General features: G+C 35.5%; 2 protein-coding genes and 2 pseudogenes across 3 annotated transcripts in view; 1 reads left to right on the top strand and 3 right to left on the bottom strand.

Moving 5' to 3' along the window:
- The window catches only part of LOC143572296 (TMV resistance protein N-like), a 4,460-nt pseudogene extending 1,386 nt beyond the window's left edge, over window positions 1-3,074 (bottom strand). Inside the window, exons 1-5 of the transcript XR_013142239.1 lie at window positions 2,438-3,074; window positions 1,219-2,320; window positions 789-1,136; window positions 504-639; window positions 1-263 (exon numbers count right to left, since the gene is read on the bottom strand). The exon at window positions 1-263 is cut by the window's left edge and continues 1,386 nt beyond it. The product of XR_013142239.1 is annotated as a TMV resistance protein N-like (transcript). The remainder of the gene's footprint in view (window positions 264-503; window positions 640-788; window positions 1,137-1,218; window positions 2,321-2,437) is intronic.
- A 28,705-nt stretch (window positions 3,075-31,779) lies between these two features.
- On the top strand, window positions 31,780-45,822 carry LOC143572290 (TMV resistance protein N-like; annotated as a pseudogene).
- A 3,391-nt stretch (window positions 45,823-49,213) lies between these two features.
- Window positions 49,214-49,826, bottom strand: LOC143572289 (uncharacterized). The gene is made up of 2 exons (XM_077057485.1): window positions 49,340-49,826; window positions 49,214-49,248 (listed from the first exon to the last, which is right to left on the bottom strand). The coding sequence occupies exons 1-2, from the start codon at window positions 49,824-49,826 to the stop codon at window positions 49,214-49,216; spliced, it is 522 nt and encodes a 173-aa protein (XP_076913600.1).
- A 1,903-nt stretch (window positions 49,827-51,729) lies between these two features.
- LOC143572288 (rac-like GTP-binding protein ARAC7) lies at window positions 51,730-55,336 on the bottom strand. The gene is made up of 8 exons (XM_077057484.1): window positions 55,153-55,336; window positions 54,168-54,255; window positions 53,229-53,338; window positions 52,527-52,590; window positions 52,324-52,388; window positions 52,174-52,239; window positions 51,969-52,075; window positions 51,730-51,865 (listed from the first exon to the last, which is right to left on the bottom strand). Exons 1-8 carry the CDS (start codon window positions 55,249-55,251, stop codon window positions 51,835-51,837), a joined length of 630 nt encoding a protein of 209 aa, XP_076913599.1. The 5' UTR covers window positions 55,252-55,336; the 3' UTR covers window positions 51,730-51,834.
- Between the last annotated feature and the right edge of the window lie 16,753 nt (window positions 55,337-72,089).

The following is a 72,089-nucleotide window of genomic DNA, read 5'->3' as shown; positions in this document are numbered from 1 at the left end:
TAATTCCTCACAAAAACCTACATTTAACTTCTCAAGACATGGGGCCGACCCAATGTTAAGGCATTCCACCTTAGAATTACTAAGTTGGAGGACTTTGAGCATTGGACATTCAACCGGCATGTTCAGTTCTACTAATTCCTTACAATAATCTAGATTTAACTCCTCTAAGCATGGGGCCGACCCAATGTTAAGGCTACTCACCATAGAACCATTTAGGTGGAGGAATTTGAGCTTTGGACATTCAGCCGGCATGTGCAGTCATACTAGGCTAAAACAACTGATTAGATGTAATGCCTCTAAACATGGGGCCGACCCAATGTTAAGGCTACTCACATTAGAAAAAGAAAGTTTGAGGAGTTTGAGCATTGGATATTCAACCGCCATGTTCAGTTCTACTAAGTTTATGCAAAAATGCAGATTTAACGTCTCTAAACATGGGGCCGACCCAATGTTAAGGCTACTCACACTAAAATAACTAAGTTTGAGGATTTGGAGCCTTGGACATTCAGCAGGCATAATGAGTTCTACAAAGTGGATACATCTTTTAATGCTGAATATTTGGAGATTTGGAGTCATCTCCATGTCAAAGCTTCTGAAATATGAATTATCGATGTCAAGGAATTTGAGGTTATGAAGAATCTGTATTAAGATAAAAAAAAAAAACAATTTGAGGTTATGAAGAATCTGTATTAAGATAAAAAAAAAAACAAAAGGATGAATATAAGATTCATGACAAAAGATATCATAATATTGAAAAATGCAAAACGATCAACAGGCCATTATTCTACCTTTTTTACTCCCTCTTCCCACAATTGATCGATACTGCTATAAGAAATTTGAAGGTGAACGAGCTTTTTTGCTTGAAATGTTTTTGGTAAACATGTAAAAGGGTAGCCCCTCCAATATAGAGATTGTAGAGTATTTGGTAAATATTGTGGAACTTTGCTATTGGTGGGATATACTGAGTACGATGATGATGATGATGATGATGATTGTGGAACTTGATCAGGCACACCTACTAAGTTATCATTCACAAAAAGAACTCTAAGTTCCTTTAATTTTCTCAGACCTTTCATAATTACATTTGAAGGTAATTCTGAATACTCAAGTTTTATACTTCTTGTTGCATTAGTACCCTGTAAATAAAAACCTGACATGAAATTTTTGTCACAAAAATAAAATTGTTCTAGTTTTTAAGAAAATAAAATTGAACCTTACCAAGTCATTAACCAATATATCACCAATTTCTTCTCTAATCCATAATCTGTTATATTTGTGAGGCTCTCCAGGGTGCAAACGACGAACAATATTCTTGCCCATTTCTTCTAGATGGTCATGCATTTCTAAACTGTAAGCATAATTGATTTTTAGTAAAGATTTCTGTTCAAGAACCCTTAGACCATGTTCGGCGTGAAGTCCGCAGCTTTCAAGTATTCTTATTGCCATCTTCTTTTTCATACCCTTCAGTATGCATGCAACATCTAAAAATATTTCTTTGTAATCATTTTCTAAACCATCATAGCTTAGTTCCAATATCTCCAAAGTTTCCTTCAACGGAATTGTTTTCAACCTTTCTAAGGCATTTTCCCATTCACGCTCAGTTTTACCACATAGATGTGAACCCAAAACTTTAATTGTTAAGGGAAGACCGTCAGCATAATGTATAACTTTTCTTGATAGCTCTTCATACCCTTGATTTGGACTCTCTCTATCAAAAGCATACCTACTGAAGAGGCAAATTGCTTCATCTTGTGATAAGAGACTGACGTCACGAATAAAGTTCACTCTGTGTGCCTTCAACACTTGCTCATCTCTCGTTGTAATAATGATTATACTTCCTGGGCCAAACCAGCTAGGCTTACCTACTAATGCCTCAATTTGGTCAGCATCATCCACATCATCTAGAACAACAAGAACCTTTCTACCCGGCATCATCTTTTTCATCATGTCTTTCCCATCATATACACTTTTTACATCAATATTTTTATCATTTAACAAATCTCGAAGGACCTGCTGTTGTAATTCCTTCAAACCAGAGCCTTTTGAACCTTCTCTGACATTCTCAACAAAGCTTTTGTCTTCAAACTGAAAGGATATATGACTAAACACAACTCTTGCTAAGGTTGTCTTCCCACCACCTCCTATCCCCTTAATCCCAATCATGCAAACACCCATGGAACCAGTTTCTAAAGATGAAATTATCTTCTTTGCCCGGATCTCCATGCCTACTAAGTTCTCATCAATGCTGAAATTGAAATTGATGAAATGTAGTTTTGGTGAAATATCTTCAATAATTTCTTCAATAAACTTAGCTTCATGCCTATTTTTAAAGAAAATTCAATTAGATTACTCGAAATCCCACATGAGCATTTAATTTTAAATCTAACATTCAACCATGTACTAAGTAATAGCATGGATTATAATCACAAGGAATTACCCATCAACAGTGTTCTTCAACTCCCACCCAGCCAGATCAGCTGCTTTTCTCAAAGCATCTATCCATCTCCCAACAGCTTCTTTCTCCAAATTTTTAACAGCTTCTTTCTTCAAAAGTTTTTCAAAGGCTGTTCCAACTTCCTTAGTTTGGTTGCGCACTTCGGTGGGCTCCACGTCGTAGAAAACGGGGTAGGCAGTCTGCTCGGTCGTGTTTTGGCACTCCATGATCTTTACGAGCTCGTCTAAGCACCACGATGAGGATGCATAGTTCTTGGAGAAAACAATAATGTGAAATCTGGATTCTTCAATGGATTTGATGAGTTGATCACTGATCCTTTCTCCTTTCTTGATGCTTTCATCATCTTTGTAAGTTTTAATGCCTTTACGTTGAAGGGCATGATAGAGATGATCAACAAAGGTCTTGCGGACATCTTCTCCCCGGAAGCTCAAAAAGACATCATACTTGAAAAATTTTTGAACTGATGAAGATGAAGTAGATGCCATTTCAAGGATCGAAGAAAATTAAAATTTTATCTAGGGAAATTTTTATGAACTGATTAAAAACAAGTTTGGAAGAGATGACCAAATAAGCTTACAAGAGTTGATATTTTGATTGTAAAAAGTGTGAAGTTACGTGGAAAAAGTAAAGCCTCTTATTTGATAAGACTTCTCATCTGAATTTTCAACGGAGAGAATAAATATTTTTTTATAACAAAATATAAATAAATTATTAGATTTCATTTCAAAGTTAAGTAGTGTGAATTTACGTGGAAAAGCTGAAGTGGATGACACTTTTGTCTTCGTCGGGTCACATTGACCGTTAAAGTTAAAGGTGAAACAATTCTATCCGTTGATTTTGCATGTTTTTTCTCTAACTAGTTTAATGTATTAAATTGTGTACAGCTGGTATTGATAGCGATCGAATAATTCCAATAATTCAATTTGTGTGACTTTGAATCACTCGACTCGTTTGGCCATTTTATATTTTTGGTCATTTTTTTAATAACCCCAATTTACATGTTATAACATAAATAGGATGGAGTTGTATTATCTATTTTAATAGAATCATTTCTTAAAAAGTGTATTTAAGTAAAGTAGCATGTGTTCTTGTAGGTTCGTGTTTTCGTTCGATAATGGAGTGTGCTTTGGTCGTCTCGTCTCTGAAATTACTAGAACTTGAATATGAGCAAAAGCAACGACATTTCAAATGTACATGGGTAATGCACGCTACACACCTAAGTTGATTTTATTTTAGTTAACAAATAAACATACAAAGTAAGATCGCATCTGTATTGTAAGATAGGGACCGGCAAGGATGAAACGAGGGCAAATTTTATCTTCATCCAGATTGTTAGTCCCATTTTGTTTTAGTCTTTTGTATTGTAATTATATGTTTTAGGCTTTAGTTGTTGATATTCAATGTAATAGGCCCAAGAGAAATAATATTGTAAAGCCTATTGGACATTTGATGTGAACTTACTTCTTATGCATGCTTCCCTATAAATAGGAAGCATGCCATGAGAAGTAGAGTGGTTAGAGGAAATAGTTGATCAATACAAAACCTTTCGCAAACTCTCTATCTTTTCTCTCTCTCTCTTTCTCTCAAACCACCCGAAAATAACATCTCAAGATCCGAGACCGCTTAGGTGGCTTAGTGTGATTTCCGCTAGCACTAAGCTCGGTTGATCCAAGACTATTGTTAGATCCACCCACGTTGGGAACTACAATTGGTATCAGAGCTTCGGCTCACTAGTTGAGAGTTTTGGATCACAACCTTGGGTTTTGATCTTGAGAAGAAGAAAACAAGTGTTCTTGATAAGAAAGTTCACGAAAACCACAAAACAAGAAAAATACAAAAAGAATTGGGCAAAATCTTCATAAAAGTCTTAGAAAGTGTTCTTGGTAAAAGTTTCAAGTGTACAAGTTCTAGATCTGAAAAGTTTTAGGCTTAAAAGTGATAAGTTTTGGTGTTACAGGTTGTTGAAAAGTGTTAAAATTAACAAGTTAAGAATTTCGCTTCTCTTGGCATCAAAATCAGTGTACCAACCTTTGACCTTGTACTGACAAGTTAGGTTGAACAGATCCTGAGAAAGATCGCTTCTGGAGGCTTAAGTTTTTTTTCGCTTCGCTTGGAACTTTTTCGATTCGCATAGAATCCTTTTTTGCATCGCATTACTGTTCATTTTTTTTGCTTCGCTTGAACTTTTTCTCTTCGCTTTACTGTTCATTTTTTCGCTTCGCTTCACTGTTCACAACTTTTTCGCTTCGCTTGCTTAACTTTTTCGCTTTGCTTATAACAACTTTTTCGCTTCGCTTGAAAAGGTGTTTCGCGCGAAAAAGTTAACTGTCTAAAAATTTGAAGCTGTTAAAAGTTTGTTAAGTGTTTGAGACTACTGAGATCATGACAAGCATGGATTCTGAGCTGTTGAAGGGGTATTTGTTGTTAGAAAACCAAGTGGGAACACCTACAAATCCACAAAAGTATATGACCTTGGATGATAACTTTGCAGACTTCAAATGGAGATTCATGAACTATATCTCATTGACTGATACTGATTTAATGAGATGTTTTGAACAAGGTCCTCATGTTCAGTGACTCGCACTGATGCTGGGGAACAACTTAAGACTCCTGAAAACTATGATCAAGCAGACAGGGACCTGTTAGCATAAGACAAGAAAGCCTATCTCGTTTTAACTGTTTGTCTTTCAAATGAGATCACTGAAACTCTTCGTGAACACACAAGTGCCAAGGGTCTGTGGGAAGCACTTGTTGAGAAAGTTGAGGGCAATGCTGAAATTAGGGAAAACAAGAAGGCCTTATTAAAGGAAGAGTTCAACATGTTTAATCATCGTCAAGGTGAAGCTGTTCTGGATTTGGTAAAGAGATTTGAGAAGTTGATGGTGAGAATTAGGGCTGAAAGTGTCAACATTGCAAATGCTGAGGTCAATCACAAGTTGATAAATTCATTGCCATACAGCTGGAGTACCAATACAGTCACAATCAAGAGAACTACTAATCTAAATATGATGTCAAACACTGACTTGATATCCACCATCAAGTCATTTGAAATGGATGAGCAGATGAGAATGAACAATCATCTAAGTTCTCTGAATCAAGCTGGAGTGTGTACTGCTTCCTCAATGCAAACTGCTTTCATAAGCAAGACTCAACAAAATGTGTATCCCGTGACCACTCCTAAGTACTCCCCGAGTGTGCCTTCACAACCAACTGCTTTCATCTCAACCAGCAATCCATCAGACACTTCAAGTACAAGTTCATTTCAAAAGGCAGTCGACAGTGCGGTTGCCCAAGCATTAAAAGCTCAAGGGATTTCCTCATCTTCAAAACCTCAACCAAGCAAACCTTCAAGTTACTGTGAAGCTCTTCCCTTGCTGAATGACTCAAACATCGCAATAGTTCATGCTTTTCTGTCAAGTCACGAAGAATTGATGCAAGGAAATTTATTGCCACCACAGTTTGAGGCTGGAGATTTAAGAGATATCAATCAAAAGGATCTTGAGAAAATGGATATCAAATATCAAATGGCAATGGCTGTGCAAAGAGCCACAAATTTCATGAAGACATATGGGAAGGATAGCTTCAATGATTCTGACAGAAAAAGGATCGGGTTCGATAAGTCAAAGCTACGATGCTACAACTGTGGTGAGATGGGTCATTTTTCTCGAGAATGCACGAATCCGTCAAAACCTGCCAATGATATTCGTGTAACTGAGGTGACAGAGGAAAAGAATAGCAAGGCTGCAGGAAAAAGGCATGAGGTGCAGAAGCCAAGCAGCTCATCTCAAAGAATTGGAGGTCATCCACACAAGGGCAACTGAAGCTCAAACTCAAAGGCCCTTGTCTCCCAATCGGAGGTCCAAGTTGGTGTGGATTGGGATGATCAATTCCAAGAGCTGCAAAACCCTCTCAACATGGCGAGTATGGCTTTCACAACAAACGAAGGAGCATCCTCGTCTACTGCTGCAAGTTCTGACGAATCACCCTCTGATGAGGTAAATAAAAATATTTGCTCTCAAGCTTGCCTGAATAAAGTTACATATTATAGATATCTTCAGGATGAAGTTTTGAAAGAAAATGCAAAACTTCGTCAACTAAATGCTGAATATGTAAAGGCTGACAAGATATATGTTGAAAAGATTAAAACTTATCACGATGATGTTGCAAATCTTAAACTTAAAATCTTTCAAGGAGAGAACAATGTCATCTATTACAAGGATATAATAAATAAATTAAAAGATGAAATTGAAAAGTTAAAACTTGAAGTTTCTGACAAAAAGGAAAAAGAAAAGCAAGTTGAAAGATTTGAAGCATCATCTGAGAAATTAGATGATCTTATTGGAGCTCAGAGAAGTACTAAAGTTAAATCTGGGCTAGGTTATGATTATTCAGCGGTGCCTCCACCAATGAATGATAATTTCACTTGCCTACCCCATTTTAACTATAATACTTCTCCTGATGAAGAGATGGCCTATGGTATTGGTAAACTACCAAATCCAGTGAAATTTGTTTCTGCTACCTCTCCATCAAAAGCTCAAATTCCATCATCTGATAAGTCTAACATCAACGTGTCTTGTGTAGCAGGTGATGTAAGTGGTGATTGTGGGAAGGTTAACCAGGGTTGTAAACCAAAAGGAGAGTTAGAACTCTGTTTTGTATCTTGTGTGGGTCTAACAAAAACGATTAACAATCTTGTATGTAATAAAGTGTGTGAATCAATGTTAGGAAGCTTGATGTCAGGATCAAATGCTGTGTTTTGTGAAACATCCAGTGATGACTGTTGTACAAATATTTGTAATGAAACTGAAAGTTCTTCTTTCGATTCAGAATGTGAAACTGTTTTTGATGAAACCATTGAAGTCAGGGTTAATGAACAGACTAGTCAGAGTTGCTCGTCAACTGATCACAATGTTGAGAACTTATCAAAAGAGAAATTAAAATTTGAAAATGAAAAACCAAGCACCTCCTGTAAATATATACCACCTAAGAAAACTTCATTTTCTCAAAAAACAAATTATAACAATAGTTCTCAATATTATGTTCAATTTGATAGTACTTATTACTACTCTCGACAGAAACCTGGGCAATCAAATTATTTTGCAACACATCATTCAAATACTTACAATTATCAGTCAGACAGAGGTCACCAACATGTTAACCCAACTACATCACCTTAGGAAGCCGGAGGAGATGAAGGTGGAGACGATGATGAGGATGATGAAGGTGGAGACGGAGGAGAAGGAGGGGCCGGGGCAGCAGGAGGTGGAGGTGGAGATAACACTCAATCACCTCCACCTGCTCAACATGACGTTCAAGACCCTGCTGCTCATGACTCGGCCGGAAAAGTCAAGGAGCATGATTCTCAAATAAATGACATGCATAAAGATTTGTTTCCCGATGACTTTGTAGGTGCTATGGATGACTTTATTGAAGTGGAAAGAACTTGGAGCAACTTATTGAACAGAATGCAGAGGAGAGGGTTGAAGATGACTACATCAATTACTCACCTAATCCAGACACTCCTCCTGCTCAAGTTCAGACCTCAGTGACTCCTGCTGCTGATTCCATCTCCAATCAAATTGCCGACTTGACACAAGAACCACAAAATAAGAAGAGAAAGACGCACATTGTGTCAAGTCGTGCGTGTGCCCACTTGCTCAATTACCCTTATCATGACGATTCGCTGATCATTTATGCGAAGTATGATAAGAGGAACTGTGTTTGGGCAATCAGACGATATAGCGAAGACCTTATTTATCTCAACCACCACGAGTTGAAGTCGCTACCAGAGCTTGACATCAATTATCTCCGACAAGCTCTAGGCCATGGTGCAGTTGGGAGTACGTTAGAAACCTGGGTCCCAGACTATCTCCATCATCAATCAAGGGTCGACTACAAAGATTTCGAGTCGAATAAGGGTCGCAAGTACAAGAACCCAAAGGAGATAGATCTAGCTACCGGAGAGCCTCGCACTATGTGGAGATACAGGGCACTGAAAGACTATCACGAGATTTATCACGGCGAGCCTTATCTTCCTAACACTCTTTGAGATTTCATTGACTGGGAGTTTGATAATAAAACCGGTGAGGCCGTCATCCACTGCCGTGATATGCACGAGATTCGAGTGTTTAACGAGCATGAGCTTATGGGTCTACACATTGAGGATGTGAAGAAGCTCTACAACAAGTCAAGGACTTGGGGCGTCAGAATACAGACCGGATAGTTGAAGCCTTCAAAAAGTTTGAGCGTAGGCTTGTAGAACTTCCACTAACCGATAACGAATGTTTGGTCTACGACACCGACGGGTTCCAATACTAAAGACTAGAGGGAGATTGTTAGTCCCATTTTGTTTTAGTCTTTTGTATTGTAATTATATGTTTTAGGCTTTAGTTGTTGGTATTGAATGTAATAGGCCCAAGAGAAATAATGTTGTAAAGCCTATTGGGCATTTGATGTGAACTTACTTCTTATGCATGCTTCCCTATAAATAGAAAGCATGCCATGAGAAGTAGAGTGGTTAGAGGAAATAGTTGATCAATACAAAACCTTTCGCAAACTCTCTATCTTTTCTCTCTCTCTCTTTCTCTCAAACCACCCGAAAATAACATCTCAAGATCCGAGACCGCTTAGGTGGCTTAGTGTGATTTTTGCTCTAGCACTAAGCTCGGTTGATCCAAGACTATTGTTAGATCCACCCATGTTGGGACCTACACAGATAAAAAGGTTACGGGTGTGGCCTAGGTTTTGTTTTGTCTCCCATTACTTTCTCCATCTAGGTCCCTGCTAGTGTTTCGTTTGTTTTATATTACCTATTTTTTCCAAAATTCACATGTAATATATACAAACAAAAATTAAATCAAAAAATCAGAAAAATTATACGCATTTAAAAAGAATACACGAAATCTCTACGCGCCATCCAAAATTTGTGAACTTTATCTAAACAAAGATAGAGTTGTAGTGCCGTTCATCTGGTCGGGTTTTTGGGTATTTAAACTTGAAAATTTTGAACTAAATTTGAATTTGAATTGAATTCAAATTAGAATTCAGAAAACCAATTCGAACTATTTACAAAGATCTAACATTTCATTTCAGTTGCAAAAACAACAAAACTAGCAGCAGTCTGCAAAAGAAATTTAACCAGTAATAGTTAACAAGTAAGATGGGACTATGAATCCAGCTCGAATGACTGAGGCGTTACATGTCTAAAACAATATTTGCATTTTCTAGATAATATAGGGGACTAAGAATTCAGACTTGGTCCAAAAATGATTAAAAAAATGTAAAATATTTACTAATCGAATTGGTTCGGTTCAGGACCAGATTTGAATACTCAAACCCAAATTCGAATTTGTTATTCAAAATCTTTTTGTATCTGGTTCGTATCTGTGAATGTTGAGATTTCTGTCAACGAAGTAAAACCATACGATTGAAGTCACCACACAGACCCAATAATACGCACATCTTTCAGCTGTAAAATACTCTGCGGAAGATGACTTATGCCTGCACCTTCTATGTTCCTCTGGCAGTTTCTCAACTAGAATACAATAGGAGAGAGACAAATATTTTAAACACTTCATGTTACTGATGCTGTTTGGAATATCTTGTATTGATGTACAATTAGTTATAACTTCATAATAAAGATTTCTTGAACGCTACAGAGCTAAACCAGTGATACGGACACATGGTTTTCATCAGCTGATTTCTTTCACTACTGCACTGAGCATTGAGTGTGTGATTTTCAATCATAATAGAACAGATTCCACAAATGGATTAAACTCTACATCAATGAGTACATATCATGAGGCACAGCTAGATGGATAATCAATTATAACATCAATTATAAGGCATGCCTCAAACGGACTAAGATCCCCTGTTCCAACTGCACAGCTTCATCAAGAACACACATAAATGTGAACCCACATAGCATTTTATCAAGTTATATACTAAGTCATGTTTGTGTTGCATTTTATCAAAAAGCAGGAAAAAGAAGTGAATAAAATTTTATAACGATTCGTGAAATTAAAGAAGACTCATAATTTCTGCAACCACAAATGTATTGAAAAAAAAAAGAATCTTGTTTGCGTGTAAAATAGTGTTGGAAAATCTCACAGGTAATTCCCATTGTAAACGTCTAAAATTATATGAAACCTAAAGAATACACATTTAATACAGTGCATTCTAAGATGACTCGAGAGATGAAGGAGCTTAAAGAAAAGGTTGATAAGTGTGAGTTGTGCAGGGGTGGTCATGGTACTTTGGATTATGCGTTGATGAGTAGGGAGCAGGTAGAGTTCATAGGAGGGCAGAATAGGGTTCCTAATACGTTTAATGGAAACAATAATTCAAACTGGAACAACAATAAAAATAACAATTATAACTCTAATTGGCGTTCCTTCCGTGCACCCCTGGTTTCCAGTCAAATCTACATCCTAACCGAGAGCAGGATCAGTCATTTAGTGGCGATCAGAATAGTCAAGGTGCGAGTTATAGGCAGGATTTGAGTAGTGGGATGGGGAGACTAGAATAGATGATGAAACAGATACTTGTTAGAGATCAAGACAATCAGAAAAAATTCGCCGCTCATGATTTGCTTTTACGGAATCACCCGTCCGCACTCTCAGATCTTCAGTGATCTATATGTGACATAGCCCGACTTTTAGATGAGAGACTCCTCGGTCAGTTTTCAGGAAATGCCCAACCTAATCCGGCAGCTCAGTTAAAAGCCATCTCTACTCGTAGTGGTAGGGTTTTAGGTCCGCAGAGAGAAGTTGGGGTAGACGAGAAGGATGAGTTAGTAGATGAGGAGATAGTGATGAAGAATCTTAGGAGGGCGCAACCTAGGCTAGGCCCAAAAAGTACCGCACCAACCAAATGAGCCCATAGTAGAAGGAAGTGTAGAGAAGAAACCGAGAGAGGTTAGGCCGTCACGGATTATAGATCATGCTCGTGTCCCCCCGTCTTAAGAATGAGAAATTCACTAGAGAGTACAGGCACTTCTTAGACATATTCACACAATTTAATATTAATCTTCCTTTTATCAAGGCTCTCCAGCATATGCCGAAATATGCCAGTTTTTGAAGGATCTTCTTAAACGAAAGGGAAGTTTGGAGGAGCTTTCGATCGTTCCATTGAACGGAGAGTGTTCTGCAGTAGTTCTCAATAAGCTACCGTAAAAATTTCCTGCACTCGGATTTGAACTCGGGAACAATGCTTAAGAAATTGACCGCCTAACTACCCCATCAACTAGTTTTTAAAGTGTTCAACAAAACAGGTTGTGTTTTGTTTGGATTTACCATCCCAAATGCCGCGACATGAATTGCCCACCCTGTTTTTACGCACCAAATTAAAATACAGTTCTTCTTTAATTGCCTTATTTGCATATATGTCATAAGTGTTTAGTTTCACGATGGGATTATTATTGCTATATATGTATACCCACTTGTAGAAAAAATGTCTTTAATGAGAAGCGCACTATGACACATTTATTTATGACATGCAAATGTGTGTGCCATTGAAAATATGTCATATTTTTAAACTTTAAAAGATTTATGACCCTTATTTTTTATGTCATTGATTCAATGTCATGATTAAAAAAAAAGGAAAATGTGTGTCCTCTTGCATTCCAAATGAAAAATTAAACACCCGTCCAAAATACTTCTCAAAATCACTCCCAAGTTATATCCAGTATAAAAACACGATGCTTAGGGTTTCATAATTGCCTTATTTGCATATAAATCGTAAGTGTTCGTTTCACGGTGGGCTTACTATTGCTATATATGTCTACTGGAGCTAATGCGCTAACTACAGCTCTTGCATATATATGGACCATCACAAATTCAATGCATTCTTCCAAAAGGTTAAGGTTACTTAACTTAATACTGCTGAAAATGACGAATTTAAGCTTTAAAGATGTAGGGCCAATATTCTATATTTTTATTAGGATTGTGTATGTCGTTATAGTTTGCTTTTAGTCGGTGTATTACGTACTCGGTACATTTATTTTGTACGTTCATTATGTAAAATTTGGAGAAATGGGGACCCTATATAAAGGCCATTTAACTCATTTCTCCACCACAACTCTAAACAACCCATTTTCACAACTTTCTATAAATAAAGTTTCTTCTCTCCATCTTCATCTTCTTCTTCCTTTCTAAAAAATAAACCAAACAAACTAAGATCCGAGATCCAAGTGTTATTGGTGATTTCCGCTAACCAACAACACGGATTGATCTGAGCAAAGTTGTTAGATCCATTCTAGAGGACCTACAATTGGTATCAGAGCTTTCGGCTCTACTAGTTGTAGTTCTTGGGTCACAACCTTGAGTCTTGATCTTGTTTTGAGTGTTTGAGACTTCGGGTTGTGTAAAAAAGTGGGTTACGGCTCACCAGTGAAACTCACCGTTTAAAAAAAAATTGGTTACGGCTCGGTTTTTCTTGGTTGTGAAAAGATGGTGAAAAGTATGTGTTTTGGTGTGGTGTTTGGTATTTGAGTGTTTGGGTGTACTATTGTTGTTGGTGAAAAGTGAAGTTGAAAAGGGATATCATGTGGTTTGTTGGTTGAATGTTTGAGGTTGTTCCATTCGAACCCAGTTCTCACTTCAACAGTATCGTGGGTTTATTTTGGATCTAATCAAGTAGAGCCGAATTCCACTCTGGTCCACTAGAGTCAAATTCCACTCTAGTCAAGTAGAGCTGAATTCCACTCTAGTCCACTAGAGTCAAATTCCACTCTAGTCAAGTAGAGCCGAATTTTCACTCTAGTCAACTAGAGTCAAATTCCACTCTAGTCAAGTAGAGCCGAATTCCACTGTAATCTAAAACTTAACTTTTGCTCACTATAAATCATGGCTAGTAGTGATTCTGAATTGTTGAAGGGGTACTTGTTGTTAGAGAATCAAGTGGGAACCAACACAAAACCTCCAAAATTCATGTCCTTAGATGACAACTTTGCTGACTTTAAGTGGAGGTTTATGAACTTTATTTTGTTGACTGACTTAGACTTGATGGGATGCTTTGAAATAGGTCCTCATGTTCCCATGACTGTCACTCAAAATGGGGAACAACCAAAAACAACTGAAAATTATGATCAAAATGATTGGACATTGATTAAGCAAGACAAGAAGGCATATCTCACTCTAACTGTTTGTCTTTCAAATGAAATCACTGAGACTCTACGTGAACACACAATTGCCAAAGGACTGTGGGATGCACTAGTTGAAAAGGTAGAAGGAAATGTTGAGATTAGGGAAAGCAAGAAGGCCCTGTTAAAAGAAGAGTTCAACATGTTTAACCATCATCAAGGTGAAAGTGTGGGGGATTTGATAAAAAGATTTGAAAAGTTGATGGTATGAATCAGAGCTGCAAGTGTCAACATCATGAACTCTAAAGTCAACCACAAATTGATGAATTCATTGCCATACAGTTGGAGTACAAACACAGTAACCATCAAGAGAACTACAAACTTAAATGCCATGTCAAATACTGATTTGATATCCACTATCAAATCAATTGAAATGGATTAGCATATGAGAATGAACAATCATTTGAGTTATCTGAATCAAGCTGGGATAGCCACCGCATCATCAATGCCTACTGCTTTCATGAGCAGGACCAGCAAAACATGTACCCAGTGAATACTCCAAAGTACTCTCTAGATGTAACTCCACAAAAGACAGCCTTCATTTCAACTGGAAATCAGCCTGTGTCATCCAGTTCAAGTTCATTTCAGAAAGCAGTTGATAGTGCAGTTGAGCAAGCACTAAAAGCCCATGGGATTTCCTCTTCTTCAAAGACTCAGCAAAGTCAAAGCTCCAGCTACTGCGAAGCACTTCCCATGTTGAATGATTCAAATGTTGCTCTTGTTTATGCTTTTCTTTCCAGTCATGAAGAATTATTGCAAGAAAATTTATTGCCACCAAAATTTGAGACAGGAGATCTAAAAGACATCAACAACAAATATCTTGAGAAGATGGATATCAAGTATCAAACGGCCATAGCAGTACACAGAGCTACAAACTTCATGAAAATGTATGAGAAAGACAGTTTCAAGGATTCTGACAAGAAGAGAATTGGTTTTGACAGAGAGAAGCTTCGGTGTTACAACTGCGATGAGAAGGGTCATTTCTCAAGAGAATGCACAAATCCTTCCAAACCTGCAAACGACATTCTTGTGACAAAAGTGACTGACAAAGATAACAGCAAGTCAGGTGGGAAGAAGCACGTGGTGGAAAAGCCTAGCTCTTCGATTCCAAAGATTGAAAATCATCCACACAAGGGCAATCAAAGTTCATGCTCAACAGCCCTTGTCTCTCAAACAGAGGTTCATACCGGTATGGATTGGGATGGTCAATTTCAAGAGCTGCAGAACCACCTCAACATGGCAGGAATGGCTTTTACCGCAAACAACGTGTAACATTCGTTACTTTTCAAACCCGAAAACCTAACCCATTTCAAATTTTCGGTTTATGTTTATAAATATATATAAATATATATATTATTAATAGTACTTCATGTGACATTCGTCATTTTTGAGTTTGTATTGTATTCGTTAAATCGACCCGGTTTGTCATTTTAATATACTCTTGTTTGTCGTTTATCATACCTTCATTTTCTATTCGTATTGAATTCCGAAGATTTACGGTTATCATTTGTCACTATTAATTCATTTTACGCAATTAACAAAAGTTAACGTTTTAAAGATAAAACAATTTGCAAACTGTGCGGGTAAAATATAAAAATATCCAAGTTATATAAATTCTATTTCATATAGATTTCACCTCAAAGTTCAAGAACTAAAGAGTAAATATATTCTGAAAACTAATTGGTCTTCTTAGTCGAGGTGATCCATTTAGTTATAAATACGATCATATGTTACATATTTCGTATGTAATAGCTTTTCCAAAAGTTATTTAAATATATTAACTATTACTAATATATATATATATATATATATATATATATATATATATATATACTTTATTCAAATGTCGCATAGATAACATTACTGATGCATAACCAAAGTATATTTTTTTTATTATTTAATTATGTCACATTTTTTTTACTTAGTTTTAAAAGATGAAGAAAAATACATTCCTACTACATTTAAATCTTGGTCAAAATTCTGTATGATGATAATAAATGTGTTTGAAATTAAATTGTAGGTTACAATTTAATTTTTATAATCAATTACAAGCTTTAAATGACATTAATGACCCATTAAGTATTTTGACCAATTTAATACAATTGAAACAACTCTAACTCACTTCACTTATAAATAGAGCTTCATTCCTTCCCATTTCCTCACAACTCAATTTACAAAAGATTGTTGTTATTCTCTCATTTTGGTGATTTTCACCTACTTTAATTTATGAAGTCAAACCGTAAAGTTCAAATTTTCTTCTTTTATTATCTAAGTTCTTGTTCCGGGTATGTTTTTTTAGTTTCTGTTTGTTCGGGTCGTTTAGAACTTAATGCTATATTATTTATTTAACATTAGTGTTAGTTCATAAAAAACGAGCTTGGCTCGTTTATGTATTTATTCGGTTCGGTTTACTTATTTTATTTATCCAACATCTAATACTAATTCTTTTCATCTCACTCTCTAAAATATAATACTTTTACCATATCGGAAAAGAACCCAACCTAAAGTTGAGTCCGGGTCCGACCGAAAACGAACCGAATTCTTTTAAGTCGTCTTTATTATTAAATAAACCAAATAAATTATTAAAAATTATTTTAAATCAAATAAAATCATTTTAACATAAATAAATTATTTATAAATTTAAGTTTAACATTTTTCACCTAAAAACTAACGTTCACCTTCATTAAACCCGATAAAATTATTTTATTTTTCCGTTTCGTTAACTATAGCTCGTTACTTTTTTATAAATTGTAAACATAATCATTTTTTCGAGACAAAACTATCGTTAAAATCCGTGATTCGCAAATATCATAATTCTCGTATTAGCGTTAAGTTATTAATAAAATATTAATTTAAATTGTTAGAACCGGTTAAAGCTTAAAAAATATTATTATCATATAAAATGTCATAAAATAATAAAAGCTACATTAAATAATGCTTAACTCTATTAACAAAATAATTTTAACCTTTTCAATCCTGATAGTTAGACTTTGCTTTTTGGTTTAATCATAGTTCGAGAAGTTCAATCGTTTCGGATTTCTTTAACGCATGTTCGACCGCTTCGGTTTCGTTATCATGCTTTCGATTTTCATTGCAACGTTTATCTTCAATTTCAATGTGAGTTTCTCACCACCCCATTTTAAACATTTTAATATTTTGGGGTAGCATATGTATCCTACAAAACTTCAAGTATTTATTATTTCGATTACAAACTACAATTCACTATATGGACTTGTGTGTTACGTGATTATTTGCTCGAATTTACTTGCACGTGGTAGCCTCAATAAGTATGATCATACGCCCCCTTTTGCACTCAGGTCCATTTGTATCGAGTGGAAAAGGGCCTCATTATCCGAGTACATTGGTTGTTACCAACTGGAAAGGGCCTTACTTGCGCGATTACCCGAGTACGTTGGTTGATACCAACTGGAAAGGACTTTACTTGCTCGTTTATCACTTGTCCATGAATTATATGATTTTTACGTATTATATCAAACTGTGGGAATCTCACCAGCTATGTTCATAGCTGACTTTATTTTATACATATGTTACATGAGTAAAGATACGAGGATGAAAGTTAGAAGACACATAGCATGCTTATAGGATATTCAAAGAACAACTTATTATTGGTTTATTTATTTTTTACAACTTGTATTATTTGATAAACTTGTGTTACATGAAGATTTAAATGAAATATTGTTATGGTCACCTAATAGTGTCACGTGTGTTTGAGTAATCTGTACGTCACACTCAGGCGTTTCCGCTTTAGCCGGGGTGTTACACAGCGAAGCACCTTCATCTACAGCTGCAAGTTCAAGAACATCACATGATGATGAGGTAAACAGAAATCTTTGTTCTCAAGCATGCATAAATAAGGTTACATATTATAGACACCATCAGAATGAAGTTTTGAAAGAAAATGCAAAACTTCGTAAGTTGAATGCTGAATATGTAAAAGCCGACAAGATTTACGTTGAGAAAATTGAAACTCATCGTGATGATGTGGCAAATTTGAAACTTAAAATTTTTCAAAAAGATCATGAAGTAATTTACTATAAAAACATAGTTTCAAAATTAAAAGATGAAATTGAAAATTTGAAACTTGATGCTTCTGATAAAAGGGAAAAGGAAAAGAAAGTTGAAAGATTTGAAACATCATCCGAGAAATTGGATGATATAATTGGAGCACAGAGAAGTACTAAGCTGAAAGCGGGGTTGGGGTTTGATTATTCAGCGGTACCACCACCTATGAATGATAATTATACAAGCTTTCCCCACTTCAGCTACAATACTTTTCCCGAGGAAGAAATGGCAAACGGGGTTGGTAGAATACCAAAATCTGTGAAATTTGTTCCTGCGGCCTCACAAGCTGTTGCTCCAGTCCTACCATCTGATAAATCTAACATCAATGTGTGTTGTGTAGCAGGTGATGTAAATGGTGGTGAATGTGGGAAGGTTAACTTGGGTTGTAAGCTAAAAGGAGAGTTAGAACCACGTTTTGAATCTTGTGTGGATCTAAGGAAATCAATTAACAATCCAGTTTGTAATAAAGTTTGTGAGTCTATGTTGGAAAGTTTAAAGTCAAGATCAAATTATGTATTTTTGTGAAAGTTCAAGTGATGATAGTTGTAAAAATGATTGCAATGAAAATGAATGTTCTTCTTCTGACTCAGATTGTGAAACTGTTTATGATGAAACAGTCGAAAACCTGGTTGATGAATAGAATAGTCCTAGTTGCTCATCAACTAATCATCATATTGAGAACTTAGAGAAAAGAGAAAACTAGTTTTGAAAGTGTAAAACCAAGCACTTTCTATAAATGTGTGCCACCCAAGAAAGCTTCATTCTCTCAAAATACAAATTTTAACAAAAGTTCACAACATCATGATCAGTTTGATAGTGCCTACTACTGTTCTCGACAAAAACCTAGGCAATCAAATTATTTTGTTGCTCAACATTCATTTGATCATGATTACCAAACAGATAGAGACTATAGACGAGTTAACCCACCCGCATATGCTTACATGTCATATCACACATATTTCAGTGATCAAGATGTCTATAAATGCAACCAACAAAAGTGTTGCTTTGTTTGTGGAAATCCTTCTTATCTAGCAAGCATTGCAAGAACTGGCACAAGCATCAAAGAGATTTACACTGTAATTTTGGTCGGACATTTTCTAAATTTCCTGCTAAAACTAAGGAAATGCCTCACCAAACTCACTCTTCTGCCAGTGAGACGGATTTCAAACCAAAAAGGAATGTGAAACCAAAGAAACCATTTTGGGTAACCCAGAGGGAAAGGAAAAGGTTAGCAAAGGGTTCTGAAGCTGAAAAGTCTAAGAATCCTTCTATTTCAAGGTGAGTTTCTCACCACCCCTTTTTAAACGTTTTTATATTTTGGGGTAGCATATGTATCCTACAAAACTTCATTCACTATATGAACTTGTGTGTTACTTGATTATTTGCTCGAATTTACTTGCACGTGGTAGCCTCAACAAGTATGATCATACGCCCCGCTTTGCACTCAGGTCCATTTGTATCAAGTAAAAAAGGGCCTCATGATCCGAGTACATTGGTTGTTACCAACTGGAAAGGACCTTACTTGCGCGATTACCCGAGTACTTTGGTTGATACCAACTGGAAAGGACTTTACTTGCTCGTTTATCACTTGTCCATGAATTGTATGATTTTTACGTATTATATCAAACTGTGGGAATCTCACCAGCTATGTTCATAGCTGACTTTATTTTATACATATATTACAGGTTTGATACGAGGATGAAAGTTAGAAGACACATAACATGCCTATAGGATATTCAAAGAACAACTTATCATTTGTTTATTTATTTGTTACAACTTGTATTATTTGATAAACTTGTGTTATATGAATATTTAAATGAAATAATATTATGGTCACCTAATAGTGTCGTGTGTGTTTGAGTAATCTGTACGTCACACTCAGGCGTTTCCAATTTAGCCGGGGTGTTACAGATTGGTATCATAGCCGTGGCTATAAGATAGGATATCAGCCGTAGTGTTCTAGGTAGCTATAGCTTATTTGTTAATTGTTTAGGTTGCATGATAAAATTATGTGTGCCTTTACTTGATTGTTTAAATGCACTAACTATTAATGTATTACTATACTGCTGATTTCATTGACGTCTCATGAAACACAAGTACACACACACACAAGTCCAAGGCTTAGGCCTAAAACAAGTTTTCTGAAAAGCAATTTCAAGAAATTTCAAAATTCGGTGTTTCATCTTCTTAGAGACGGTTCTTAGAGACAATTTCATAGTAACTGTAAGGTGGACGTGCTTGTTTCCCAAACTCTTGACACCAAGGTTATTGAAACCTAAGGATAAGCAATGCACATATATCCAATCAGACGCTAGACCTAATTTCTTACCTGGAGAGTTCGGGAAGGGCATGAAACCTATTAAGCCAACTCGTTCCACTCCAACGTCATACGAATCGCAACTCTATGATTTCAAACGTAACCATGTCCCGTTTGTGATAAGGATATGGTTGCGCTCCTAAGGATGTCACACAAGTCATGGTGGTTCATGCGATGTGTGACTCCGACCCTCTATGTTTTAGAATGTGTTTTAGCTAAAAGCCTAACAAGTCGTGGTGATACACGAATAACCAGCTTTTTGTTCGATTTGATTACGCATCTTGATTTATACGTTTTAACTGAAAGTCTGTCAAGTCGTGGTGATACACAAATACACAACTTTCGATTTGATTTGATTTGATTACACATTTTTATTTTTATTGGAGCATACAAATTATGATGATTCATACAACGTGTGATTCCGAATACTCAATCGTTTATATTTTGGTTTTGACAAGTCATTGGGATATGTGAATAGTCGAGTTTAAATTCGCTTTCTTTATTTGTATATATTCATTATTTCTTATACTTTGAATTGTAAATTCGAAAGGTCATGATGATACATGAATAATCGAGTTTCAATTCGTTTTCTTTATTTGGATATATTCATTATTTTTTATACTTTAAATTGAAAATACGAAAGTCATGGTGATACATGAATAGTCGATTTTTCAATACTCATTTTCTCGTGTGTTTTAAATTGAGAATTCGAAAAGCCATGGTGATACATGAATAGTCGATTTCTCAATACTCGTTTTCTCGCGTGTTTTAAATTGAGAATTTGAAAAGTCATGGTGATGCATGAATTGTCGATTTCCAATACGTTTTCTTTATATAATTCCTTTTTATAGTTTTAATTGAAAATTCGAAAAGTTATGGTGGTACATAAACACTCGATTTTCAATTCGATTTCATACTTATATTAAGTTTGTACTAATTCCATGTTTTTATTTCAAAATTTGATATATTTTTTCATATGTTTATTCCAAGATTAATTAGATTATTATTGAAATGCGAAAACTCATAAGCATTTCAATTTTGATTTCAACTTTTTCTTCGTGCGATTTCATCTTTATTATTTATAAAGATTGATTCCGATTTTAGGAATCTTTTATGTAAAGTTTCTTTTGATTTTTTTATACGAATTTCATATTTACGTTCCGTGTCATGCTTCGTAGCATGCCTTCTCGCTTTCCTCGGCATTGCCTCGAAAATCAAACCACAAAACGACAACCCAAATCATCAACAATTTGACCATCGCAATCCCGACCATGACAAACCAAGATTCATTACGAACCACAACAATACATTCAAACCTCAAAGCCATACATGAGTAAATCCAAACCCAACCTGACACTTGGATACTCAAACTGATGTGTGTCTAATAACCCTAAAATAATGACCCTCGCAACTAAGCTTTAATATTAAAACGAAAATCCTAAAACCACACACAACCGGCAAGTGTACCGATCGCAAGTAGTATAGACCTAGGAAGTCCGAGTATCGAACACGTGGACAGGTAAGACGCTAACGATTACTAAACCTAGACAAGACCTACCTTAGAATAATATTTAATTGATTTTTTATTTTCACTTAATTAACTGGACTAACTGGACTAACTAACAAAACTTACCAAAAATAGAAAACTTAACGGGGAACTAACTGTGTTAACTTAGGATGGAGAAAAACGTCTACCTAGGTCTGAATCAAATTGTATGCCTAACAAGTTAATGGATTGAAAGACTTCAAGACACCGGTCCCTAAATATGACAAGACTAAGGATCGCTCGGGCTCACTAGATCACCTCTCGGTCTCACTCAACAAGCCTAAACTACTCAAAATCGCCTAAAACGACCAAACCGGGAAACAATTGCTAACGTGTTCTAATGCTAGATCACCTCTCGGTCTCACCAACACTCGACCCTAATTGCAATGAATACTACACAACCAAGGATAGAGGAACAATTCAACTTAAACTAAAATAGATCAACTAGTCACTCAAAACACCTAAACCTGACAAGAAACGAACTAGCTCTCGCGCAATCCTTATTCTACCATGCAAAGGTAATGAGACGACCCTACTTCTTATCACCTCTCGGTCTCAAAGAAGGTGTCTAACCGCTGCACTTAATCTAACAAATCATACAACAAAACCCTACGGTGGTACCTACCGCAAACAAACCCTAAACACAAAGTCTAGAATCAAACAGTGCACCGATCAATCAATACAAAACTAATCAACCAACACACGGGGTTTATGCAATAAATTGATATAATTTCCAGCCACTAAACACAACCTATTTCATGTCTAAATCAAACTTTACAATAGCAATTAAGGTCTATTAATCAAACAATCCATAAAACCTATCAAACACTAACAATAATCATCATTCCTAGGTAGAACTAACAAGTTTAGCCTCTCATATTATTTGGACAGCCATGAACATTTAATAAACACATCATTAAACTCATACCAATCATCATAATAATCATCCAATGATCAATACTAATCATAAACAATTCAATCTCTCAATCAAGTGCAAAACTAGTTAACAATTAAACAAGAGAATTAAAGTTGTTGAACAATGTTATGAAAGAAAGGATATTGGGTGTTCCGGGCTGCTGTTTGCTGCTGTAAAACGATGATGAATCAATCCCGAGGCTTGCACTTGCTTCCTTCTTCCTTCCCTAGCCGCTACACGATCAAACCCTAAGCCGAAAAAACGTTTTCTTCTTTTTCCTCCTTGCTGCTGCTGCGATCGCTGCTCAGCTGTGTTTCTAGGGTTTTTTAATTTTTTTTTATGTTATAATATAATAGGGTCTTGGGCCTCCATGATGCATACGGGCTGGGCCTTGAGTTGTTTACTTGAAAACGTATGCGTAAAATGCTCGTAAACTGCTCCAAAAGCTCGGTTTCTTTCTTCTTTCACCCAAAACCTACAATATGAATAAGATTATGTAAAACTTATCTAAAACGAGTTAAAACTTATCTAAAACGAGTTAAAACATATAAAATATAATATAATACGTAGATAAAACGTCCGAAAAATACGTGTGTTTTACAACACATCAAATATCCCCACACTTAAGACTTTTTCGTCCCTGAAAAAGAATACTACACAGGATCATACCCGAGTTCTACCGACAACTCTTGGTTTTATTTATTTACTATTATTATTAAATAAGTGTTAGAACAAGAATACTACACAAGATCATACCCGAGTTAAATAAGTATTAGACCAAGTGACCCGTTACCCCTTCCAACTTTCACCTAATAAGCTAGATCAGGTCGATTGCCGGTATTGCTGTCCACTTTAAACCCATGCCCCTAATACTTACCGAGGCAAATAAGGCGTGACAATTATATTAATTTGTATGACTAAGTGGAACCCACACCTAAAAGCCCTGCTGCCACTTCACCAATTCCATTATGGTTTTACCGGGCCGAGCCACCCCAACTTGACTTAAACCTTTTGCCACATGATTAAACATTTCGACTCATATACAAACTATAAACTCTAGCTCTCTTTTAAGTGCCACGCAATTACAAATGCATCTCTTTCTTTTATTTTTTTTTCTTTTTCTGCCTTTTGGCTTTTTACAATTTTTTTTCCAATAATCATATTACATGGCTTTGCATGAACAGAAACAAATACAAAAGATAAAACAACTAATATATACAGACGATCATGTGACTCGAGGCTTGAGTATGACCCGGCTTTTCATTCCAGTCCTGTCACGAGCTTAGTTAAACAAACAAAACCCCTAAGATGTTTCCCACTAAAGTCGGGCCATTTAAGAGGTTCAATTAGGTGAACAACCAAACCGCCCTTTCATTCTCAAAGGCTGAGCCTACCGACACACGATTACTGAATCTAAACTGTTTGGTTACCATACATTACCTGCGGGTCTAATGGGCACTGTTCTTATTTATTATATATATATATTTTGAAAACACCAAGAAGTTATAAAGTAACCACTACTCGGTAATAATATCATTTCCTGTTTAACGTAGAAAAAACAAATTTCAAGGGACTATTTTTTCAATTTTTTTTATTTTTTTTATTTTTTTAGTTGACCCTCGAGAGGGTCTGTGAGCGAATCTTATCGTTCTAAGTTTTGTGCAGCTATACATGGACAGGTAGATCAAGATCAAGTCTGCTTGTAGTTGCAGATATTAAAGCACTTAAAAGAAAATGAGAACGTGAAAGTTGGTGGTTGAACTTAAAAAGGAACTGATTGAATCTGAAGACAAGGAAAGAAACCAGTCGGCTCAAGAAAGTCAACAAAAGAAAATTAGATGTCGAGCCTCCCGCATCTGATGTTTCTAAAATTTGCTGTTGCCGATCATTACCAGAAATAAAATGAAAATTCAAGTCTACAAGACTAGAAAATAAAGAATTGTTCAAGATCCAATCTGGTTCAAGATCCTGAATCAAGACAAGTACTAAGTTTCAAGAAATAAAGACAAAGCAAAGAACTTGACGAAGGTTCCTCGACATACTCAATCCTAGAGGGAGATTATAGGGGCCAATATTCTATATTGTTTTTAGGATTGTATATGTCGTTTTAGTTTGCTTTTAGTCGGTGTATTACGTACTCGGTACGTTTATTTTGTACGTTTATTTTGTAAGTTTTGGAGAAATGAGGACCCTATAAAAGGTCACCTACCCATTTCTCCACACCAACTCTTCACTACTTCAAGAAAATAAAGTTTCTCTCTCTCCAAAACCTCTCCTCTCATTTTCTCTCTTTTGTAATAACAAACTAAGATACGAGATCCGAGTGTCGTTGGTGATTTCCGCTAACCAACAACACGGATTGATCCGAGTCAAGTCTTGAGATCTATCTAGAGGACCTGCAAGTGGTATCAGAGCTTTCGGCTTGACTTTTTGTGGTTTTCGGGTCAAACTTTTGGGTTTTGATCTTAGTTTTTGTTGGATTTGAAGTTGATTTCGTGTTACTCGTCTCTTTTGAAGTCCCTTACACCTTGGAAATACACGAGAATCACCAAATCTAAGTTTTTAGTGTTTTAAGTTTTTGTGTCCGAGCTCAGATTCGACTTAAAAACTCAGATCTAGGCCGATTTATTGATTTTTATACTAAAGTCTTTTTGACTTTTTGGAAGTTTGGGTGCAATATTTTCAAAAAAAAAATCGCATCGGGTACTGTAGCAGTCGCTTCCGAGGTACTGTAGCAATCGCTTCGCACCGAGGTACTGTAGCAAATCGTTTCGCTTCGCATGGGGGGGGGTACTGTAGCAATCACTTCGCATCGCACGGTACTATAGCAATCGCTTCGCATCGGTGGGGTACTGTAGCAACTCATGCGAAACACTGTAGCGGCTCGGTACTTTAGCAACTCATCGTGAAACACTGTAGAGACTCGACACTGTAGCGACTCGGCACTGTAGCAACTCAGTACTGTAACAAAATAAAACCAAAAAAAACAACTTAAAATTTTTTTCTCTTTCAAAAAAAATATATATATATCTAATCAAGTTAAAAAAAAGAAAAGAAAAAAGGTCTTACGAACCTAAGCTTGGAGGAAATCTGGATATGGGAGAAAGCCGAAAGGAAATATTAAAAAGAGAATTCGACTCGTTTACACATATTAAAGGAGAATCGGTTTCCTCTCTCATCAACAGATTTGAGTCACTCGTCACTAAAATGAGAAGTGTCGGTATCATTAATGGTTTGTTTCAGATCAACATGAAGCTGTTGAATTCACTGCCTTATACATGGAGCATTAATGTGGTTACCATCAAAAGAACCACAAACATGTATACCATGACACTCTCAGAGTTGGCTTCTACCATCAAGTCTTTTGAAATAATGGAAGATAAGCTCCTAATGAACAATCAGTCCAAAGAAAATAAAGTTGGGACAAGTAATAAAGTTTGGACAAGTGCTGCCGGTAAAAGCAGTCACGTATATCCTATCATTCCCGACACATCACCAATCGATGAGGTAAATCACAATCTGTGCACTCAAGCTTGCATAAATAAGGTTACATATTATAGATATCTTCAGGACAAAGTTTTGAAAGAAAATGCAAAATTTCGTCAATTAAATGCTGAATATGTAAAGGCTGACAAGATCTACGTTGAAAAGATTAAAACTCATCACGATGATGTAGCAAATCTTAAACTTAAAATTTTTCGAGAAGAGCATAATGTCATTTATTATAAAGACATAATTAATAATTTAAAAGAAGAGATTGAGAAATTAAAACTTGAAGTTTCTGATAAGAAAGAAAAAGAAAAACAAGTTGAAAGATTTGAAGCATCATCTGAGAAATTAGATGATCTTATTGGAGCCCAGAGAAGTACTAAAGTTAAAGCGGGGCTGGGGTATGATTACACTGCCGTACCACCACCATTCAATGATAACTACACCAGCTTGCCCCACTTTAGCTATAATACTTTTCCAGATGAAGAAATGGAATACGGGGTTGGTAGAATACCAACGCCTGTGAAATTTGTTCCTGCTGCCTCTCAAACTGCTGCTCCAGTCCCATCATCTGATAAATCTGACATCAATGTGTCTTGTGTAGCAGCTGGTGATGTAAATGGTGGTGAATGTGGGACGGTTCACCTGGGTTGTAAGCTAAAAAGAAAGTTAGAACCATGTTTTGAATCATGTGTGGATCTAACCAAAACTATTAACAATCCAGTTTGTAATAAAGTTTGTGAATCCATGTTGGGAAGTTTAAAGTCAGGGTCAAATTATGTATTTTGTAAAAATTCAAGTGATGATAGTTGTACAAACGTTTGCAATGAAAATGAATGTTCTTCTTCTGACTCAGATTATGAAACCGTTTGTGATGAAATTTTTGTTGAAAAATGTGTCAACGAAAGTAGGCCTGTTGAGGTGAACATATCAAGTTGTTCATCATAAAGTTGTGAGACTGAGGATAATTCAAGTAAAAGCAAAGTTTTTGAAAATGAAAAGACAAGTACTTCGTGTAAATATGTTCCACCAAATAAACGATCATTTTCTCAAACAACCAATCAATTTAGAAATTCTCAGCCATACTACTTCTGTGACAACAACTACTACGGTCATTATCAACAAAATTTTGTTGATCCATATTACACAAATGAGTTTTATAATCATGTTCCTTTCCAAGGATCACCTTTCCCACCACACCAACCACATTATGGTTCAGATGAGTTCTTTGGCACTCCTAGGAGAAAGTGTTGTTTTGTGTGTGGTCACTTTTCTCACCTTGCAAGACATTGCAAGCACTGGTTCAAGCAATAGCTTGATATTCAAAGGCGGCTTAGTCATCCCCAAAAGGAGCTTTTGTTAGCCCTAATTCAAGGACTGATCAAGCTGATAGTGAACCCAGTGAAATGGATGTGAGATCCAAAGTTAATAAAGTAAAATACAAAAAGAAACCCTTTTGGAAATCCAAAAAGGATAAAATCAAAAGGGATCCTAAGACTGTAAAGTCTGAGGATTCACCAAAAACAGTTTCAAAATCAAGAAAGAAAAGTCCAAAATTTTCAAAACCAAGGAACAAGTTTTTACTTGGATTCCTCAGGACTATTCTTCATCAAGTGAGGATCCAACAAGAAATAAATGGTTTTCAGGAAATAAAATCAAGTTTGGTCGATTTACGGTTGACCTTCCCGAGACAAAAGTATCCCGGGAACCCATGTCTATTTGAACGTTTAGTGCATGCAGGGTCAATCAAGGAGGACTATCAATAGTATTAGGTACTTAGTGATTGGCACCCGCATATGATGGGAGACGAACTCTTGCTATTTGATGCTAAACCATTTGATGGAGGATTCGAGTCTTTCATAAGCGACATGGGAGGACAAACTTCATGGAAGGGAAGCCTTGTTTAAATGGTTCAACAACAACTTTCAAGCGTTTCTCAACTAACCTCGTCCAACTACTTCTCTCAAGTGATGGATCCAGCATCAGCTGTTAGATCTCGGTTTTGAATCTCTTCAACTTTGTCATACAATGTGATAATGCTTGCTTAAGATAGTCCATCTGACAACAACTTTGCTGACCTTTTCACTAAAGCATCGATCATGCCAGATTTGAATTTCTGGTCGAATCGCTCGGCATGATCAATTTTGATTCAAACAACCTATCTATCTTTTTGTATATAAAATTGTAAATATTTTTCAAATATGTCACAATTTTAGAGGGAGAAAATAAGTTAAGTTTAGCTCACTAAAAAGATTTTCAATTCATCTTAAGAAAAACAAAAACAAATCATTTGATTTACCAAAAATATTTTATATTACTTTTAAGAAAATCTAAAAGGAGTTGTCCCGTTTAGAGGGAGCTCCTACTTAGAGGGAGTCGGATAATTAAAATTTTCAAATTTTGAGAAATTGATCCGACCACTGGAAAATGATAGTACATTGATATGCAATTATCCTAACGCATGAAAAGAGTAGATCAAAAGTCTACAAGATCACTCACAGATGTGTAGATAGGCTTGACAAACAAGTAAGTGTCGGGTGATATAAACCTAAATTCTTACCGGTACTAGTGGATATACGAGTATGAAGCAGTTGCATGATTCCGTGAAGTCATATTAATGAAGGCAGAAATGTAATTATACATGTCATACCCAAGCCTCTATTTACCTGATCACAGTTGTCTTATGAAATAAGTGTCAATTTTAATTTTTATTTGAGTCAAGAAAAGCCTCATAGAAAGGCAAGAAAAAGGACCAAGTATTAAGTGTACAATGTACAAATTGTCAAGTATGTTAATAGAGTACTGTGATCAACTAAGAAAGGTTTAAGTCAAGTTGAGGTCATATGTCAACACAAAGTAAGCCCGAGATATGATGGAATCAGTAACATGTCTGATTAAGTGGGGACCACATAAGCACCGTGCCTAATTGTACTTTAAACGTATCACTTTGGCATCAAAACACTTGTTAAGTTAAACAAATGGACGATATCTACAGTCGGTGATGAAATTGTGACATAATAATATCAAAATGGAAACGCGATCAAGGGCTTTGCAAATCAATATGATTCCATGTTGTGATTTTTCTCACAAAAATATTAAAATCGTTAGAAAATTCTGTAAATATTATTGATATACAATATTAATTTCATCTTTACTCCTATCTTTTATTGTTTATTTTGATTTTGTTTTATTTATGTTTCAACTTCAAAACATTATGTATATATTTTCACTATTTTAAAATATATGAAAATGCTAAAAAGATTTTAAGTTTTTATTATGTTCGTACATATTTTATTAAACCTTGTTTTATTCAAAATAATGTGTTTTGTTGTCAAGGTCGTTCATGCAAAGTTCGTTGGAAATCTGGGACTTAAACAAATCATTTACAAGTTGAGGGATTGAAAGTGGGAGGGGCTATGAACGATTTCTTCTTGACCCTCGAGAGGGTCTGTGAGCGAATCTTATCGTTCTAAGTTTTGTGCAGCTATACATGAACAGGTAGATCAAGATCAAGTCTGCTTGGAGTTGCAGATATTAAAGCACTTAAAAGAAAATGAGAACGTGAAAGTTGGTGGTTGAACTTAAAAAGGAACTGATTGAATCTGAAGACAAGGAAAGAAACAAGTCGGCTCAAGAAAGTCAACAAAAGAAAATTAGATGTCGAGCCTCCCGCATCTGATGTTTCTAAAATTTGCTGTTGCCGATCATTACCAGAAATAAGATGGAAATTCAAGTCTACAAGACTAGAAAATAAAGAATTGTTCAAGATCCAATCTGGTTCAAGATCCTGAATCAAGACAAGTACTAAGTTTCAAGAAATAAAGACAAAGCAAAGAACTTGACGAAGGTTCCTCGACATACTCACTCCTAGAGGGAGATTGTAGGGGCCAATATTCTATATTGTTTTTAGGATTGTATATGTCGTTTTAGTTTGCTTTTAGTCGGTGTAGTACGTACTCGGTACATTTATTTTGTACGTTTATTTTGTAAGTTTTGGAGAAATGGGGACCCTATAAAAGGTCGCCTACCCATTTCTCCACACCAACTCTTCACTACTTCAAGAAAATAAAGTTTCTCTCTCTCCAAAACCTCTCCTCTCATTTTCTCTCTTTTGTAATAACAAACTAAGATCCGAGATCCGAGTGTCGTTGGTGATTTCCGCTAACCAACAACACGGATTGATCCGAGTTAAGTCTTGAGATCTATCTAAAGGACCTACATGACAATTTAGGGGCTATTTTGTAGCCTCTTAATGGTCACTAAGAAACTACCTTTTAACGGTTCATAGTCTTTTAATAGTTAAGAGGCTTAGGACAAATCACATGAACAAAAACATTACTTAAGTTATAAAATAAAAAAAAACATAAGTTATTTTTATATGAATCTCATTCCTATCCCACACATCTCTCTCCATGTGCTAAAAATTTATCAATTCAGCTGCCCTTTTCCATACCTACTAACACTTGTAATCTATGATACTAGAGTCGTTTTATAAGTTTGTGTTTTTTTTCAGGAGATGATGGTAAACAATATAAGTTGGTACTGCTGCTCTTAAGAAGATGTATAATTTGAGGGTTGCACTGAAGAAAAGGAAAATTTGAGGGCTAATTAAAGATGGCATGGTTGACCTTATTATATAGGTATAGGATAGGATAGTTGCTCAACTTTCTTGTGTGAAATCGTCCCCACAGCATCTGCCCGCTGCCGTCCTTGGCCTACCAGGTCTTAGCAGTGTTCTATTTCTTTTTTTCTTTTTTTTTTTTCAAATTGACTAAAAAGCTGTCAATTTATTAATTAAATAAATCATTATTAAGATCATCCGGGAACTCATAACAGTGTTAAACTGGCTAATTATCTAATTAGTATAAACCAGAATTTTGATGTCACAAAATATGTTAATTTTGTTTTTGTATATATTGTAATGGTTTTGTCTCCTTATATAACCCTTGGTGTTGATTGGATGGTTGTGTCGATAAGGTTAAGTCTCTTTGGAAACCAAGTTCAAATCTTTGATGTTGCAAATATTGGGTGTCTCCATTTAGTTTTTTTCTTAAGATTGTTTTTATGTTTTTTTTTTTGTATGTGAGAGGTTATCTTTCAACGTTAACTTTGGTATGGGCCAGATGGTTGTGTTGTTAAGTGACAGCGACCGAATTCAATCACCCGATTTTGTTTTAGTTTCAGTACCGTAACGAACATAATAAAAACCGACCGAATTCGAATTTTGTTTTTATCGTTTTGTTTTAGTTTCGGTACTGTAAAAAACGTGGCAGGGACCGGCCAAATTTGCGTAGACCCATCGCCTCAACGCCCATGTTTTAGTGACTGACGTCACCCCATTGCTCTACCTCGGTTTTTATATTGTTTGTCTTATTTTTTGTTTTAGTTTCTATACCATAACGCACTTCACCAAAACTGACTAAATTCGCATCGACTTACCGTCTCAAAACAGGGGACCGACAATGCTTGAGTTTTACGACCACCCAAGTTTTACCCCTGTCGTTGCGCCGGGTAATACACTAGTTGAGTATAAAGTTTCAAGCTGTTATCGTTTACATTATATACTCATATATATACCCATTTTAACAGTTAGCACATGTCATCTTGTGTAATCAATAGTTTTCGAGGAGTGTTAGGTATACCCTTTCATCTTTTTGTATTATGTAAATAAGAATCTTTTGTCTCCAACCCATCATAATATATATTAATACCAAATATTGTCTTCTTAGCAAACATTATTGTGGAATCTAATCTCTTTATCAGTTGATATTAATTTCCCCCTATATTCATAAAGACTTCATTTTCTTTGATCCTTCAATTAATCATACATTCAATGGCATCTACTTCAGCTTCATTGGTTCGAAAGAGCTTCAAGTATGATGTCTTTTTGAGTTTCACGGGCAAAGACATCCGTAAAAGCTTTGTTGATCATCTCTATCTTGCTCTTAAACAAAAAGGCATTGCTACTTACAAAGATAATGAAAAAATCCAGAAAGGGGAAAGGATCGGTGATCAACTCAGCAAATCTATTGAAGACTCGAGATTTTACATCATCATATTTTCTAAGAACTATGCATCTTCATCTTGGTGTTTAGATGAACTTGCAAAGATTATAGAGTGCCAGAAGGAAAGAGAGCATACTGCTTACCCCATCTTCTATGACGTGGAACCCACCCATGTCCGCCACCAAAGTGGTCATGTTGGGGAAGCCTTTGCAAAACACCTAGAGAAAGAGGCTGCGGGGAGATGGAAAATTGCTCTAAGAGAAGCCGCCGATCTGGCTGGATGGGAGTTAAAAACCGATGTTGATGGGTAATTCCTTCATCTCATTTGTATTGTAAAATTCCAAATAAAAATCTGTATTCGTGTTAAAAGATTGAACCTAAACATCAATACATCATTATGTTTGTTGGGAAGAACAATTGATAACAAAAAAAAAACACAGAATTTTGGTGGACAAAGAAACCGTCCTTTTCTGATTTTTATTAAAACTGAAAGTGCAATGCAAAAAACAATAAATCTAATTGCCTTATTTATAGGCTGTTAATACTTGGAGAACAAGTATCGTAATATAACTCAAACTCAAATTAAACTTATGACTCAAACTCTAATTACCAGCTATCTTAATCTAAACAGACTCTATTATAATAAAACATACTTAATAAAAGACAATTATACCCCTTCAAATTAAACCATCGATCCATAAACAAATCTGGATTAATTCTTCATTCACCCCCTTAATCCTGATTTTCTCCTCCAAGATCCACCATTCCAAGCAACTCTCTCATCTCAGCGAACTTTATTCTCGGTAAGGCTTTCGTTAAAATATCAGCCCGTTGCACTTTTCCACTGATGTGTTCCACTTTAACTTCTCCCTCTTCAATACACTCTCGAATGGAAAGGAAACGAGTACTTATATGTTTGCTCCTTTTGTGAAAAACTGGATTTTTCAACAATACGATAGCTGACACGTTATCTACTCGAAGTAGCACTTCTTCGGTTCCTGACCTGTTAACTAGCTTAACAAACCTCTCAACCATAAAGCATGTTGAGCTGCATCTGCGGCTGCCATAAACTCAGATTCACACAAGGAAAGTGCAACCCAACATTGTTTTTGTGAATACCAAGACACAATGGCTTTCCCGTAGTAGAACGCCATCGCGGTTGAACTTCTGCCATCACACTGATCAGTACCATGGCTGCTGTCACTATAGGCAGTCAATTCTTTCTTCTCAATTCTACCATAAGTTAACCCATAGTTGATAGTACTTTTCACATAGCGCAGAATCTGTTACACCAAAAGCATATGACTTTGTTTCGGTTCCTGTATAAACCGACTAGCCACACCGACTGACTAGCTCAAATCTGGTTTTGTGTGAACTACATACCTAAGACTCCCGATGAGTAGTCGGTATTCAGTCGGGTCAAAAGCTTCACCATCTTCATCTTTGGTGAGGTGTAGTCTAGCCTCCATAGGAAATTTTGCTGGATTGCAATTTGTCATTCTAGCATTCTCCAAAATCTTTCCAGCATACCCGCTTTGTTTTATCGAGATCCCATCTTTGTGTTGGTCTACCTTGATGCCGAGATAGTAGGATAGTGGTCCTAGATCACTCGTCTTGAACTCTTGTTTCATTTGAGCCTTGAACTTATCTATTATCGCTAAACTTGTCCCGGTGACTATGAAGTCATCGACATATACTCCCACTATTGTCATCGAGTTTTGTTCAGTTCTTGTGTAAATAGCTTTAGCTTGTTCATTGGGACATCTTTTGAACTTTAATCATTTAAGCTTTGCATTTAGTCATTCATTCCAAGCTCGAGGAGCTTGGCGAAGGCCATATAAAGCCTTGTATAAATGATACACTTTATCTTCTTTTCCAGGTACAATAAATCCCTCGGGTTGTTGTACGTATACTTCTTCTTTTAGCTCTCCATGCAAGAAAGCCGTCTTCACATCCATATAATGGATACTCCACTCTTCTCGGGCTGCTAAGGCAATTAAAAGTATGATGGTTTCAAGACGGGCGACCGGAGCGAACACTTCTTCAAAGTCAATGCCGGACAATTGAACATACCCTTTCGCCACCAATCTTGCCTTATATTTTATTATATTCCTGTCAGCATCACGCGTTACTTTGAAAACCCATTTTAGCCCGATTGACTTATGACCCTTTGGTAAATCAGCAAGCTTCCAAGTTCAGTTTCACTCGATTGAAGCAATCTCACTTTTCATGGTAGCTTCCCATTCTTTAATTCCAATGGCTTCTGAATGGTTTCTTGGTCCTTCATCAATTAACAGAACCTCTTCAACTGCTAGCTGCTCAATTAGGGCTGATTCGGTGTAAACAGCCCAGATCGGTTTGAACCTACGTGATGGGGTATCATCAAAACATCACAATCGGGCAGTGATGGACCACCCAAGTTGTCATCCAGGCTTGGTTCTTGGTAAATAAAATTCTGACTAGATTCATTCTTTCCACGAACTCAAGGTCTTCTATCAACAGCGGTCGGGTTTGGTGAGTCAAAATCAGTCTCATCAAACTGATCAGAATCTGAATTCTGATTTGGGCTGACATTCGAGCTTGGCATATCATCCTAATTTGGATCAGAAATTGTATTTTGGTCGTCTTCTTGCTGCCATTGGAAATTAACCCACTCTGGTTCGGATTCTAAGTCAACATCTTTCATATAATCAGCCCAATTATACCCTTTAGCCTCATCGAATTCAACATCTCTGCTTACATAGATCGATTTTGATCTGGATCATAAAGTCGATAAGCTTTGCTGCCCGGTTCTGTACCAAGATAAACAACTTGCTTGCTTCGATCATCTAACTTTTTCAGATTCACCGGAGGTGTTTTCATGTAACCCCGACACCCAAAAACGCGAAGATGATTGAGGTTTGGTGTGTAACCCTTCCAAGCCTCATATGGTGTCCTGTCCTTCAATGGTTTCGTCAAGACTCGATTTAGAATAAACACAGCATGTCTAACAGCCTCACCCCACAAATCTTGTGGTACGTTCATTGCTTTTAGCATGCTATGTGTAGTGTTTAAAATTGACCGGACACCGTTCTGTTGTGGTGTGTAAAGGGCCGAGAACATTCGTTTTATGCCGTTTTGATCACAATAGGCTGTAAATAAATTGTTCAAAAACTCTCCACCCCTATCACTCCTTAGGGTCTTCACTTTTAACTCACTTTCCCGTTCAACCTCTTCTTTAAACTTTTTAAACACATTTAAGGCATCGGTTTTAGTTTTAATAGCATACGCCCACATGAAACAGGTGTGGTCATCTACCAGCAACATGAAATACCGATTTCCACCTTGGGTCGGTGGTGAGATTGGTACACACAGATCTGTATGGATCAATTCTAGTAGTTTACTAGCTCGAAATTTGGTTTTCTTGCGAAAGGGCAAACGACTTTGCTTTCCCAACATGCACGAATTGCAAACCTTTGAAATTTTTGAAATCTTTGGTACACCACGTACCAGGTTCGAGCTAGTCATGTGATTTATTAACTGAAAATTTAAATGACCTAGCCTCGCATACCATAACCATGCTTGGTCGGTTATAGAGGATAGGAGACATACAGGCTTACCAATCTTTAAGTCTTTCTTGTATAGTCGATTCTTAGAACGCAAAACTTTCATAAGAAGACGTCCACCCTCGAACTCGTTCTCGTATAACTACAAATATTCATCAACCATTACCACCTTGCACCGGACTTCTATTAGTTGACCCAGGCTTAGGATGTTACTACGCAACTTTGGAATGTAGTAAACATCGTTGAATACGCGTTGTTCTCCATTCTTGCAATCGAAAACAATTGTTCCTTTACCTTCGATCTTTATCATGAACCCGTCCCCAAACTTCACAAGACCGTTAATGTTTGAATCAATGTCGGTGAAGTGGGTCTTGTCTCCCGTCATGTGGTTAGACGCTCCATTATCCAAATACCACGTCTAAACTGTTTTATGGTCGTTAGCATAAAGATTCGGGTGTACCTTATCTTCAGTTAAAAGGATTTTTTTCTGCTTCAGATATGGCTGAAACCATCATTAGTGTACCACCTTCCTTTGATTTGGTCAAATTCACCTGTTGTTCTTTTGGTTGGTCTTTCGGTTTCGGGCACTCCCACGCAAAGTGGATGTGTTCGCTACAGTTATAACGACGAACTTTACTTTTATCACGAGTTTGGCTGTCATCTCTCCGGTTGTTATTGACTCTTCCTCTGCCTCGTCCTCGTCCACAGCCCCAACCTATTCCACAGGAATCAGAATTCGAGGAACCTCGTCCATGCTGATTTCAATAATTATTAGAGCCTTTGTTACCATCTGTCTTTGAAAACAACAGCGTACCCTCCTGATCAGATTGGTTTCAGACCCGATCTTCAAACGCTTTCAGCCTACCGATAGCATCTTTGAAAGGCATATTATCCAAATCTTCTGATTGTTCAATTGACGCTACAATCGGGAGGTATCTAATCGGTAACGAGTTGAAAAGTTTTCTCACCTGCACTTCTGATTCAAGAGTTGAACCGAGACTTTTAAACTTTCCTTCTATTGCACTTATCTTGGCTACGAAGTCATCGATCAAGTCGTTTTCTTTCATCTTCAAAGATTCCAGTTCTGATCTCAGAACGAGTAACCAGACCTTTTGAACCCGGTCAGCGCCCAAGAAACATACTCGTATTACTTCCCAAACTTCATGAGCCCTAGCATACTTTGAAACTTGATTTAAAATATCCTCTGGCAGCGATTGGAACAACAAAGCCAAAGTGGTTTGGTTCCTTCGATCGTCTATGGTGCCTTCCGTTACTGGATCAATCGTACCTGCAAAGCCGTAAGCGCCCAAAACAGCTCGGACCACAACAGACCAAGACGTGTAGTTTGTTGTGGTTAACTTTGGACACTGTAGGTTAACATTCTGATGATTTCTACCCTACGGTTGTTGGTCGGCCATTGTCTTCGACAAATCAAAAGATTTAAACTTTACCAGATATTAAACTTGATCCTCAAGTTTGTCGGTTCTGGTTTTGATCAGTTAGACTCCCTTATTAGTTTCCGGTTCTTGATTTTGGTCGTCAGCAGCAACAATTTCCTGGTTCCAATTGGTTTGACACCCCAACTGAAATTGTCCCTTTGATCTTCTTGAGCCGAAGATTCAAGTCCCAGATCGATAATCAAACACCAAGTAAACGAATAACTTAGCGTTTATATTAATCAGACAATATAACTCAAAAACTGATTACAAACTCTCAAACACTAACTCGGTTTGACTCTTGATGAACCCTAACTTGGTTGCACCAACTTCACTTATTCTAATGTCTAACCATAATTCGGTTTATATAGACTAACCAAACTTGCTAGTCAAGACATTACCAAATATAATAAACCCTAATAATTCTTGGGCTGGGCTTTACACTTGGGCCAAACAATAATTGAGCCAACAATTGTATCCGACTCACCCAACTCACCCCTAATTTCCTACTCGAAATTGGCAGGTCTTCAACTTCACGCTTATCATCATTCTCTTGATTCTCCCAAGGCTTTTCTTGATCTCTTGCAATGTTCTTTGGGCTCCACTTAGCTTGAAGTAACACTTGCTTTGTTTGATCATTAGAAGTCTTCCCTTGGGCTTGAATCACTTTCTTGACCACGTGTTTAGTTTCTTGAACACGCTTCCTTTGAACACGCTTCCTTTGGACTTTGAATTTTGGAACTTGGATCTTTGATTGGAATCTGACTCGTACCTGGCTTGTCTTATTTCAGTCCAATACTTTGAAGATTTCTACCTGCAAAATTCTTCATTCCAATGATAGCTCGTTTACCGGGACTTGCTATCTTGAAGCTAATCTTGTACAATCGGTTCTTGGTCCTTGTCACCTTCATCAAAAACTTACCTGTATCATCTTTAATGGTTAGCAAATCATGTTTCATGTGAATCTCGCATCCACCTTCTGTTGCTTGACCAAGACTTATGATATTGAACTGTAGGCTCGGGATGTAGTAGACATCAGTCAACAGGCGCTGCTCCCCATTTTCCCTTCAATTAAAACTGGCCTTTTCCCAAATATCAATACAAGACTCATCTCCGAACTTCACCTTTCCCGTGACTTGTTCATTCATCTCATAAAAATACGCTTTATTACCCGTCATGTGATTCAATGCTCCGTTGTCGAGATACCAAACATATTTCTCCATCGACTCGGTTTCGAAACGCTTTGGAATCACCCCGTCTTCATTCAGTAAAAGCGTCTTTTGATCACCTTTTATCATAAACAAAGTTGGATCAAAATCATCTACTTTGTTCAAATTATATTCTTCCTTTTTCTTCATACGTTCCGGGCACATAGTCACAAAGTGACCAAACTCATCACAACGGTAATACTGAACTTGTGATCTATCCTTTCTTCCCCTTTGACGATCATTCGTTCTTCTTTTGTCCCTTATGACTTGACCCACGATCTTGACCACCTCGGTTTTCGCAACCATCTTGGTCATCATCATCTCGGTCTTGACCTCCGGTTCACGGCCTCTTCCACGCCCTTGTGAACTCGGCCAATCCTTACCTCGGCTACCAGATTGATCATACGACTTGCCTTTGTAAATACTTTCCAATCGATTGAAAAGTAATTGACCCTGTGAATTTGAAGCTCGTTCTCTTCCTCTTATACGTTCCTCAAATGCCTTAAGTCTTCCAATAGCATCTTCAAACATCAAACTATCAAGATCAACACTTTGCTCGATTGAGGCTACGAGTTGAAAGTACTTATCTGGAACCACATCCGATAACTTCTTCACCAAGACATCTTGCTCAAACACGTGACTAGACTCGTTGCCTTTGAAACCATACTTGTTATTTTTCTTGCAAACTCGTCAACAGTCTCGTTTTCTGCCATCTTGAGTTTCTCAAACTCACTTTTCAGAGTTAGCAGTCGAGCCTTTTGAACTCACTCAGCCCCAACATACCGTGCTTTGAAAGCCGTCCATATATCTCGGGCATTCTTATATTGAGAAATCTAAAGAAGAATATCACCATCCATCACTTGAAACAAAAACAATCTTGCCGTCTTATTCTTCTTCGCATCAATAACCGCACCCTCTTCTGGTTGAACAACTTCCCATAGGTCTTGATCATGCAATATCGCTTCCACCACAATCGCCCATGTGATATAATTAGTTCCATTCAGCTTTGGAACCTGTAACGATATCCTCCCACTCGCTTTGGGTTGGATTACCGGTCTTTTTTCGTCACCTGCCATTGACGTCGAACCCCTTTTCTCCACTTCGTTGTAACAAATACAAACAGCTCAGTCCCGAACAACTTTTCAGAGCCAAATCCGCTATCCCACAAAATAAATCAAACCTTGGTTAAAACCTAACTCGTTCAACCCGTGTAAAAAACAACCTTTAAATCAAACCTGCTCGTTCAACCCAAATAAAATACAAACTTTGAATTGAACCCGCTTGTTCAACCCAAATAAAAACCCAACAAGAATGATTAAACCTTCTTGTTTAATCAAAAACTTTGATGAACCAAGAAAATTAAATAAATAATCCACAGATTCTTTTTTCTTTTTTTTCTTTCCACATCCACACTAGGGGAAATCAATCATAGCCTTGTGTTTTTTTTTCGTAACCTATTAATTTTCAAGAATTAAATTGTTCACAAAAATCAACTCACTTTTGTAAACAACCCTTCCAGAAGCTTCAACAATTTAGCCTACCTCGTCCAATCCAACCACTAACAATTTACGATTAAACCCCAAATCACTCCGATCGTACCCAAAACGTAAAGATCGAACCAAGTTTCTTGTTCTATCGCGGATGAGAACCAAGTGACGCGATGGCGACGGCGATACTATGAACTTGGTCGTCGGTCATGGTTTCTTCCGTGCGTTGCCGGCTTGGTCTCGAGGCGGGCGGCGGCAGAGTCGATTATCGATTTCTTGAACTTGGCTCTGATACCAATTCAAGTCCCAGATCAATAATCAAACACCAATTAAACGAATAACTTTTGTTTATATTAATCAGAAAATATAACTCAAAAACTTAGTACAAACTCTCAAACCCTAACTCGGTTTGACTCTTGATGAACCCTAACTTGGTTGCACCAACTTCACTTATTCTAATGTATAACCATAACTCGGTTTATATAGACTAATCAAACTTGCTAGTCAAGACATTGCCAAATATAATAAACCCTAATAATTCTTGGGTTGGGATTTACACTTGGGCCAAACAACAATTGAGCCACAAAGATCTGATACCAATTGTTGGAAGAACAATTGATAACAAAAAAAAAAGAACACAGAATTTTGGTGGACAAAGAAATCATCCTTTTCTGATTTTTATTAAACTGAAAGTGCAATGCAAAAAACAATAAATCTAATTGCCTTATTTATAGGCTGCTAATACTTGGAGAACAAGTATCCTAATTTAACTCAAACTCAAATTAAACTTATGACTCAAACTCTAATTAAAATAGAAATTAGAGTCAATTATACCCCTTCAAATTAAACCATCAATCCATAAACAAATCTGGATTAATTCTTCAATGTCACTATGTTATTACTTCATATATGATTGTATGCTTTAGATTTTGAAATTGATCAGTTATGTGGGGTTGGGATTAATCTAATTAAAACTTCTTTTTCACACAGACATGAAGCACAATTCATCCAAAAAATTGTTATAAACATCTCAAAAAAACTACAATTCATCAAAAAAAGTGTTGATGAGAAGTTAATAGGCATGGAGACCCGAGTAAAGAATGTAGTTTCATCTTTAGAAATTGATTCCGCTGATGTCCGGATGATAGGTATCAAGGGGATGGGAGGTGGTGGAAAGACCACTCTGGCCCGGGCTGTTTTTGATCACATATTCATTAAGTTTGATGGTGTAAGCTTTGTTGAGAATGTGAGAGAAGTTTCAAAAGGCTCTTCATCTGGTTTGAAGGAATTGCAAAAACAAGTCCTTTCAGATGTGTTAATGGATCAAAGCATTATTGTTACAAGTGTGTCTGACGGGAAAGATAAGATGAGATGGATGATGGGTGGTAGAAGAGTTCTTGTTGTTCTAGATGATGTGGATGATACAGAGCAGCTTGAGGCATTAGCGGGTTCACTTAATTGGTTTACGCCAGGAAGCAGAATCATCATCACAACAAGAGATGAGCAAGTGCTACCACTTGAGGTTCAAAATGACCATATTCATGATCTCAGTCTGTTATCAGATGAGGAAGCAATTTGCCTTTTGAGTAGATATGCTTTTGGGAGAGAGATTCCAATTCAAGGGTATGGAGAGCTATCAAGAAAAGTTATACGTTATGCTGCTGGTGTTCCCTTAATAATTAAAGTTTTGGGTTCAAGTCTTTGTCGTAAAACCGAGCGCCAATGGGATGATGAAATCGAAAAACTAAAAACAATTCCGATGATGAAAGTCTTGGAAAAACTTGAACTAAGCTATAATGGTCTAGAGGAAGATGAACAACGAATATTCCTTGACGTTGCATGCATACTAAAAGGTGAACGTAAAGAAGAAGCAATAAGAATACTCGAAAGTTGTGGACATCATGCTCATATGGGTTTGGAGGTTCTTGAGCGGAAATCTTTAATTAGTATTTCGGATTCTTATTGTTTGCACTTGCATGACCGTATAGAAGAAATGGGGAAAAATATTGTCCGCCGTGGGATGCATGAAAAGCCTGAGAGACATAGTCGATTATGGGTTACAAAGGAAATTGAAGATATACTGAACAAGGACTTGGTAAGGTCATGTTTATTTGTAAGGTGCAAACAACACATCTTTATTTGTTATGGCAGCAATTTCATGTCAACTTTTTATTTAGGAAAATTGGTTTTAAATAATCCCAATTAAGTCCTATTGACAAATAACAGTCTCAACTGCACTATTGGTTGGATGGTGGTGGTCCCAACTAGGTGCATTTTTTTATCAACGGTCAGCAACTAACGGATGGTTAAGTTTGTTAGTCACACACCGTTGGTAAAAATGCACATTTAGTTGGGACCACCACCTGTCAATAGTAAAGTCGGGACTGTTATTTGTCAATAGGGCATAGTTGGAATTATTCAACCAATTTTCATTTTATTTACAGGGTAGTGAAGCAACACGAAGTATAAAACTGGAGCATTCGGATCTCCATCCAGCTACTATTATGAAAGGTCTTAGAAATATGACGGGCCTTATATTTCTTTATATTGATGGTGAATATTGCGAAAGGAAAACTAATGAAGTTGGCGAATACTTACCAAACACTTTACGGTCACTACATTGGCCTGGATACCCTTTTTGGTGTTTACCTAAAACATTTGAGGCAAGTATGCTTGTTTACCTTGAAATGCCTCGGAGCAACATTTCTCAACTCTGGGAAGGGGAGGATAGGAAGGTAGAATAATGGTTGGTTGGTTATTTCAAATTATGTTTTGTTTTTCTAGGTATTGTCGTTTCCCTCATAATTCATTTTTTTTTTCTTGTCATAGGATCTTGATAAGCTGAGATTCCCATTTTGTTGTTTACCTGTAACATTTAACCTTGAAACGGTTTGGAGCAATATCTCTCAACCAGTGGAAAAGAAAGAACAAAAGGTAGAATAATAGTTGATTGGTTTTTAACTTGTTTGCATGATGCGTTATTATGCTATATTTTTCATTTCCAGTAACATTCATCATTTTTTATGATAGGTTCTTAATAAGCTGAGATTCCTAGACCTCAAATTTTCTAAGTTGAGAACCTTTGTGTAAGGCCCCGGTAGCCCTACTTTAGCGTCGGATTTACTCATAAACACAGTCCTTCAAAATCAGAGTTTATTAAAACTTTTCGCGGAATATAAAACATCAATCATTTGTTACAAAACATTAAATCCTTTCTTTGATACCATAACACAAAACTTATATTCAAAACATCTTTACTTCTTTCTTCAGATGCCAGCCGTTCAATCCATGCCATGCATCATCCTCTTGCTAGCTCTGTAATGGACTCACCTGCGTGCATACTAAAAGTCAGCTACGCTGAGTGAGTTCTAGTTAATCAGGCAACATACAATCTATTCTCATATATTACTTCCCGTATCCGAAGACACATATTACTACCTTAACCTTGTATAAATATCCATAGGAGGATCGTCACGTAATATCTATTAAAAGAACCATTACCACTACCCTACCATATATATATACTTTCCATAGGAGGAACACTATATTATCCATAGAAGGAGCACTCTACTATCCATAAAAGGAACACTATACCTTCCATAAAAGGAACACTATACTTTATTATTTAATATCCATGTAAGGAGCTAGTCACTTCCCTTGACGATACGTGCAATATCCGAAGATCGTTCACGTACCATCAAGCAATCATTCATATATTTCACATTATCCATATAAGGCATACACATGAAATTATATCCTTTCGTTCATACTTTCTTACTTTCTTTAGTATTATCTTACTTTCATATCTTACGTTATAAAGAGCATTACGCCCTACATTCCTCGAGTATTACTAGGGCTCGGTACCCTCTTCGTAACCATACAACCATACGTTATCATTTCTTTCTTCTATTATCTCTATCATGTTCATACACATAAACATACATAACATACTTACCTTATTCTTAGCGCTGCAACCTAACAGTACGTGCAATATCCGAAGATCGTTCACGTACCATCAAGCAATCATTCATATATTTCACATTATCCATATAAGGCATACACTTATCTCTTAGGATAAGTGTATTGACAAACATATTGAGCATGCACACAGCCCCGAAAACGTAACACATAAATGGGGCTAGAAACTCACCTGAATTCTGCTTCTTTTTCTGATAGCTGTAAATCCCTTCTCTATCTGAGCTCGGCTGACTGAACAAGTTACACGTATCAATACTCGTCTGATCTAATCTGGTGGCCTAGTATTAACTTACTTTAACTTATCGCTTTATAATTTATTTTCTAATCAAACTTGGGTTTAGGCGAAGTTAACCCTCGGGCGAACTTAGCTCTAGGCGAAGTTAACCTTAGGCGAACTTAGTTGTAGGCGAAGTTACCAGCTAGGCGAACTTAGCTTTACAGCGAAGTTGCCATCAGGCGAACTTGGCTTCAGGCGAAGTTATCATCAGGCGAACTTGGCCTCAGGCGAAGTTACCAGTTAGGCGAACTTAACTTTACAGCGAAGTTGCCATCAGGCGAACTTAGCTTGCAGGCGAAGTTCATCAGGCGAACTTAGCTTGCAGGCGAAGTTCATCGCGTTGAAGGCGAAGTTGCCCAGATGAAGGCGAAGTTGCCCAGACAGCCGCTGTTCGGCTTCTTTCCAGCATTTTGAGCGATTTTAACACCCTTTCTATGGTTCAATATCACCCACTACGCTTCCCGACCATTTTCGGTCGCTTATACACTAAAAAGCTTGGATCTTTAAACTTCAAAGATCAAGAATCATACCTTTTTGGGCTTGTTTGGATCTCGTTTACTTGCTAGTACACTAATCGCTCTCTCTCGGACCTGCCCGACTCTTCCCTTGACTCGGCCCGGTTCCGGCGAAGTTAGTGTGTGGTGTGTGTGTTAGGGAGTTTGGTGAAAAATGAAAGGTATTTTGGGTTTAGGGGATATTTATATCCCTGAAATCCCATGGACCTAAGGCCCATTCTCATTTAACCCATCTCTATTAATCCAAATCCATAACCCACGTCCAATACCCAACGCTAACCCGACCCATACCAACTCCTATTCTATTATCTATTTCCAGATAACCCGAGTAAACTTTCCCTCTATTATTAAGTAATATAATTAATATTATCTTGAAATTTCGGGATGTTACACTTTGACCTTGGTCTGACTCCAAATATCAAGAGCTTAGATCTTGGAGGATGTAATGACTTTGTAGAACTTAAAATGCCCATTGAATGCCCAATGCTCAAATTCCTCAACCTCAGTGGCTCTAAGGTGAACAACCTTAACCTCGGGCGGACTCCACATCTTGAGAGGTTAGATCTTAATCAATGTTATTGTCTTGAAGAAATCGAGGCTCCAGTGGGATGTCTAAAAAAGCTTGTCTTCTTAAACTTAAGTGGTTGCTCGAGGTTTGACAATTTCAAGGTTAATAAGCAGTATGACTTATCTGCTGGTGATTCTTTAGCTAAGTTACAATTGGTTGCAAAGTCCCTAGATACATGCCCACTGCATCAGGACAGTAGACAGCCAAAGTTTCAGTTTAAATGATTTTATGATGAACCTCTATCATCATCGAGTGGGAATCTTGAGAAGCTTATTTCTTTTGGTCTATGTGCTTGTACAGACCTCGAGTCTTTTTCAGAAAGCATTTGTGGCTTACAACGTTTAAGAGTGCTTAAACTTGAAGGCGATATTCTACGGGCGCCCAAGGATTTCTACCAGTTAGAAAGTCTAGAGGAGCTAAGTTTGTCGATCAAAGAGATTAAGAATATTCCCGGTAGCATTTGTATTTTGAAGCATCTGAAATCTCTTAAACTTAAATCTTGTTGGGATCTGGAGCAGTTACCCATGGATCTTGGTAGATTAGGGTGTTTGCAGGAGTTGCACCTAATAGATTGTATATCCTTACGAGATATTCCGGACAGCATATGCAACATTGATGGTTTAGAATATTTGCATCTCCCCTACTGTAGTCTAGTTGAGAAACTGCCCGATCAGCTTGGACATTTAAAACGTTTAAAAGAGTTGAATATAGAAGGCGCAGGTGTAAGTAATCTTCCGAAGAGCATTTCTCGAGTGAAATGTCTATGTATTATATGGTCTAGGGTGCTTCTTGAGTCGCACGGTTTTACGTCCTTGAAAAATCTTTCAAAATACACAGCCTCCTGCTATGTATCATGAGCTCTCACAACATGAATTTCCTCCAAGTAAGTGATGATTTCGAGTGTCATGACATGTATGTTGTTAATTCTTTATGTTAATCGTGTTTTTTTGACTTTAGTTGGTGTAATGTTGATGGAATTAGGCATTTAATGTTCTAGCAATTATCATAGCTCTTTAAATTCTTTCAGACAATTGATATTGAAGCACAAGCATATGAAGGTTATTTCACCTTACAAACATGGTCCCACTTTTTAAGAAACTTAAGTAAATACATACATCAAAATACGGTAACATATATTTGCACACAATTTTGTGATGATAAATGGAAATAAAGGCAGATATGCAAAATAATTTGTACTCCATGGCTATGAATGGCTATAGAGGTAAAAACTTGTTTGACATGTATACTAACATGTAATTATGGATTAGCAAATGGTGCTGTTGAGCGAATCAGTACCGAACCAGGTATCGTCGGTACCGATTTGGTACCAACTAAGGTTTCGAGATCAGTGTGACACTGGTAACGATAAGGTTAAGTTCGATACTGGTGTTTACCGAACTTTGCTTTCGCCGGTATCGAACTAGGCTTTTTGATAAGGTGTCGGTACCAAGTTTTTGGGAATTTAGGAGCGATACCAGTATGATACCGAGCTCATCCCTACATATAAGTACCCCGGAAAAAAATGTCAAAATATCGATCCATTTGACCAAGCACTGTTACTACTTACTATCTTGTTTCAAAAAGTGCATGAATAACACGGCGACCCACCTATTTAAAATCGTAGTCCGTCCGGATTTTATAACAACCAAGGAAAGTCATGTGTCCATATCTAGTCAGGTCGCCTTGATATTTTGATGAAATGTTCCCAGCGACCCACCATGTGATATTTTGATAAAATGGTCCTAGCGGCCCGCCATGTTTCAGAATTCAGACTGTTGTCTAGGCAACCCGTCTTGATTTTAAGTTATTTTTTATCTTAAAGAAAGGCGGCTAGCAGTTTATTTAGATGCCTAGCGATTATTTAGGCAGATGACTCAATACATTTGAGCGTCTATTTAAACTAGCAGAAAGCTCCCGCTTCGCAGAACCACGCCACTATTGGTTATAGAAATTTTAAGTGCAGGGGGGATGGGACCGTGGAATTGAATGGAGTCCGGCTACATGGCTTGGTGTGACAGTGTCTTATTTCTAGCATCTTATTTTTGTACCAGATTTAACCATTTTGTCCCTCTCGCCCACACTATATTTCCCACACTATATAGTAATATAGATATAGACCTAACAATTCATTCATTATTACACTTCTTTTAATATATTTAATGGGTTTAATAAATTATTAGTGGTTACAAAAGGTTGGGAAATAAATAGTTAGATAATTCTGTTTTGAATGTTGTAAACATGGGCGGACCTTAGTGGGGGGAGGGGTTGTGGCCCATGGTTTTCGGTTCAGAAGTAGGATATATGGCTCGTATCTTTGTAATTATGTTATGTTTTATATTTTTGACTCTTATCCGGAAGCCCTTATTCATTTATGTGCAAGAACATGTTGATTTTTTGGGATTATTGGCTTATTTGATGAAATAAATTTGGTTCCTTTATATATATGAAATTATTATTATTATTAGCAGTAGTGTGGCATATGAAACGACAAAGAGCTGAGAGCACTCTAACTTTAAAAAGAGAATAAAAAACAAAGCAAATTTGGAAGTTAATTTTCAGGCTGACATGAACTCTATACATTAGTTACATACAAACAACATTATGACATTTTCTAAACTTCCAAGCTATAATAAGAAAAGGAAGCTCTTTGTGCATCGAAAACTGCAGGAGATATGAACTAACAAAAAGCTCATTAAAGCATAGCTAAGTGAAAACAAAGTTCAGATGGTAAGTTTCGACCATCACATGATATCAAATAGGTTATCCGTAAATTGTCTCATATATTTGTTTCATATTATCAATCAAGTAGTGCCTTCATCATAATTATTGACATCAATAAATGAAATGAAATACATGTGTTAAATAGGGAAAAACTTACAATTGAGGAATCTAGCATAATACCTAAATATAAAATGATTCGTTTGAAAAGGCTAAGAATAAAGAAAATACCCATGTTAACCGTTGTTGCCATGTTTCAGTTTTATAGGTGGCTTAAGTAGGATAAAAATGTACAACTTAGCCGGCTATAGATTTGTGAAAACTCAAGTTTGAAAAGCATAATTAAAAAGTTCGAATGATTAAGCTAATTGATTATTGTTTATTTCTTGTTATTCTTTTCATATAAATAACATCAACTAGTACTACTATTGCAAATGAGAACACTAAAATGCCAAGAATCAAATTTTACCCAAACTAAAACAATGTTGTTATTTAAAAAGGATAAACCCATGAATGATGATCAAAATCTACTAATGAATTTTGTTCCTGGTGAAGTGCAAAAGCAAAAAGATACAACACACGACCGTCGTTGATCAAGCATGTGATTGGAAAGTTGTTCATAAAACTAAAGTGCCTTCGTAAAATAGAGTGTTGCACCATTCTCCAAATCTTTATATGAATGCACAGGATCCGATAGATCTTTTGATACAACATGAAAACAAAAATAGAAACCAACCCAAGTTTATATCATAACTCATAATTATTAACAACTTATTCACAATCTTAGTATCTTACCAAACCAGGGCTTCAATGCAAGGTCACCAGCCAATGCCACAATTCTAGCACCACTACAAACCCTCTTCTTGAGATTCATCAGTAATAATTTACAGCAATTCAATAGGGAAAAAAAAAGGATCAATTCAATACATGAATATGCAGTCGCAAGAACTGATAGCTGAGAGGATGTGTGAAGTTAAGCAGCCGTGATGAGAGGGTAATTGTTGGTTTACGATTGTATTCATATTATACCCCTAAACCTTCAATCGTCAACATTGGCATTCAGTTCAATATAGTATTGATATTCCAATTTTGTCCCTCAGATCCTTGCATTAGAGGTTGTACATGAATAACATGTAAAGCTTTTTAAAAAAATGTTCTTAACTCCTTAGGACCATGAGATGTCGATGTCCTCACCAGTGTTGTTTATTCTTGGATCACGTTGTTGTTTTGTTTCGAGGTGTTACCCACACAATAATCTTTTCAAATGTGAATCTTATATATTCTTTTTCTTATAACTTGTCAATTTTATTCAATTATTTTCTATAATATTCTTAAACTTCATATTATATTTATACTAATATTGTCAAAAGAAAATTAATCATGAAGCATCATTATCCATGGTTAATACCGATTATTTACATGACAACACTGGTTCGATTAGTCTTTCGCCCCTATACCCAAGTCAGACGAACGATTTGTGTTCTCTAGAAAGGTATCATGGATGAAGAAAGATTGATGGAGAAAGTGATATTAAATATTCATTTCAATCGTTTGAATTCCCAAACCTAAAATTAAGAATTGATGAAACTGTAAACACAAAATTAACTTCAATATTATTTTGCATTACAGTATGTATTTATTTGTGATCGAGCATACAATAAAGTTGTGAATCCGAGTTTGTTTTTCGATAAGACGGAAGATTTTCAACAATTTCAATATCCCACAACATTTTTTCTTTCGTTTTTGTTCTATGCGTGTTGTCATGCGTAATATTATTCCTCCAAGGAGGGAACCCCCCAATCGGGCGTAAAAAACTACCCGCATGTGTTTTAAGTCGAACCTGAAACCCATCCCGTAACGGCTCCCAATTCACACTTCCATCCAAATCCGGTTTCAGTTTTGTCTGAACGACCTTTTTGCCCTTAACGCCTTGAAGAAACGGCATGTTTGACGCCATTAGGTATTTCCCATAACAACTTTTAAACCGTATGTATTTTTCCCCCGTAGGAAAAACCTCCCATTCGGCTTTTTCGGTTGATCCATCGCGATCTTGAATAACCGTTTGTTCATCATCGTCGGCTATCATGTATTTGTCTTTTACGGTTCGAAGACGAATCGTTTTCGCTTTTTTAAACAGTTCCATGTTCTTGAATTTGATTGTCCCATGAATTGTATGATTCTAACATGTTGCAAAATGTTGAATTGGATTCAAAAATTATTTGGTTTTTGTTAATGGATGGAAGATGATAATATTAAAGGAAATAATCAAATAAATATGAGTGATTCTGGATTTTTGACTTTTTGACTGTTGGATTCTGATGTTGACTGTTAATAACGTTTGTTTTCTCTCTCATTTGACTAGACTTTGCATGTCACGTGAATGATCGAATCTTTGTGTTTTTTAAAGTAAAAACATATGTTTGTTGTCCTCACTTCATGGGACCTAAGTATTTAAACCTATTAAACCTTTTTTTAATGGGATATGGTATTCGTACATTCTTTGTTTATTCACACACCTTACAATCCTACATACAATCATATAGAGGTTATACGATTGTATGGAACCTCGCGTTAAAGAGTGTATGGATTTAATAACCATTTTAACTTAAATTTTTCTTATTTTCATTTTATAAACAATTTTTTTATTATAATATACAGTGACTTAGATACAAGTTAAACTACAAACCCAAGTCATGTCCAATATTTTTATCTAATAGATTTTCTTACGGCTATTTGAATTACTGACGGACCACTAACTTGTCCGATCATCTTCATTCTTCAACTCTCCAAGCAGTGGCGAAGCTTGGACTAAGACAATGGTTGGAGGGAACTCAAAATGTATACAAAATTTCACAAACGAAGGGGGGCGTGCTCAAATTTTCAGCCGAAAACGGCTAAATTTACACAACGTATAAAAATTTTCAGCTGAAAAAGGCTAAGTTTTACGCTATGTATAAAAAATTTCGGCCTCGGCCGAAAACGGCTAAATTTACGCTGTGTATAAAAATATTTCGGACGAAAACGGGTAAATTTACACTAGCGCGTAAAAAACAGGGGGGAGGGGCCACCCCAGGCCCTAAGTAACCTTCACCATTGTCTCCAAGTTTGTAACCGTGGAGCGCTAGGCTGGCTGTTGTCACGTCCCCAAAAGGAAGCTCGTACATCAGTCCGTCCCATCAATCCCGACCGAAAGACAACTCTCAGGAGAAAACCCATAATGTAATATGAAAACCCTTATTTTCTGTCACATATACATATGAGACTTCAACAAAGAGTTTAATCTAATAGATACTAACTTAGTTATAATAGAAAATATCTTAACAATATTTTGATAAAATTATACATCATAATAATGTATTTTAATTTTTATATAAGTATGAAGTATCATATATTTAAGGTTGCTATAGAGCAAGCAAATTTATACTTAAAAGTTACAACTTTGGCTATAGCCACTGCCATTTACACTCCTCCAGCACGGTGTTCCCCCCCCCCCCCCCCCCCTCTTTTCAAAAGTGTTGTTCACTCGGATCCTTCACGCCCATTTCGTTATGTCACAACCACCGGCCTAAGAATATATTGATATTTGATATCTTTTTTTTTCTAACGGCAAACCATATACTAATATGTTTTACTTGAGCTTTTATTAATGTATATAAAATCAAAGCAAACTCGTAACTTTTGAATTACAATACAGATAAATTTTTTGGTTATCTTAATCGGAAGGATTGTGGCCATTTGATCAGTAATGTAAATTTATCTGTTTTTATCAGAGTCTGAAAACATTGAATCTGACCCTGTATTTTCGTCCAAGCTTCGCCACTGACTGAGCATACCACCAAACTATTTTATTGCCATTTTTACACCTCAAACCAGTTGAACCAAACCATGATGGTCATATCTAATGGCGAGCAACATCAGCCACCGCCAACTAGCTCACGATGGTCATGTCTAATGGCGGCTCGGTGCAAACCAAACCACTAACAGAAACATGCACATCCACAGTTTTACATACAATCAGTCGTACAATACTTAAAAGCACCAAAAACACCAAACCATCAAACTATATCAACTGCAGCTAAAAACATTCACACATAAATCCATGAAAATAAAACCGCTAATCGGTAAGTTAACATAACCGACATCAAATGATCCTAAGCAGTACAGCCTCCACACATGATCCCCCTGTTATCATCAAGCAAAAGTTTCGTATAAACACAAAACGTCACAAAACAAAAAAATTTTAAACAGCATTCAATAAAAAAATTAAAAAAAGTGTCACGCTTACATGATCGAGCAACCTGAGTTTTTACGCCTTTTGTGCCTCATAACCTCTTTCCGCCTTGGAGGCTGAAGAACAACCTTAATGGCGGTATCAAAAACCGCTTTGACATTCTAGAAAAAATAAATAAATAAGTTTACTTTTAAGTTTTCAAGCTGCATTCGAAAAATTTTGAATACAAAATACGTGTGTTTTGGTTTGATTTGTTTACCTGTTGAGTTTTCGAGCTGCACTCGATATAAGCAGCTGCACCGATTTGTTTCCTCAGTTCCTCACCCTAACGTGCGTAACAAATATGTTTTAGATAAAAATAGTTTTTAATCAGATAACTAAAAGGCTCAAAATATTGACTATTTGGTACCTGGGCAGATGTAATAACATTGGAACCGTAATTATCAGCTAAATACCCGTTGTCATTGCGAAGATCTAGAAGCAAATATAACAAAAATTTAATTAGTGCTTATTTTCGAAAAATTTTGAATATGTGCTTGTTTCACCAAAAAAAAATGAAGAACATGAAGATGAAATTAAAAATTATATGATTATGCTGATTGTGTTTTGTACCTAATTTTGTCCCGACGAGTACTACTGGAACGTTGGGTGCAAATCGGCGAAGCTCAGGCATCCACTGTATTAAGTCATAGATAACATTGAAATTATTAGTTACTCAACATTTATCCAACTTCATCAATAAAAAAAGTCAACTTTTGACTTCGTAAATTAAAGCTTATATTAAGCTAACATATTTTTTGTGCTCTAATGTTTTTTTATCGTCATAATACAGTTAAAAAGATACAAGGGAAACAGTTATCAAATTTGAAGCTGAAAGTGAGACATTTTGACTTAAAAAGTTAAAAGTCAAAATTTGCTTAAATTTGTGGGAAGAAGGTAAAAATTTTAGCTTGATGAGATTATGATGTTTCTCTTGTTTTCAAGCTTAAAAGTCAAATGCTATAATCCATTTGACTTTAGAAAATTCAAAATTAGTTCTAACTTAGAAAGAATACAGTAAATATAAAAGATTTCAACTTGCTACAGAATGTAATAGATTTTAAAAGTCAAAACTATGCTAGTGTGACAAAAAAGAATAGATTATAACTAAATCATGGTTTCTTATTTATTTTTCAAGATTCAAGAATCATACCCCCAAAAAGGGTTGATAGTGAAATCTTAACTGAGATTCAAAAAAACCAACTTTGAATCTTATAGTAACCACATAATATTTTGAAAACTTATAAAAAGAAGAGAGCACTAAATAAAGTGTACCTTTTTAAGAACATTTTCATAACTTGCACTACTGATTAAAGAGAAAGCTAATATAAATATGTCTGCACCTCTGTAGCTTAGAGGCCTTAATCTGCTATAATCTTCCTGACCTTTAAATCACAAAAAAATAATAATAATAATAGTAATAATAATTAATTAATTAATTAAAATTAAAATAAACCACTAAACATTTTAGCTAATTTATGTACTATTAAATGATACTTTTCTTTAAACACCCGTAATGCGTCTATAAAGGAGGGGCTCTGAGGGTGGGAATGTGGGTGCCCGACCAGGGCATGTTTTTTTCGGGGGCATAAATTTTTTTTTTAAAATCTTGATATTATATATATATATATATATATATTTAGAATACCCAAACACTTTAGCTATTGGCTTATATTAGCTTATTCAGTTGGCATAAACTCATTCTAATACCATGATTTTGCTAATTTTTATGTTTATTGCCATAACTTTAATCGACGTTTAAAAAAATCAGCTTATATTATTTAGGTCGTTAAGGCTTAAGAGACATATTTTTCCAGCTCAGCCGGGGTACGTGAATTCTGAGAGCCACCACTACGTCTACGTTTAAAAACATAAAAACAAATTTACAAGGGTAGGTTACAACATAGAGGTTTAATTTGTTGTCCCGTTTTGTATTTCGGCATTTGTCCCACCTGCATTATATAATCATACCGTAAAAAATATTGTGAAGCATAGTACGGTATAATCTATAAAGCAAGGGGGACAAATGTATAGTGAGACAACTATGTCCCACCGCGTGTTTGTACTGTATAACATAGTTTGTAGTGTTATATTGTACGGTGGGACATCACAAAGACAGGATATATATGAAGTGGGACACAAAATCTAAACTTTTTTCACATATGTGATCTTAAATTAGTACATTGACTCTTATTTTGTTTTGACATAAATTACCAGCAGTATCCCATAATCCCAAGTTGACAATGTTTCCATCAACAGCCACATTAGCACTAAAATTGTCAAAAACTGTTGGAATATAATCCTGCAAAAAAACAAAAAAATAAAAAATAAATTATAACATAGGTAAAAAGAAACAATATCAAAATCCAAAAATTAAACACACTAATTATAATTTGTACAATGCTATTGTGACTTGTACCATGTGAAGTGAGAGTTGTAATATAAGGTCTAACTCATAATAATGATAATAAGAAAGCTAAATTAACATGTGGTCAACCAAAATCTGATAAAGCTGTAGTGACTTGTACATTGTGCAATAGAAGTTGTACAAAGATGGTCTTTTAAAGTGCCTTCACTCACCCAACAATAACAAGTTTTTATGAAAAAGAGCTTAAAGATTTAATCTTTTATACAAAAATCAAATATTTAAACAAACACACATGAAATCAACATCTAAAGAGTAAACCCACAAATTTTATTTATGTATTTATTTATTTAATATTATTGTTTTTTTAGAATTTATACGAAGACACTAAAACTCACAATAACAAAGCTATCAACATCTAAAAACAAATATACTACTAAAAAAGACAAACCCGGGAAATTATTAAACTATGCTTGACAAGAACAAATGTGACTATGCATTTTATCCTATAGTGGCTTGTACATGATGCATTAAAAGTTGTACAACAAGGTTTAACCCAAACTCAAGAAAAATAAAGGGTTTTTATTATATGAAATGGGTATTTCAAAATTAATATATTTCAGAAAAACATATATACAGTATGACTATACTTGACAAGAACAAATTGTGATTATGCATTTTATGCTATAGTGACTTGTACACTGTGTAATGAAAGTTGTACAACAAGGCTAAACCCAAAATCAACAACCTAAAATGCAAGAAAAATAAAGGGTTTTTTTCCTATATGAAATGGGTATTTCAAAAAATAATATATATATATATATACACACTTACAGTAGGAAACTTGTTGCTAGTGTAACATATCAGCATACAAGTTTTACCAACAGCTCCATCACCAACAGTAACACATTTTATGAACTTTGAAACACTCATTTTTGTGTTCTTGAGCTTCTGCAAATTTTATAGTGGTACTTAAATAAAAAAAATTCCTTAAAAATAGTGTTTGAAGAGTGAAGAAGAAGATGAGAGGAGAGAGAGAGAAAGGCTGTGCAGAAGAAGAGAGTCTGATCAAATGTGTGTTTTTTAGTATATTGCCACCTTGTTCCAAGACTGTACTTGGTTTCAAGAAAGAAAATTAAAACATTTTATTAATTATTATGTTGCATTGTGAAAAGAAGTGTGCTTGTTTTTATGTTATGTTTCCTATGGCTTGTCATGTTTAGATTAGTGTGCTTATTTTCTATTTATGTAAAATACATAATTGCTGGTCAAACAAGTGTAAAATACTAATTTGTTAATATATTTATATGGGTTGGTTGTATAAAAGTATAGCAAATTATTATAAAATAATGACAGAATTACAAATTTTGTCCTTTAAAATAAGACGAATTACGGTTCGTGTCCTTTTCTAAGTTTCCTTGCAGGCGGTGTACTTTAAACTTTTTTTTCCTACAAGTTTTGTCCTTTACGCTAACTGGGTTAGAAAAAGTCAGTTAAATCCCCTCACGTGAGGCGCATGTGAGGGCATTTTGGTCTTTTTGCCTACCCTGCAACAACTTCTTCTTCTTCATTTTGCAGATCTTAAGCTTCTGTTTCTGTACAAAACCCTAATTCACTAATTACTTCACTCATCACTCTCAAACCCTAATTCCCAATTTTCTCAGTTTCCTTAAAAAAATGAGAGAAATCCTTCACGTTCAAGGCGGGCAATGCGGCAACCAGATCGGAGCCAAGTTCTGGGAAGTGGTGTGTGCTGAGCACGGGATTGACGTCACCGGAAAGTACACCGGCGACTCTGAGCTTCAGCTTGAGCGAATCAACGTGTACTACAATGAGGCGAGTGGCGGAAGGTTTGTTCCACGCGCCGTGCTGATGGATCTGGAGCCTGGAACCATGGACAGCATCAGATCTGGCGCGTACGGGCAGATCTTCCGGCCGGATAACTTTGGTTGGCACATAACAAACTTTTTTCCAATTTGAAGGACCTGCCTCCTTCAGTTTCTCCTCCTAAAGGTTGCATAATGTTAGAAAGAATCGAATATTTCAGTTCGAGTCACAATCAAGGTTAGGATGGTTTTACCTCAACCCGAAGAAGATACAAATCCGAATCAATAACCAAATTCTGGAGCATATGGAACATCCATCTGGGAAAAAATAGATTTACCCAAAAGTTTGTCGGTATAGCAGATATCACCCTGCTATTCCCCGGGCTCACTGGAATACACATAAAGATCATATGGCCCTCTCCAGGCGACTCTTGTGCTGATTTTCCCTGAATTAATTAAATTAAAAGGACTTAAGTTACAGGTAACATTTAAGAAGTAAAGCTTGTACTTAATTATGATTTTAAGTTAATACCTGTAGGATCTCCGGGTCTGTGATATGAAGCACACAAGGAGAAACAAAGTCCCATTTACAGAAACAGAAGATCGGTTTGCATTTATAATTAGTGAATTAGGGTTTTGTACAGATACAGAAGCTTAAGATCTGCAAAATGAAGAAGAAGAAGTTGTTGCAGGGTAGGCAAAAAGACCAAAATGCCCTCACATGCGCCTCACGTGAGGGGATTTAACTGACTTTTTCTAACCCAGTTAGCGTAAAGGACAAAACTTGTAGGAAAAAAAAGTTTAAAGTACACCGCCTGCAAGGAAACTTAGAAAAGGACACGAACCGTAATTCGTCTTATTTTAAAGGATAAAATTTGTAATTGGGCCTAAAATAATTGGCATAAAAGTTTAACTTTTATGTATTAAATTAATATTTTTTTTACATTTTATGTAATAAAATATTGGTTTGTTGTTATTTTGGTAGAGGTTTGACATGAAATTGATTTTTTTTTTTGGGGAAAAATGAACTGTTTTTATTTTGTATAAAAACAACTTAGATATTTTTAACAGTTTTTTATCAAAATATAAACATATAAAAAGCATATGAATATCTAACACAGGCAATATACCAAATATATATTAGCAGCTTCACTTCACCTAAGGACGTACATTAAGTTGAAAAAAACAGTTAAAAAAAGGCCAAACTCAAACAAAAATTGATGGTTTGATTTTATTTTCTTTACCAATCTAACTGAAACTTTTGCATATAATTAAAACCAATAAAAGTCTGAACTGAGCTAAGTTTATGTATTTCAATTAGGGTGTTCACGGTTTGATTTAAAACCGTGAAACCGTCCAAACCGGACATTGGTTTGGTTTCACAGTCGGGTTTTTTAATTAACTTTCGGTCGGTCGGTCGGTTTCAAACTTTTCAAACCGTAACAAACGGTTTGGTTTACGGTTTCAAAATTTTAAAACCGGACCAAACCGTGAGATTTTAATATAATTATTTTTTAAGTTAACTTATATTATAAGTAGTTGATTGTTAATATTTTGTTTTAAGTTCACTATAAAAATAAAACTAGATCAAATATTTAGATTATTAGATTGTTGTTAATGTAGTGTGTTTATAGCGCCACAGTCTAAGTAGGTTTCTTTCTACCTCTTTAATTGAAGTGTAGAGGGCCTTCAAGTTAAATATTTAGATACAAATATGGCTTATGTGATTGTTGAAAATAAAACCTGCACAATTTTCCTGTAATGTATTTCCACTATTTTTTATCTAATGTATTTGGATGGATAGGTATTAAGGCCATATATTTTCCACTCTATATAAAACGTAGATTCTAAGGACATGTTTTTTTATACATTTTTAAGCATCCTGTTTATTTTATAGCTAGATATATGCATTTTTCGACAAGTCTTTTATTTTTTATTTTATCATTTTATGTAAAGCGCAAACCGTGAAACCAAACCGGAACCAAAACGTTACTAACGGTTTGGTTTTAACGGTTTGGTTCCGGTTTGGTTTCATAAGTGAACGGTTCGGTTTTGGTTTTCGAAAATCAAAAACCTTTAGTAACGGTTTGGTTACGGTTTGACCTAAAAACCATCAAAACCGGACCGTGAACACCCCTAATTCAATTATTTTTTAAACTTTAAAGTAATTTATAAGAATTAAATAAACTAAATATATTAGCCCAAATGTATTATAGTCATTTAATATTAATTAACAAAAAAACATTTAGTCCTAAACTCATTGATGTACTATCTAAAGACAATTGTCGTTTATCACCAATATTTCCCGTCTCGAGATCATCGTCTCTATCATTCTTCAGCTTCCTCGGTCATCTTCTCGGCATTGTAATTGGAGAATCATCTCTCCCCGAGAAGCAATAGTTTTCTTTAGCTGCTTACTCTCTTGCCATTAGCTCAAACAATAAAACCAGAACTGAAAATCCAAAACTAAACTTTCTAAGGGCATGTTTGAGATTTGAGTTTGAAAGCAACTTATTGACGTAATGGATTTTTAAAAAGTTATTCTAAAAAACCAGAATTTGTGCCTTTTAGAAAACACTTTTTCACCTTATCAAAAAGCTAGCTAAAACAAAAGAGACGTTTGTGTTTACCAAACATTTATTAACTTATCAATTTTTTTTAAACTAATAAGTTATTTTCAAATTCGATCCTAAAAACTATTAGAAAAGAAATCAAGGTCCAAACCGACTAATACATACCTCTACTTTCACTCGACAAAACATGCACTTAAACCATCTCTTATATACATCTTTCATAATTATGTGCTACCCCAACGTTACATCACTACCACCTCTCCTCTCAAACTATGTTATCTCCACCTTTAATCTATTAATGAAAATGAATTGGGGAATTATTATACAATATAATTTACAAGTTTGGTGTCGCAAAGTCCTGGTAAGGCTACTTTGCGGTATCTTGTTGGTTTTTTTGGCTTGTTTTAGTTGCGGTCTGACCGAATGTCAATTTTGTATTTTGTTTTGTTTTGTTTTAGTTCCGGTACCGTAACGAACGTGATGGAAACTGACCAAATTCGACTAGACTCAGCGTGTTTTGTTTTAGTTCAAGTACCGTAACAAACATGACGAAAACCTACCGAATGCCGATTTTGTTTTGTTTTGTTTTTTTAGCTCCGGTACCGTATCTAATGTGACAAAAACCAAGCGAATTTGCTTAGACTCACCTCCTCAACGCCTAGGATCGACAATGGTCTGGTGTTACCAACGCCCGAGTTTCACCGGTCGACGCCACCCCATTGGTTCACCTCAAATTTTATTATTATTATTTTTCTTTGGTTTTAGTTCCAGTACAATAACACACGTAAACGAAACCGACCAAATTCACGTCGATTTACAACCTCAAAACTTGCGACCAACAACACTTGGGTTTCACAATTTTCCGGGTTTTACCGACCTGTCACGGCGCATTGCGCCGGGTAAAACACTAGCTACATCAATTTATCACATACATATTACATTACATGCATATATTAACAAAAAAACCTAAATCCCTTGAACACCGGGTTAGGTCTAAATGTCTATATTCATAACACTCCCCTCGGACATTATATATTATATACACTATCACATTATGTTGCTGGATAATGTTGGAATGGTTCTTCGGGACTAATTATAACTGATACTGCAAGATCAATTGCTGCCTCATTAACACCTTACTTAAAAAACCCATTATGATAAAATTTAGTTAAAGTAAAAGAGTACAACGTGTATATCCCCCTTAGTTTTACATAATCTCTTAGTATGTAAAATCCAATCTTCTTTGACAAATGCTTGACTTGATTTCTATTGTAGTTTTTTAATCTAAACCATGCAAGTTGTATTGCCTTCATATGAGTCTTTCTTGAGTTGATCTATATTGCGTCTCTCGTATGTCTTGGATCATTAGCTTCTATAAATGAATAATGAAGCAATATTCGTATATAATTATCGCTTAAGGACACCGGGTTTGTTGCTAGGCAGGTAATGTTAAAGGCAAAAACAGGAAAAATGGCTAAGCACGAGAAGTCATAAGTTGAGAACCAGCACGCTTTCATTCCTTTTGCTTTCAATAAATTTAGGTCTCTTGCCTTCGATGCTGCAACGTTTCTAAAAAGAGTTCAGCGGGTCGTGCACAGTAACTCAACGACACCGAAGAGCGATAACTTTGTTTTCAGTAGAATCGGTTTTGCTATTCAAAAAGGGATAGCGGCCTAGCTTGTTGCTCGCTTACCTGCCTCTCTATTGTAATTGAATCCTTTTATTTTTATTTTGTGACATTTTAAGAGAAAGAAAACAATAAAAAAATAACGAAAGTGCGATATAAAATTGCTTTGATTTTCTTAGTGGATTCCAAATTTCCAATTATCTTTTATTTGATTTGTTTAAGATTTAATTAGGAACATTCTTATTGTCCACTATCCCTATAATCATTCAATATTAATAATATTCGCATTTTATCATATAATTATGTTCGTTTCTTGTCATGAATATATATAATATTTCTAGTACAATTTATCATTTATCTTTTTTTAAGTTTTTATGCCATATATATCTCTTCCTCATCATGGCTACAAAGAATTGTTTTTCTTTTTATAACATCGCTTAAAAGTTAAAACTACCCTTCACTAAACTAGTAAGTGTCTATAATGATTTTGATATTCCAGAATTGACTTACCAAGAAACACCAAGGAGGAAACGAACACTATGATCGAGAAAATCTTTGAGATAGATTTCGAATATATATCTACTCTAATAAAAGACTACCTATTATTGCCACTTGTCACTCTTTTAGCCATCCTCACCCTTTTTCAACGATTTCAATATATGGCTCTTATCTTTTAAGTCATTTTAATATATGAACTTGGTATTTTTATTAAATATAAATTCTAATCGATTCATTCATTAACATTAACGGTGAAATAATAAAATAAGGAAATATCAAAATAGAAGTTGCAAGCCTGTAAAATAAATTTTTAAAGTCACGTGTAATTGTAAATTAAATAAAATAAAGACGCATCATTGTCGAATGATTTGGATTTGTATGGTAAACTACAATTTTTTTTAAACTGTGATTCGAGCAGCAATGCATAATTTTTTACATAAGATTGGTTTTAAATTTGGATTTAAAACTTTCTCATATGCAATTCAATATTTTAATTAAATGTAAATCCTAACTGACTCGTTTATTAACATTAATGATAAAATAATAAAATAAGAAAATTCAAAATTGAAGTTGCAGGCATGTTAAAATAAATTTTTAAAAGTCATAGGTAACTGCAAATTAAAGAAAATTAAGGTACATCATTGTCGAAAAATTTGGATTTGTATGGTAAACTACAAATTGTTTTTAACTGTGATTCGAACAGCAGTGCATAATTTTTTTACATAAGATTTGTTTCAAATTTGGATTTAAAACTTTCTCATATGCTTTTGAACTCAGGAAAATATGTATTTTTTTAATTTTCTCCAAACATTTTGTATAAATATTGCATATATATATATCTTGAACATTATAATTATAATCCATATGTATAACAATTTACTATATCAATTATTTGTCATTTATTTATATGACACTTTTGTGTAGTATAAAGGGTTTTAGCAATAAGAATGTCAATATTTAGTTTTCAATATTTTTTTCTATATCTCATACCAAAATGTTTTAGAAATGTATATTTTATGGCTTGATTTATACATTTTTTATACATTTAAATATATTTTAAATTTAATATGCCTTATAGGACAATTTACTTAATTAAAGCATTCAAAATGTTAAACCAAAAAATCCATTTCAATCCCATTCCACTATTTTCGCTTTCCAAAAATCATTCAAGATGTTGAAACCAAGAATATCATTTTCATCAATTATTTACATAATTTCAATATTATATTAACTTATAAATTTTATTTTTATACAAATAAAACAAATTGAGGTTATGTTATTTTTATACAAATAAAACAAATTGAGGTTATGTTAGTTTTACCTGTTGGTTAGTACATAATTAAAGTGTTTATTGTGGTTTATATTCAAAATAATAAAGATATTCACGATTTAAAAAAAAACTATATTTGTAACATTTATTATTAAAATATGTTATAAAAATTCATTAAGATTCACATCTTAATTATAATGTAACTTAATAGAAATATTTACTATTTTTATTTTTATTTTTTATTATTTGTAACTTAATCATGCTCCTTCAAGAATATTTCATTTTCACATTAATTTAAAAAAATAGTTAATCCGGTTAAAAGTCATTTACCATGCTTCTATAAAATCCGAAATCTTTACATTTTTTTTTCTATAAGTTCTTAAAATATGTATATCCATTAATTAAATATTCTAGCAACTTCCCATATTATTAACTTATAACGTGAGATTAGTATTCAAAATTTAAACATTCTAATCCAATACTTTCAACTATTATAAATAAAATTCACTACATTCACTTTATGCAACTTTAAATCTTCTAATATTCTGCTAACTCAGAATAATCACTGTTATTTGAACATGGCTTTAAGATTAGTATGCCTTTGTCATTTTCCTAGCAATTGCATTCATATGAAATGAAACAAATCATTTTATTATATTTTAATTTTTAGTTTTATATGCTGCTTGATGATACAATTGTTAATTGTAAAATATAAAGTCAATTAAAAATTTGCCATACACGGAATATTAATGACAAAAAATTTATCATGATCAATAATTTCAAATGCTAAAGATTCTAAGAATGATTATATCATTAAAGTTCAGGTAATCTGGTTTTTGAGATAATCATGTTTTTTGGATAAACATGAACAGATGATCTCAAATGACATTATATTAATTGATTAAAAGATATGATATTTTATTTGTATGAATATTTTTTTTATTAGTTTCATGGGTATATTATCATTTACCTAGGGTTGTTATGTACTTGAAAAACCTTACTTGTCACACGAAAAAGTTATAAGCGGGCCTATATATTACCTTATCAAGAGTTATAAGCAGACATGGACTAAAGATTTTGGTTTGTGATAAATAATGCATGTCGACCAATACAATCACAAATGTTGTGTACAAAAAAAGTTTTACTTATTTGTAACATATTTGTGTAATCTTAGTTATGTAATTTCTTTAATTTTAATGTAAATTGTAATTGTATTAACAATATATGATCATTTTGTTGACTGTATTTCATTTAATGACTAACATTTAAAATTTTCATCTATTACCCGTATAACACACGGGCCTCAAACTAATGAAAACATAAAGATCTCAAACCTCAACCATTACCCCCATGCAACTAGACAAGAAGCGCAATTGCGCTACAAACTCTACAATACATCTCAAAAACAAGTTTTACAAAAGATCAGTAACTTAAGTATATATAGTGATTCCATTACAATTTCTTTAAAGACATTTTTATATTGAGCGTTCTAGCTTTATTTTTGGTCTTCTGTCCATTACTCCATTTTAGCATCAGATCCAAAGTTATTTTATTCTTTTGTAAGTAGATTTGTTGTTAAAATATGCCAATTTCATATTTGGGGTTTTAGATCTAGGGATTTTTTAATTGTTTTAAGAATGTTTAAGAATGTGAAGAGGTAGGTCTCAGCAGAGCCCAGTTGGACCCGCAAGACTCACCTCAAAGAGGGACGTCTGCGCAGTTGAACCCGCAAGACTCACCTTCAACAGGGACGTCTGCGCAAAGGCTAAACTCGCAAGACTCACCTTGAAGAGGGACGTTTGCGTAGAAACCAACTGGATCCGCAGGACCCACCATGCTCAGAGACGTGACGTCCTTACGCGCAGTACGCAAGCTGTTCCCGCAGGAAAAGCCTCCCAATGGTGAAGTACCCCGCCTGTTCGCGCAGCTACGGATACAAGCCATCAGGGAAGGCTACCTGCGCAGCAAGGCTACACGCACAAGGCACTTAACTCTTAAATAATTCAGTAATGTCACCTGAAGAAGGAGTGAGCAAGCCGGGAACACTCCCGCACAAAGCCGGGAACACTCCCGCACAAATCCGGGAACACTCCCGCACAAATGAGCCAGTCCGTACGATACTGGAGGATCTTTTGTACTGTACCTGACGAGGTATGGACACAAGATCTGACCAAAGATACGACAGCTCACTGACAACAGTATGACGAGCAGCACGCTCTTGTACTGTATGTCACTATCAGCCGCTGCCTACTCACCAACCTGTCGGAGGACGTGCATAGCCTGCAGTTGGTGGAACATGAATAGTACACAGCCGGCCTGGTGTAACATCCCGAAATTTCCAAAATGATATTAATTATATTACTTAATAATAGAGGGAAAGTTTACTCGGGTATCGGGAAATAAATAAATAGAGTAGGAGTTGGTATGGGTCGGGCTAGTGTTGGGTAATGGATATGGCTTATGGACCTGGGTTATGAAAGAAGGAAGGAGAGTCCATGGGCTTAAGCCCATGATCCCTAAATATAAATACCATTAATCACCATTTAATCCTCATTCTCACATATTCCATACACCACCAAAACACACACAACCCGAACCAAGATCCGAAGGCGAAAACCCGAGCTTGTTGGTGCTGGAACGTCGTGACGGACCAAAACAACATCAAGGCTTAACCGGGTTCGTAGTTCGACTCGCTCAAGGTACGTTTATAGTTAGAAATCGTTCGTATAGGTTCGGTTTGATTTGAGAAATGATAGATCTGAGTTTGTATGGTAAAAACGAATCCAACAAAGCTAATCTTACTGAAAATGGTTATGATTTGATGGGTTAATCGATTGATAAAAAGAACCCGTAACCTATATGCCTAAATCGCACCCTTTAAACATCGATGTTAGGTCGATTTGATGGTTGGGGTTTGTAGGCGCTGGTCAGACGATCCCGTGGGTACCTAAATCGAGATATTTGGTTAAGAAACGAAGGTGATTAAGGGATTTAAGAACGAACAGTAGCTGCAGACTACAACTTCGCCTGCAAGCTAAGTTCGCCTGATGAACTTCGCCTGCAAGCTAAGTTCGCCTGATGACAATTTCGCCTAAAGCCAAGTTCGCCTGATGACAACTTCGCCTGCAAGCTAAGTTCGCTTAAGGTTGAACTTCGCCTGCAAGCTAAGTTCGCCTGATGACAACTTCGCCTAAAGCCAAGTTCGCCTGATGACAACTTCGCCTAAAGCCAAGTTCGCCTGATGACAACTTCGCCTAAAGCCAAGTTCGCCTGATGACAACTTCGCCTAAAGCCAAGTTCGCCTGATGACAACTTCGCCTAAAGCCAAGTTCGCCTGATGACAACTTCGCCTAAAGCTAAGTTCGCCTAAGGTTTAACTTCGCCTAAAGCTAAGTTCGCCTAAGGTTTAACTTCGCCTAAAGTCAAGTTCGATTAGAGAATAGATTAAAACGATAAGTAAAAGTAAGCTAATACTAGGCCACCAGATTAGATCAGGCGAGTATCGATACGTGTAACTTATACAGTCAGCCGAGCTCAGTTAAAGAAGGGATTTACAACTATCAGAGGAAGAAGCAGAGTTCAGGTGAGTTTCTAGCCCCATTCCTTGTTATGTTTTCGGGGTTGTGTGCATACTCGACGTGTTGTTAATACATTTATCCTAAGTGATAAGTGTATGCCATATGTGATATATGTGATGGATATGAATGATTGCTTGTCGGTACACGAACGATCTTCGGATATTGCGCGTACTGTCAGGTTAAAAATAAAGGTACGAATATTATATATAGAAGATGTATGAATATTACAAATGAATACTTGTCGGGGCGTGAACGATCTTCGGATATTGCACGTAACGACAAGGGGTATGGTTGTTAAATGAAGGATGTAAAGAACGCCTAGAATGTTTTTATGCTATAATGTAATTATTGTATATGTGAAGTATGTGTATACAGGTACACGAATGGTATGTGAGTCCTACGTTCGACATAGTAAGTTAGGATGTCAAATCCCTCTAGCTTCTGTTGGACATAGACTTGGCATGTGATGGCGTAGTTAAGGACCGCGTGCCTTATACGTGATGTAGATGATAGATGTAAACGTAGATAGAGACGGTAGGCCTTATACGTGTTATAGGAGATAGACGCCAACGTAGATAAGGACGGCGGACCTTATACGTAACGTAGATAAGGACTGCGGACCTTATACGTAATGTAGATAGGCGTCAGCACAGGAAAGGACTGTGGACCTTATACGTGCTTTAGCATGGGGGAGGACTGCGGACCTCGTACGTGCTATGAATTAGGTTGCAACATAGGGAAGGATCGTGGACCTTGTACGTGTTGTGGATGTATGATGGTATAGGGAAGGATCGCGGACCTTGTACGTACCATGAATGGTGAACATAGGTAAGGACTGCGGACCTTTTACGTGTTCACAATCGTGAGTACAGGTATAGACGGCGGACTATGAACGTACTCTCGGTAGACTGACGTTAGTGATTGTAGATATGTGTGTATGTATGGTAGCAAGTATGTATGTAGAACAGAAGGGTAACTAGTGAAGTATGGATATGTATCTTCGGATATGTATGTATGTGTTGTATTGTATGGCGTACGATTAACTAGAACTCACTCAGCGTAGTTGACTTTTAGTATGCACGCAGGTGAGTAGGATGAGGCAGCTCGCTTGAGGAGACACGTGGCACTGAATAAGAGGCTGGCATCGGAAGACTCAAGACGTTTAAGTTAAATGTTTCGATTATTTTGAAAGACAAAATGATGTTTTAAGACAAGACGTGTTTTGTTATGAAATGTTTTATGAAAGTTTTTATATTCCGCGAAAGTTTTAATGAACTCTGATTTGTACGAACTGTGTTTATGAGTAAATCCGACGTTAAAGTAGGGCTACCGGTGCCGGGGCCTTACACCTGGTCACTATCAGCCGCTGCCTACCCACCAACCACCAGCATGGCACGTGCGTAGCCCACAGTTGGCAGAACAGGAATACTATTCAGCCGGCTGTACCTGCTTGGAAACCTACCTTCGGCTATAAATACTCCAACACCTTGGAACGGTATTATCATCTCATCTCATACCATCATATCTGCTCTAGTCATTTCTCTTAATATACACTTATATTCAAGAGCAATCTAGTCTGATTCTCACGCCGGAGGGTGGTCACAAGGAGGTACCCCCCCCCCCTTCTCAGTGACGAGCTCACGGTGTCTGTTTTGCAGGTCATCAGATAACCATCTTTGCCGGACCTAACCCCTCGTGGGAAACATCTATTTAACCCCTAGATTATCCGTTATCTGCCTGGGGTCGATTAGTGTTTCTTCAAAATGTAACAGCATGTAGCATAGATAGGAGTTGCAACTTGCAAGCACCTCAATTCAAGTTTGAGTGGCAGAACTATTATGAATCCCCATATTGCATGTGTACCAAACCACAACGATTATATTGTTCTTTTGAATCCCTTTGCCTGATCTCAATTTGATTCATACCACAATTATTAATAACTTAATATGCACCCTTTTGTGGTTGTGTGTTTTGAGCTTTTAGATATGAAAATGTTTTGTCTGACTTCTGGGTCACCTTGTTAATTAAATATTGAGGAGATTAATACAATTTTTAGTGATAATACTATATGATAAGGTGATGACCTTTAGGTCACTAGCTTTAACTTGATGATTTAATATTTTAATACTTCTTTCTAAATTAAGATGCACTAATTTTGTTAAAATGCATTCCGACCAGAAACAAATATACCCTATTCTAGAACTACCTTTTAGCGCACCCGACTCCACCCCCAACCCATTTTGCAACATATAATCACTAGTCTGTGCCGTAAAATCCTCAATCACATGATTACTCGACCTGAACCGTCGAATGGACCAGTGGCGAATCTAGACATAAATTTCAGGGGTAACGCTCAAAATTTTTTTTACCGCATTTCATAGAGTGTAAACGAAACAAAAATAGAAGCACGATACATGAGGTGCAAATTTCTCCTATATGGTTTTTTAAAGCTTGAAATTGAGCTATTACACCATGTTCTTTTACTTTATCTAGCGTTTCCCTTTTGTTGCACAAATTAAAGCATTGCTCAAATACTTATCACCTATTTTCTTACGCAAACCTGCATTGATACGTTTCATTTTAGAAAAACATATTACGACGGTTGCGGTTGCAACCGGTAAAACTAACGCTAGCTTCAATATCTGATAAACAAAAGAAAACGTGACGTGATTTTCTAGTTTCCACCATTACTCGAGCAAGGTCACACATTCACTCAAATTTGAAAATGTATCATCTTTCTTTAAAGTGTGATAAAAAGTCATATGATCACCCGAAATACACCATATTTTTTATTACTAAAATCATTCGGATACATTTCTGAAAATGCCACTATCGTGGATATGTCAAACTTGGAAAATGAATCTCAAGATTTAAACCAGACATATTTTTTTAACAAACTGGTTAAGACCTCACTAAATCGATTTCCAAGTCTTGAATTTGCATATCCAAAACTATTTTAAAATTTTTAACCTCAAAATGATGATTATGTTGTTTCTGTTTGATGTTTCTCATTCAAGCCAAAGGAAAGAAAAAGTTAATGGTTTTTATTTGCTTTGGGCTATAAACTTTGTTTGGGCTTTATTTGATTTGAATTTTTAAAATATGATATTCTGTGTAGTTTGTTTATGCTTGATTCTGTTTCTGTTTAATGTTTCTCGTTCAAATAAAAGAAAAAAAATTGTTGTTTTTGTTTGCTTTGGGCTACAAATTTGGTTGGGCTTTATTTAATTTGAACTTTTAAATTGGTTGACCTTTAAACAAATAGGGGTAACATAAAAAAATTTTCAGGGGTAGCGAAATACAAAACCTACCCAAAAAGAAGAAAAATTACATTGGCGACGAAAAGTTGAGGGGTAGCAGCGGATGCTACCCCTGATTATGAAGTGCATCCGCCACTGGAATGGACCCGAAATTTTGTTTGCCCAGCCTTTATAAAGTTAGAATATCTAAAGACAGTGAACCCACTGAGAAAAATTTCTAGACCCGTCACTATACATGGCATATAATGCGTACAATATAAAATATTTTTGGTGGTGGTAGAATAATAGACATACAACATCCATGCATGCATGCATGCAAGCGTATCGTCATTGGATTTGTTTTTGTCAGCCTCTATTTTGTTTTTAACCTTATTAGCTAGCTAGATTCATAATTTTATTAATTTATAATTATCTAAGTTAACTTTGGTTATGTCGATTTCAACAATAAATAAACATCACTAATTAAAAGACGTGTAATAGATTTTCTTGATAAAAGAGAGAATCGGGTTTTTTTTAATGATTGTATTAATGGTTACATATATGTGTTTTAATAATTTGCATATGTGATGGTATGATACATTGTTACATATATCTAATCTACTAATTTACATATATGTAAATTATATCAACCGATGATTAAGTGAGGAAGGCAGAAATTTTTTCATATGGGTTCGAGATTTTTTGATACTCGAATTTTCTTTGACTTCAGAATTTTCGGGCCCGAATGGGTCGGGTTAGTCATTCGGTCAAATACATAAATACAATATTGCTATTATAATAAAGCACATCGTCAACATTCAATAGCATATATAGTCATATTAAATAAAAAAGATAATTACATATTATTATTGTTCCCAACGCGTTTGCATATTTTGAAAATTATTCATAACATCTTCAATCAAGACTTTCAAAAAGAATTTGTTTTCAATATAAAAAATACAAGCATCATTCATATTCGATTGAGAAGTCTTAAAGCAATCAAAGAAAGAGTTAGCCTGCCATTGTTGTCTTGTTGAAGTATGAAGGTGAGGCGGTGGTTGAAGCCTTGAGGTGAACTGGTAAAGAGTCGATGACGAGTGGATGACGTCTGGACTCTGGTCGATAGAAACAGAAATCGATCGGTCGTTCTTCTTGTTTTTTTATTTAGTTTTTATTTAGGTATTATGTTTAATTAAAAATATTAATTGGGCTGGGCTTATTCACTCATTCTATTATAATATATATATATATATATATATATATATATATATATATATATATATATATATATATATATATATATAAATAAAGCCCCTAAAATCCTATGTGTCGCGATGTGGTTGCTTTCCCCTTTTATGAAAGCCACCAGATTGCTTGATTTTTAAATAGAGACCTCTCATTGTTTTAACCCAAATTCATGGGTATGGGTCTTACTAAAACCAGATAGCTCTTAAACGGTTTATAACATCTATTAAATTTAAAAATTAATCTTACCAATTATTTGATATGAAAATCTTATAAAATAGAGATATACAAAAATTTATAATCAATAAACAATTTTATAGTAAAAAACATAAGCGGGTCATGGGTCACCAAATCCAAATAGCTTTTAAACGGGTTATAACATATAATTTATTTATGAAATCCTTTCATCATCAAACCCTAAGTATATTATTAACTTTCTTACAGTAAATTAAATTAAAATCCAAAAAATAAATATTAAAAAACGAAAAATGAAACAACTATTCTCACCAAACTCAAATAGCTTTTAAACGAGTTATAACATCTCATTATATTAAAAATTAATCTTATCAAATATTTGATATGAAAATCCTATAAAATAGAGATATACTAAAAATCAATATTTTATTTTATTTTAAAAAAAAGATATTATTTATAGTTAAGAAACAATTTTATAATAAAGAAAATAAACGGGTAATGGGTATCACCAAATCCATATAGTTTTTAAACCGGATTATAACATATCATTTATTTGTGAAACCATTTTATCATCAAACCTCATGTATATTAATTATTAACTTTATTACAATAAATAAAATTAAAATCCAAATATATATATATATATATATATATATATATATATATATGAAAAACGAATAATGTAAAACAACTCCCGTAATACGAGGAAAAAATCTAGTATACATGGATTATTAGTGACCCATTTATAATGTTTGTTGGTAATGTACATAGTTCTTTTAAAGCTTTTTATAGTTTATAAAAAGATTCATTACCAAAAAAAATAATAATTAAATTTATCATAATCAATGAGTTCAAATGTTTTTTTAACGATACTGGGTTCGCTCACTGAATAAGAATGGGTTCGCTCGTTAATCCGTACTACAGGTTATAAATAAAACTGAAAAAGACCGGGTTATGTGGCTCCGTCACTGCCGATGATTTTGTTTCGTCATTCTTCATTCTTCATTCTTCATTCTTCATTCTTCATTCTTTTACGGTTTCTCATAGTAACGCTGGTATATATCCATATTGAATGCCTTACGCACTGACCGTCAAACATAGTTGTAGCAAGTTACAAGAAGATGATGGGTTGGTCATGGATTTGTCCCAAGGACCATACAACATAATGATCATATTTCCGCATTAAGAATTCATGAATTCAACAATTCTTCGATGAAAAAAAAACATGAACAAATAATCGATCAAGACATGCATCAAGTCGTTTTATTTGCATGACTATAATGTTCTGAACAAGAACCCGTAAAGATAATAACTTTATACCTCAGCAATGATATTTGCTTGGAAATTTGGTAATAAATAATTCAACTTTTGTGCATTCGCCGATCATAATCCAAACTCTAAAATTACTACCAGCGGTTCCAACTTTCAACTATTTTTGTCTCAATGGACCTCCATTAAAAAACACTTAACGTCGTTACGCTTTTTTCCTGAGTTTCAAACTGATGTGTGTAAGGCTTTTGATAGAAAGAACGATACGAGTCGATCGACCGATGTAAAACTTATCTCGAAACGGTGATCCAAGCGATGAAACAACGTTTCAATTCGGTGTTTGAATTTTCAATTAACAAAAATCAAGTCATCTGATCATCGTTTCGAGATAAGTTTTACATCAGTCAAATCGTATCGTTCTTCCGATCAAAAGCCTTAAAACATCGGTTTG

Source organism: Bidens hawaiensis, unplaced genomic scaffold (assembly GCF_021521415.1).
Source record: "Bidens hawaiensis isolate Kalapana, Puna unplaced genomic scaffold, B.hawaiensis_p1.1 tig00025797_1, whole genome shotgun sequence".
NCBI lineage: Eukaryota > Viridiplantae > Streptophyta > Magnoliopsida > Asterales > Asteraceae > Bidens > Bidens hawaiensis.
Note: the sequence above shows the minus strand (reverse complement) of the source record. Positions and strands in the feature narration are given on the sequence as shown.

Bases quoted from the DNA above. Each gene is read 5' to 3' on its own strand.
- LOC143572289 (XM_077057485.1), bottom strand. From the start codon at position 49,826: ATGGAACTGTTTAAAAAAGCGAAAACGATTCGTCTTCGAACCGTAAAA. The intron at 49,249-49,339 runs GTATGCTCGATC...TCTTAATTTTAG, and splicing joins CTCGGATTCACAACTTTATT to GTTTGGGAATTCAAACGATT.
- LOC143572288 (XM_077057484.1), bottom strand. From the start codon at position 55,251: ATGAGTGTTTCAAAGTTCATAAAATGTGTTACTGTTGGTGATGGAGCT. The intron at 53,339-54,167 runs GTAATTTATGTC...TGTGATTTAAAG, and splicing joins GGGATTATGGGATACTGCTG to GTCAGGAAGATTATAGCAGA. The intron at 51,866-51,968 runs GTAAGCGTGACA...TGATGATAACAG, and splicing joins AACTCAGGTTGCTCGATCAT to GGGGATCATGTGTGGAGGCT.